The 70287-nt window shown below is 39.5% G+C and overlaps 6 protein-coding genes and 1 pseudogene across 7 annotated transcripts; 4 read left to right on the top strand and 3 right to left on the bottom strand.

Moving 5' to 3' along the window:
* The first annotated feature begins 12757 nt into the window (after window positions 1–12757).
* Window positions 12758–17893, top strand: LOC149390100 (Nucleoporin autopeptidase). The gene is made up of 13 exons (XM_089620486.1): window positions 12758–12955; window positions 13120–13160; window positions 13319–13615; window positions 13727–14227; window positions 14306–14539; window positions 14614–15137; window positions 15357–15441; window positions 15542–15572; window positions 15979–16117; window positions 16246–16362; window positions 16452–16626; window positions 16804–16863; window positions 16972–17893. The coding sequence occupies exons 2-13, from the start codon at window positions 13139–13141 to the stop codon at window positions 17649–17651; spliced, it is 2865 nt and encodes a 954-aa protein (XP_089476612.1). The 5' UTR covers window positions 12758–12955; window positions 13120–13138; the 3' UTR covers window positions 17652–17893.
* LOC149390099 (cinnamyl-alcohol dehydrogenase) lies at window positions 17849–20027 on the bottom strand. Its single transcript, XM_089620487.1, has 6 exons — window positions 19864–20027; window positions 19684–19797; window positions 19367–19597; window positions 18567–18855; window positions 18333–18483; window positions 17849–18254 (listed from the first exon to the last, which is right to left on the bottom strand). The coding sequence occupies exons 1-6, from the start codon at window positions 19950–19952 to the stop codon at window positions 18058–18060; spliced, it is 1071 nt and encodes a 356-aa protein (XP_089476613.1). The 5' UTR covers window positions 19953–20027; the 3' UTR covers window positions 17849–18057.
* Window positions 20028–20957: 930 nt separating this feature from the next.
* LOC149390098 (uncharacterized) lies at window positions 20958–21389 on the top strand. Its single transcript, XM_089618964.1, has one exon. It carries the CDS (start codon window positions 20958–20960, stop codon window positions 21387–21389), a length of 432 nt encoding a protein of 143 aa, XP_089475090.1.
* A 17584-nt stretch (window positions 21390–38973) lies between these two features.
* Window positions 38974–39312, top strand: LOC149390097 (secreted RxLR effector protein 161 pseudogene; annotated as a pseudogene).
* A 1335-nt stretch (window positions 39313–40647) lies between these two features.
* LOC149390096 (Sphingomyelin synthetase family protein) lies at window positions 40648–42474 on the bottom strand. Its single transcript, XM_089621248.1, has 3 exons — window positions 42076–42474; window positions 41285–41867; window positions 40648–41210 (listed from the first exon to the last, which is right to left on the bottom strand). Exons 1-3 carry the CDS (start codon window positions 42351–42353, stop codon window positions 40845–40847), a joined length of 1227 nt encoding a protein of 408 aa, XP_089477374.1. The 5' UTR covers window positions 42354–42474; the 3' UTR covers window positions 40648–40844.
* Window positions 42475–46866: 4392 nt separating this feature from the next.
* Window positions 46867–50985, bottom strand: UGT80B1 (UDP-Glycosyltransferase superfamily protein). Of its 2 annotated transcripts, XM_089619580.1 has the most exons (14): window positions 50589–50982; window positions 50285–50403; window positions 49977–50213; window positions 49762–49873; window positions 49410–49580; window positions 49218–49281; window positions 49025–49082; window positions 48761–48938; window positions 48541–48671; window positions 48282–48384; window positions 48001–48077; window positions 47767–47814; window positions 47490–47639; window positions 46867–47379 (listed from the first exon to the last, which is right to left on the bottom strand). In XM_089619580.1, the coding sequence occupies exons 1-14, from the start codon at window positions 50740–50742 to the stop codon at window positions 47176–47178; spliced, it is 1806 nt and encodes a 601-aa protein (XP_089475706.1). In that variant the 5' UTR covers window positions 50743–50982; the 3' UTR covers window positions 46867–47175. The 2 variants fall into 2 exon arrangements, with proteins under 2 accessions (XP_089475706.1, XP_089475707.1); XM_089619581.1 differs by lacking the exons at window positions 46867–47379; window positions 47490–47639 and having other exon boundaries at window positions 47767–47875; window positions 50589–50985.
* A 5391-nt stretch (window positions 50986–56376) lies between these two features.
* LOC149390094 (myosin-11-like) lies at window positions 56377–64295 on the top strand. The gene is made up of 37 exons (XM_089620130.1): window positions 56377–56385; window positions 56467–56595; window positions 56687–56830; window positions 56916–57061; window positions 57131–57287; window positions 57380–57438; window positions 57516–57675; window positions 57747–57896; window positions 57989–58125; window positions 58192–58440; window positions 58510–58567; window positions 58656–58757; window positions 58859–58896; window positions 59034–59160; window positions 59241–59411; window positions 59517–59648; window positions 59738–59847; window positions 59925–59988; window positions 60128–60305; window positions 60384–60589; window positions 60666–60785; window positions 60881–60979; window positions 61062–61283; window positions 61386–61525; window positions 61597–61708; window positions 61791–61838; window positions 61925–62179; window positions 62252–62407; window positions 62479–62676; window positions 62744–62887; window positions 62989–63059; window positions 63130–63229; window positions 63313–63369; window positions 63455–63511; window positions 63610–63690; window positions 63811–63893; window positions 63983–64295. Exons 1-37 carry the CDS (start codon window positions 56383–56385, stop codon window positions 64104–64106), a joined length of 4587 nt encoding a protein of 1528 aa, XP_089476256.1. The 5' UTR covers window positions 56377–56382; the 3' UTR covers window positions 64107–64295.
* The last annotated feature ends 5992 nt before the right edge of the window (window positions 64296–70287 follow it).

The raw sequence follows: 70287 nt of genomic DNA, 5'->3' as shown, positions 1-70287 counted from the left end.
CTCTCCAGACATATACTCACCACCTCGATCAGATCGAAGGGTTTTGATCACTTTGCCAGTTTGCTTTTCCACTAAAGCCCTAAAGACCTTAAATACGTTAAAGGTCTCGGATTTGTGTTTAAGCAAATAGACAAACCCATATCTTGAGTAATCGTCAGTGAAGGTAACGAAGTATTCGTATCCTCCACGTGCCTGTTGGTTGAGCGGACCACATACATCAGAATGTATTAGTTCCAGCAACTCAGTGGCTCTTCGACCCTTATCGGAGAAAGGTCGCTTAGTCATTTTTCCTTCTATGCAGGATTCACAAGTAGGTAGTGAACCTATTGCAGAGGCTTGGAGTGGACCATCCCTCACAAGTCTCTTAATCCTATCTAGACTGATATGACCAAGTCTTAAGTGCCAGAGGTATGTTGATTTTGTTAGATCGGAGGACTCAGAAAGTTTGATCCTCTTTGGCTCCCTAATTAGATCGTTATCTATTTCGGTGTCTAAAAGAGAAGGTTGAGTGGGATAGATGTAAAAAAGACCATTCTTCATACATGCATCAGTGACGAAAGAATTAGAAAAAGAAATACGAATTCCATTCTTTATAAACTTTAAATAATAATCTTGCTCGAAAAGTTGAGCAACAGATACTAGGTTTTTCCCAAAGGAAGGAACATAATAAACATTATTCAAATTTAAAGTTCGATCTTCAAAAGATAGCGTCACGGATCCCACAGCCTTCGCAGACACCACGCTCTCATCACCCCACTTGAAGCAGAAGTCGCCATCCTCTAAGCTTTTGCTTTTCCTAAAACCAGTCAAGGAGCAGCAAATGTGGTTAGTAGCAGCGGAGTCAATAATCCACGATGATACATTATCAGCTACTAAACAGGCTTCAGTAACAAGTACAATACCTTTAGCTTTGGTTTTGAGGTAGGCGGGACAGTTCCTACGCCAGTGACCAGGCTCGTTGCAGTGGTGGCACTTGTCTTTAGACTTGTCCACCTTCGGAGCCTTTGGCGTCTTCTTCTTCGTTTGAACCTTAGGTTGGTTCTTCTTCTCGGCGTTGCGAGGTCTCTTCTTAGATCCAGAGGTGGAGGCAGTAGCATGTACTTCTCCTTGAGCCCTCTTTTTCTTAGTGAGTGCCTCAGCGGTTTGAAGTTCCTTCATGAGCTCGGTAACAGTGTACTCCAGCTTGTTCATGGAATAGTTCAACTTGAAGGTATCAAAGGTTTCGGGGAGAGTTTCCAAGATCATATCTATTTTAGTCTCCCCATCAATCTCAGATCCAAGAATCTCCATCTCGTTGAGATAGCTAATGATCAGCATCATATGATCTCTAACGGGAGTTCCAGCCTTCATACGACAGTTCATGAATTGTCGGACCGCTTGTTGCCTAGCTTGACGTCCTTGCCCTCCAAACATCTCATGGAGATTGTAGAGCATATCGGTGGCAGTTTCGAAATCACGATGTTGTTGTTGCAACACATTGTTCATTGATGCCAAAATATAGCATCTTGCAATCTCATCGGATCGAAGCCAGGCCGCCAGGACGTCTTTCTCCTCTTGCGTCGAATCATCATTCGTTTGAGGACAGGGGGTGGTGAGAACCCATTTGTGCTTGTCGACAGTAAGGACTATGTCGAGGTTACGTTTCCAGTCGACGTAATTGTCGCCTTCGAGTTTATTCGAGGAAAGAATTGTTGAGAGAGGGTTGAGAGACATATTGCCTATAACAGTTGAAACAAGTTTATGATTAGTCTTTGGTTTAGGATTTAAGTTTTATTAAGACTTTTGTAAAACCCAAAGGTGTTATAAACTAAACGATAATTTACTCCCTCAAGAGAAGGCCGCAAAAAATCTCCATTTATAAGTAAATGACACATCATTAATGCTAAGCCAAGATGTCAGTACATCATTTTGACTAGCCACCTTGTAAATTGGTTTGATCACTCACATCCTTTCGCAGAGCCTTAAGGAAGGATACTAGGGATTGAGCCTAAGTGTGCAACCAACCACTTAGTCCAAAAGATCAGCTTTGAAAAACAATCCCCCAAGGGGAGGCCTTGCCATCATTGCATCATTCTTGGACGTAGCTCATTGAGCAATGATCGAAGCAACAACGCCTTGGAGTACTCACATTTAAGTGAGGGTCGCAAGAGCGGCTCTTAGTCCCACGTTATTGCATCTTTCATTAGTGTTGGGGATCGCGGGTTACAAACAACGAGTATAACCCTCCCACTTAGTTTTTGGAGATGGTTCATCGACTCTTTTAAGTTCGGAAACAGATTTCCTAGTTAGAGAGCGACAGAGCGGACAACTAGAAGAGAATCCTAGATCGACATGTTCAGAGCAGTATTAGTGCATAAAGGCACAAGGGACATACTCGATCTTTTCCTATTTTCTATTTCGGGAAAGTGCGTGAGGGAAGTGTGAACTTCAACTCACTCGAACACTTGAAAGTTTGAGATTACACATCTTTTTATTTTTTGGTTTTGTCTACAAAGAGACCTCCCACTCAAAATTTCAAGAGCATATAGATTTTGAACATATGTGATATAGATATAGTTTTGAAAACATTTTGAAAATTTATTTGATTTGGATGACAAAATATTTTCAAGTTTGAAAGTGAAAACGGTTTTTCAAAATTCAAACTAGTTTTGTAAAAATTCAATTTCAATTAATCTTTCAAAAATCAAAACTTTTAATCTTTACACATCATGTTTATAATCATATGAAAAACATTTTTGCTCAAGAAAGTTTTCTCATTAGAGTTCTATAACTCATGGTAGTGGGGTTTGAAAATCCGGATTTCTAAAAAAAACTGGAGTTTCAGACAGCCGCGCACCTCGGAGTAAAATCGCCATAACTGGCGGCTCCGATGTCCTTTTGAGCCGAAACCGGTGGCATTGGACAGAGGACAGACAGAGCTTTAATTTGATTCAAGAATCATTAAATTTCGATTTTTGAGCAGAGAGTTATGCCGCTTTTAATGCGGGTTTACATTCCAGCTCGAAGAAAAAGAAATAAATTAAAGCTTTGTCCTTTTAGATGCGAAAAAGAATCGAGTGTAACGGAACGTTTTATCAAGTCGTTTAAAGCTTTTATTTGTGTTTTATTAGCAGGGTAATAACATAAAAAATAAAAGAAAAAACAACATGCATAAAACGATTCAAGTAAATAAACGAAACTAGCAAGAAAATAAAACTAGTCACAAAATTTACTCGAAAATTCTCAAACCTTTAAAACACGTTTTTCAATATAAAAAATTAAAAACTTTTAGAACTGATTCTAATGTGTTTTAACATCATCCCAAACTTATAGAAAAACAACATGGTTTTTAATTTAAAGGCATGAGCAATAAATTAAAAAAAAACTAAGATTACAATTCTAACTTGTCACAAAATGAGTAAACTTTCGAAAACGATTTTCAAGCTCATAATTTAAAAACATGCACATGCATTCCTTTGACCATAGCTCTGATACCATTTGTTGGAATCGATCTAGGGTTTAAGAAAAAGTTTAACGCTTCGTTAAGCGGCGGAATTTTAAAAATTTTCTTTTTAAGTAAAACTAGTTTTTACTAACCTAGACAAGAGCATATGCATGTAAATAAAAACTAATATGAGCTATAAAAGTTACTAACCTTTTTGATGCTTGAACGTTGATGAGCCTTTGGAAGGTTGGCAACGTTCGTCTCCCCTCGCAGCACGTCTCTCTTTTCTTTCCTCGGGAACTCGAGCAACCACGATGGTTTCTATCACTAAATCACTCGAAAAAAAAGGAATTAGTGAGTGGGCACTTTTAAACACTACGACTTGAGAACGAGTCTCGAAGTCGCAGAGCTAAAGACTAGGTCGAGTGAGGACCTAGGTGCCAAGACAAGAGAAAACCGAAAATAAACTAGAGAGAGAGAGAAGAGGACTTCGGCCAAGTTCTAGAGAGAGAGTCTCTCAAATCTCTTAAACTTGGATGAATGAATTGTGAGGAAATGGGGCTCCTATTTATAGGAGAGGTCTCACCTTCAATAAGGTAGTTTCCTCTTCTATAGAATATCACATATTCATGAGCAAAAATCCTTCATTTCCCATTCCTTGTTGGGCGCCCAAGGCTGCCTCCTAGAGGCAAGGATTTGTTTCCTTTTTTGTTCCTTGGCTTTCCCTTTTCTCACTTGGCCGAATTTCCCATTGCATGTGTGGGAAATTTGTTTCCTCTTTTTCTTTTGGCAAGTATCTAAATACATTTATGCACAAAATAAACTCTCTTGGTTGGGTATGTTGGGCGCCCAAGGCCTTCTAGAAAAGGCTTCTAGAAGCTTTTCCATTTGTTCATGACAACATGAAAAAAGCCCAATAAGAATTTTCAATAAAATTCTTATGAAATGAAATTAATTCACAAGGCCCAATGATCAAGTCATGGCCGAGTGAAACATGTCATAAAATGACCTTGTCAAAAAATTTATTGACATTCATTTCATCCTTTGTCTCAAAAGACAAAAATACCCTTTTAACTATTTTCGTTCTTGTTTTGGCTTAGCTTCCAGTTTAACTATTCCTATCGATGTGATTCGTGACAGTGACCTCATGGACCCAAATGAACAAAGCTTCAGCTAAACACTTGGACTCAAAAGTTCACAAACCTTTTCCAAGTTTAGCTTAATGCCAACTGACTCCACTAAAGAGCTGACACTGAAAATCTCTCGGTTCAAATGAATTTATTTTCTACTCAAGAATTCGACCTAATTATGATGAGCGGATCCACTGAATATTATCTATGTTTACCCTTCATGAATGTCATCAGCTAGTCGGGATTTACTAAATTACCATTTTACCCTTCTAGCTGTTATTTCCTCAACTCCTTTGTCGCTTGTGAATAAGTTAGAAACAATGTATTGACGAGGAGCTAACAAGTCACATTGTTTCATCCAAAAGAGTCAAGACTCAATTTGGACACTGGCCAGTTCATTTATTCACACTCCAAGGAACAAAGCATGAGGTGACATACATTGCATTTCAGCAATCTTGTACATGAATTCCATATCTATGAGAACTTCACAAAGTTACTCATGACAGACTCACAACTTAGTACTTCACCAATAGGCCTTGTTCGGAATCACATAGTGAGTCCGAACTTTGACTTTCTCAAATGAGAATACTAAGGTGTGAAATGGCATGTCTCATTTCAGGATTAAGGTAAGCATGATGCAATTCATACATAGTGACTTCGAGACATAAGAGGTTAAATGGTTTGTTCTTATCTTGTCTCTAGAAGTGCACTGGTCAATTCAGTACCTTCGGAAGATACCTAGAAGAACTATAGAGTTCCTAACTCTCAATGCCTCATAACCAGACATCATAGATTCTTCTAACAATCATACTGAGGTCAATAGTCCTTTGACCCTAAGATTGCGAATATATCGTTTTAAGCAAACTACGAAGAGTTTGTTCATGCAAATCTACATTTGTCTCTTCGTAAGTTGTTAAGTTTGTTTATGGACTAAAAGACTATGGTTTTATCATAAAGCTTCAGACAAGGAAGATTGAATGAACGTTTCAACTTTATTAATGAATGAATAGGCAATTACAAGCAAGAGTCTTCATGAGACTTTATTACATCAAATGTTCAAAATAAAGACTACAACTCTTCTTGTGGGCACCATTGACAACATCTTCATGGCCGGATCTAAGGCTTGATCTCCAAGCTCCGCGGCTCCAGCAAGACTAGAGGTATTCCCTCTGCCTCCGCCGACGATTCGCAACTCGCCTCCGACAGCTCCGATGGCGGTCAAGCGCCGCCGATTTTTGACGATTTTAGATTATAGGGTTTTTTGTTCGACAGTTAATCGGATTAACTGTCACAGTTAATCTGATTAACTATGACGAACTTATTCCGAAAAATGATTTCGAACATCGGCGAGTCTCGCGGTTGCGCCGATCCGACCGTTCGAATGTCGCAAGTTCAGCTTTGCATATTAGCTATGATAGTTAATCAGATTTATTGTGAAGGTTAATTTGATTAACTGTGATGATCCTCCTCCGGAAACGATCTCGAACATCAGCGAACCCTGCAGCTGCACAAATCCAACCGTTTGAAGGTAGGGTTGAGATTTTGTCGTTTAAAACTTTGATGAAAACTTGGATTCCTGCGTCGGAGACGGAGATGAAATTTAATCAGATTTATTGTTGTTATTGTTATAGTTAATAAGATTTACTGCTGTTCTTGTTACAGGTAATGAGATTTACTATTTTTCTTATTACCGTTAATATTATTTACTCTGAAAGTTAATAATAACTCTAAAGGGTATTATTCAGGCCCGGCTGAAGGGTGGGACGAGTGGGGCAGTCGCGCTAGGACCCCTTCAGAGCAAGGCCCATATTTTGTTCTTCAATATAATAGGCCCATATTTTATGTACAGCGGATATTTGTTTTAGGAGACACATTTTTTCAAGTTGACTTGAAATAAAGCAATAGGTCTTCTTCAGAAATAAAGGAGAACATTAGCTCATTGCATTCATAAAAAGTTGGTTTTAATTCTATACCCTCATCTCATTTTTATTTTCTTTTCTATTTATTTTTTCAGTCCAAAATATCAAAATGACTTGTATGCCACGTTTTTTTATTAAAAAAAATAGAAAACTTGAAAACTCCTATCTCCCTCCCCTCCCGCTCAGACCTAGCGAACAAAACAGAACAGAAAAAAAAAATTCCAGCAGAGAAGGAGAACCCGAGAAAAAGAAAGGCGTGGGGTGAGTGAGAGATAGAGCGAGAGTGAGCGGAGAGAGAGCACGCGGAGAAGATTTAAAAGGGGGCCGAGAGACACCGGCGGCGAGCGGAGGATGAAGGCAGCATGCGGAGGACGAGGTGAGACACCGGCGGCGCGCGGAGGACGAGAGACACCAGCGGCGCGCGGAGGAAGAGAGACACCGGCGGCGTGCGGAGGACGAGGTGAGACACCGGCGGCGTGCGGAGGACGAAGGCGGCGCGCGGAGGACGAGGTGAGACACCGGCGGCGCGTAGCTGTAATCATCTGCTCAATTCGTGTACTTGTAATTATCTGCTCAATTCGTGTAGTTGTTAGAAGTAGAACTAGATATTGACAGGTTAGGGGTTAGGATAATTAGAAATCATATTAGCCTATAAATATAGGGAGATTAAGAGAGTAGAAGACATGGAAATATCAGTAGTATATCACAGATGAGTAATATGCTCCATTGTCAGTAATCATCTCTGCTTGTTCTCTCTTTTATTTATTTCACTGTCGAAATCTTTCTAATTAGAAATACAAAACCTAGTAACTTGTCGAATTAAGGAACAAAACAATATAGTTACAGTAATACAATATCGGGTACATTCTATCAAAGGTTAGGGATATTTTACAGAAAAAATTTACCGGAGGACGAAGGCGGCGCGCGGAGGATGAGGTGAGACACCGGCGGCGCGCAGAGGACGAAGGCGACGCGCAGAGGACGAGGGCAGCGCGCGGAGGACGTGGGTGGCACGCTGACGGACCGTTCCATCTGTTCAAGAAGTTGGAAATAATTAAAAAGTAAAGTATATTTGCCTATCTTCACCTTAGTATCATCAATTTTCTTCTTTGTTTTCTTCAAGTTGAGGTCCGCTAGTAATTGAATCTAATATGACAATGACATACACAACCATTACAGAGAAGCATACAAAATTGAATAACTGACAATTGGTGTAGATAGTCACTGAAATCTTACCTTGATGATCTGAGAATATTTCAATGTGGATACGGACATTGTCTTGAATAGATTGCTTGGTTCGCTATATCCCATTAGTGAGTTGAGTGGTTGGTTGGTTTTGGAATTTGATGGATTTGTTACCAATAAGCGTTTTAACTTCTTTTTTTCTTTGTAGAGCAGATTCTGCTCCAGTCTACAGCTCAGTAGACTACTCTACTGAACTGTAGAGTAAACAATATTAATAGAATTATAGTTTTTATTCTACCCGACCAAAGCAAAATTAAGAAAAATAATAATTATAACTTGTTTGCTACTGTTCTTACGTTTTTTCAGATCAAAGATATTTAGAACCATTGAAGCCAGTTCTTAAAGAGGACGATTGTGGCCAGTAGAGCCGCATTTAATTGATCTACTTACCAGTAGATCAGCTCTAATGGCTACAATTAATCGTGGCTCTACTGACCATTAGAGTTGATCTATTGGTCAGTAGAGTAATATGAATTATTTTGAATGTTGTATTAAAATGCACTCTCTTTTTTTTGTAGATATGGATATATGAGATGGTACCTGCAATAGCAAAGGAACACGCATAGAAACAAAAAGCGCTCCTTGTATATGCGAACTCCATATACGAGAAATATGAAGTTTCGTCGAAATCATGGCCTCGAGTTTGCTCCTTTGCGTGAGGTATCGCATAGCAAGAATGCTTTGTTCGAGGAATTCATGAGAAAGTCGTATGAGAAATATGAACTTTTATTTTCTTTGTAAACAGGGGAACGGATTGTGGAATATATTCAATCAAATATATCGAGTTTGACTCCGCCGGAGTAGGCTTTGAAGATATAAACGATGCTAACGTTCCACTCTTTAAGAAGAAGATGGTCGTTGATATTTTTGAAGGCAATTGGGAACCTTGACTTATGTTCAATATATGTACTAGTTAAGTATATTATGTGTCTTGATACTATTGTTTTTAGAAATTAATATGACGAACAAGTCCTTGAGAAGGTATTTTGAAGGCATTAACGTTTTTATAGAAATGCAAGGTTCTACTGAGCGGTAGAGCTACTCTACTGGTCAGTAGTTTTAGTGGTTCTACTGAGCATTAGAGCTACTCTACTGGTCAGTAGATCAATATTACTAGTGGTTCTACCGAGCATTAGAGCTACTCTACTGATCAGTAGATCAATATTACTAGTGGTTCTACCGAGCATTAGAGCTACTCTATTGGTCAGTAGATCAATATTATTAGTGACTCTACCGAGCATTAGAGCTACTCTACTGGTCAGTAGATCAATTAATTAGAATTAGATTCATCTATAACATTAGTGACAAATTTATTAATATTAATTAGTTTCATGTATAATAACAAAGTTATATGAATAATTTAAAATTAATGAGCTTCATCTATTATATGTGTCCTATGATATATTTGATTAAAATTAGTGAACAATTAATTATAATTAGATTCATCTATAACATTAGTGACAATTTATTAATATTAATTAGTTTCCTGTATAATAACAAAGTCATTTGAATAATTTAAAATTAATGAGCTTCATCTATAATATGTGTCCTATGATATATTTGATTAAAATTAGTGAACAATTAATTAAAATTAGATTCATCTATAACATTAATTAATGACAAATTTATTAGAATTAGTTAGTTTCATGTATAATAACAAAGTCATATGAATAATTTAAAATTAATGAGCTTCATCTATGATATGTGTCCTATGATATATTTGATTAAAATTAGTGAACAATTAATTATAATTAGATTCATCTATAACATTAGTGACAAATTTATTAAAATTAGTTAGTTTCATGTATAATAACAAAGTCATATGAATAATTTAAAATTAATGAGCTTCATCTATAATATGTGCCATATGATATATTTGATTAAAATTAGTGAACAATTAATTAAAATTAGATTCATCTATAACATTAATTAATGACAAATTTATTAGAATTAGTTAGTTTCGTGTATAATAACAAAGTCATATGAATAATTTAAAATTAATGAGCTTCATCTATGATATGTGTCCTATGATATATTTGATTAAAATTAGTGAACAATTAATTATAATTAGATTCATCTATAACATTAGTGACAAATTTATTAAAATTAGTTAGTTTCATGTATAATAACAAAGTCATATGAATAATTTAAAATTAATGAGCTTCATCTATAATATGTGCCATATGATATATTTGATTAAAATTAGTGAACAATTAATTAAAATTAGATTCATCTATAACATTAATTAATGACAAATTTATTAGAATTAGTTAGTTTCGTGTATAATAACAAAGTCATATGAATAATTTAAAATTAATGAGCTTCATCTATGATATGTGTCCTATGATATATTTGATTAAAATTAGTGAACAATTAATTAGAATTAGATTCATCTATAACATTAATGATAAATTTATTAGAATTAGTTAGTTTCACGTACAATAACAAAGTCATATGTATAATCTAAAATTAATGAGCTTCATCTATAATATGTGTGGTATGATATATTTGATTAAGTTTAATGAGCTTCATCTACAAATTTATTAGAATTAGATTCATCTATAATATGACTCTACTGAGCAGTAGAGCTACTCTACTGGTCAGTAGATCAATATTACTAGTGACTCTACTGAGCATTAGAGTTTCTCTACTGGTCAGTAGATCAATATTACTAGTGATTCTACCGAGCATTAGAGCTACTCTACTGATTAGTAGATCAATATTACTAGTGGTTCTACCGAGCATTAGAGCTACTCTACTGATCAGTAGATCAATATTACTAGTGGTTTTACTGAGCATTAGAGCTACTCTACTGGTCAGTAGATCAATATTACTAGTGGTTCTACTGAGCATTAGAGCTACTCTACTGGGTTAGTAGATCAATATTAATATCACTACAATATAAGAAAATGAAAGCAATAATGTATGGTAACAAACATCCATGGACATACGATAAATAAGTCAATTCAAAATAATACATATAAGCATCTTTTTTTTTTATCAGTTCTTGCGTTTTTTGTTGGTGTCGACCTAGCTTCTCCTCCATTCAAAGGGCATCTTGATATGTTATGTCCAAATTGATTGCATTTTGAGCATCTATTCTTCCGCATCTTCTCTCCCACTGAAGGAATTCTCTTCGTCTTATGAATTCTACACGGAGTGAACTTCTACGGTTTCTTTCATCACGATCCATCAAGAAACCATATACATCATCGCCATCTTCTATGTTAAATAGGATCGAACGCATCCCATGAAGTTGACATAAAACTTAGCTTCAAGTCTAGCTTACTTTTATCCACTTTGAGTTTCCCACACAATTTTTCAATTACGTCGGCTAACGTGACCTCGGTATTTATGACGATGATAACAGGCTTATCATTCTTTTCACTAACCCACTTATGCGAGCCGTCTTCTTCGTTCCACTTTCCATTGTAATAAACCGTTATCGTAGTCTCCGTCACTATCTACAAAATGATAATTAAAAATTAGAATACTAATGATAAATTTAATATACAATATGAAAATTAAAAATTAGAATACCAATGATAAAATTTACTATATAAATCTACTTTGTTCTATTGATATAACTATACCAGTCTACTGCTCTACTGATCTAATTCTGGAACTCTACTGCTTAAATCAAACTCTACTGCTCTACTGATCTACTGCAAATAACCAGTATCAGTAGAGTTCGACGATCATCTTCAACATTCGAAAATATTTTCCAATCAAAGTTTCATTGAGTTAGATACATATTTTTATGGTTCAAATCTAACAAAGTTTTCAATATAACACAACAAAATTAGTATCAAACTCGAAATATAAAAATTTCATGGATGAATTTACCTAAAACGAAGTCCTAGTTTGTTTAGAGCTTGAGTTTTTGCAACGTCAATACCGTTCAAGTATAGTCCGATCGTTGCCAAAACTCGCCGTCACCGGAACTCATCTTCGCCGCCGGAACGTCAACTTCCGCCTGAATGAAGCTTTGATGGCTGGTGTGGTGAACGAGCCCAAGCACGAGAGCACCTTCTCAAGATGTTTCTCCGGGCTGTTTTTTTTTAAAAAATTAATAAAAAAAGAAAAAGAGAAGGGTATATTTGAGAGATGAGGTATTATTTGTTTAAGAAATGTATTCACTTAAAATTGAAACTTTTAAGGGCATGGAATAAAATGCGTTAATTTTTAAGGGTAAGAACCAAAATCACCCAGAAATAAAGCCCATATTCAATAGTCAAAAGAAAAGGAGCCCACATACTTCAATAAAAAAAATATAAAGAAAAAAGGGCCTCAAACTATATATATAAATCGAAAAAGTAGAGTTATGAAAATCTCACATACTGCACTCATATAAAACTGAAATAGATGTGTGAAAATATAACATGCTATTATGAATTAATTCTTTTTGAAAAAGTAATAAAAAATCAAACAAAAGCTTGTTCCAAGAACATATAGAAACATGCCTTTTACAATTTTACAAATGACAAGCATCATTCCCTATTTTTTAGGCCTAAGACGCTTATGTGTATAAACGTTAAATTATGAATTTGTGTTTACAAAAAAAACATATTATATGTAAAAAAACATATTACAATGACATAATTAAATTTAATTCTAGTATAGTTTGGTAATTACATTTTTAACTTTTAATAATTATAAATTGAATTTTTCAATTTTATATTAACATAAATATTTTGATAAAAAAAATGGCCTTTTTTTATCCATCGCCCAAGGCCCTTAAAATGGTTGAACCGCCTCTGGTATTATTGAAATATTGGAATATTATTATAACAAATTAACTGTTTTTTTAAATATTAATAATTGGGATATATTTTAAAATATGGGGCTCTTTGGACTACATATCTAGTCAGCCAATTTTTAGAATGCGAAGCATTTTTCTCTTTCTTTAAGCGTGGATTCAACGCAAAAAAATTAGAAAAAAACGACTGAAGATTTTTTTTCTTCTTTTTCTTTACGAGAAAAACGACAGAAGAGTTGCGCTTTCTTCTTAAGCGTGCGTAGATCCAACGCGAAGAAGATGGGATTATATATTTAGCCTCCTCTTTTTACCCTTCTCATCTCATACTGTCTCCGCATCGATCGTATTCCTAATCCTATGCGATTTTCTAATCCGCTGATAAACCATACGTATTCTTTCTTTGGGAAACCCTAGCACCGATTCCAACGTCCGACGATCTTTGAGCATCGTCGCTTTTAATCCCAATTTGTTAGACCAGGTAATTTTTCTGAGAGCTATGATATAATATGAAGCTTAATCGAAACGAGTTCGGTCCGGACTGTATACGAATACACGCATATGTAAATCGCGTTTGAACTCATATTCGAACTTCTCTACTTTAAATTGTATCGCTTATGGCCGATTCTTGAAATTTATATGCAGGCTGGTACAATACAACAAAATGTTTGGTTCTACTTCCAACCGTAAGTCTTCATTTGCGTTCTTAGTATATGTTTAATGTGTCGTTACTTTTTAAGACGGTGAACTAATGATTCTACTAACAATATTAATAGCACTCTATGGCGCTTGGTTTAATTCTGAAATTATGTTTCTGACGAATAATGGGTTTGGTTCGATACAGCTTTTGGGCAGACATCTAATAGCCCGTTCGGATCTCCGTCGGGGTTTGGGCAGACGAGCAATTCTAGTATCAACAACCCTTTTGCTCCCAAACCCTTTGGCTCCACTGCACCATTCGGGGCTTCACAAACCGGGGCTTCCCTTTTTGGAGGCACTTCCACTGGAGTTTTTGGCACCGCCACTCAATCCCCATCTCCCTTTGGTGCTTCGTCTTCACCGGCTTTTGGAAGCTCAACGCCTGCTTTCGGGGCCTCATCTTCTACTCCAGCCTTTGGGGCTTCGTCATCGCCGTTTGGTGGTAGTTTTTTAGTTCTTATGCACTTGTCATCTAATTTAGATTCTTTGAGTCTCTTCTCCGTAATTGCTGTTGGTTAAATTGTTGATCTGTTGCTCGTGCTCTCATCCGCAGGCTCATCGGTGTTTGGTCAAAAGCCTGCTTTCGGAGCGTTTGGGTCGTCCACTCCCACTCAACCGAGTCCGTTCGGAAGCACGGCGCAGGCATCGCAGCCAGCGTTTGGAAGCAGCTTGTTTGGTTCGTCCACGCCCCTCGGCGGGTCAAGTCAGCCTGCTTTCGGGGCGACGAGCACACCCGCCTTTGGTGCTCCTCAGAGTACGTCAGCCTTTGGTGCTCCTCAGAGCACGTCGGCCTTTGGCTCCACAGTCACGCAGCCTGGCTCTCTGTTCGGGTCCAGCGGTGGCTTTGGGACCTCAAGCGCCCCCGCGTTCGGTTCAAGTGCCACCTCAGCATTCGGTGCGCAGAGCGGTTCTGCATTTGGCGCTTCGAGTGCCCCGGCGTTCAGCTTTGGATCCTCACCCGCATTTGGCCAGACAGCTTCTGCCTTTGGTAGTACCCCCTTTCCCACTTCTACCACCACTCCCGCTCCTTTTGGGGCCCAGAGTTCTGTGTTTGGTGAGTCTCCTTACTTGTTTTCGTGTCCACGCGTTGTTTTTGTTTATTTACATGTATGAATCTTGGATTGTGCCACAGGAGCCCAAACAACAACGCCAGCGTTCGGGAGCAGCACCGGCTTTGGGCAGTCTACCTTCAGTGGGGCTCAGCGTGGAGGAAGTAGAGCCGCTTCCTATGCAGCGACCATTGAACCCGACAGCAACAATGCTGGTGGAGCGACTGCAAAGTTAGTATCGATATCTGCTATGCCAATTTACAAAGATAAAAGCCATGAAGAGTTGAGATGGGAAGACTACCAGCTGGGCGATAAAGGTTCAAACTTGAGACTCTTGTTTATCCAAATGATGTATAAATACTGACTTTGTTTTGTATTTCTGTGATTTCAGGTGGACCGATGCCCGCTGCTCAAGCTCCTGGAATGAACTTCAGCTCAGCATCGCCATTCGGCCAAACGACTCCAACCTCATTTTCTAATCAAACCTCTACAAATTTATTTGCTCCAAAAACTTCAACACCAACTTCAACCTTTAACGCTACTGGGTTTATGCCTGCATCGAGTTCCTCGCCAAGCCTTTTCAACAGTTCATCAGCTCCTTCGCTCTTCTCACCAGTTTCGGCCCCATTTTCAAGTACATCCTCGTCCTTATTTCCAGCAAGCTCACCCTCGTTCACGACACCTTCTTTTTCCCCTCAAGTTCCGGGATCAACTCCGTCCTTGTTCTCCAATGTAACTCCAACTCAGCCAGGAGTGTCTTTTGGACCAACCACTGCTACTTTTGGGCCTGGTGCAACTCCTTCCTTTACTTCGAATAGCCTATTTAATACCCCCTCTACTGGGTTTGCAAATACCTTCTCGAGCACTTCATCACTCACGGTGTCATCAAACCCTTTGAACTTCAATCAAACAACTGTAAGTACCTTTTGATTTATCGATGGCCATTGCTCCTTATCGGCTAAGGGCTGTGGATGCATATTATGTTCGGTGTAATGTCAAAAGTGTTGCACTCCATATAGTTTAATCCTCCTCGTATTTAGTATTATCGCACTCATTTTGATATGAACAAATGCCAATTTAAAGCTGTTGTTCATTTTCCATTCATGTGAATATTTATTGTTTGTTTGCTTCCAGCCATCTTTTACTGGATTTACTTCGACATCTCAGCCTGCACAGCAGACAAGTAACTCCTTTCCTATGTTTTCTAACTCACAACCAGGTATACCAAGTTTTGTAATTCGCAGTTATATTTTACTGTTTTTACTGTTGGAGTTAAAAGTGTACTGTTTTTTATATTGTTCTTTTTCTTGCCAATTCAGGGGCTCCTGGAACGGGAATGTTTGCCAATATGTAAGTTTTATATATCAGCCATTGATATCTATATTGCTACCTTATTGAGATTGCATATCGTTGCCAAATTTTAATAGCAAATTTCGTCTTTGAACCTTTGGATCTTTAAAGAAGAAATAGAGTATCTCAATTTAGATTAATCAAGTGGGAATTTCTGTAAATCAGATTTTTTAGATCTTATTCGAGAGCAACGGATATTTTAGTCATTGATTGCTACCTTATTGAGATTGCACATCGTTGCCAAATTTTAATAGCAAATTTCATCTTTGAACCTTTGGATCTTTAAAGAAGAAATAGAGTATCTCAATTTAGATTAATCAAGTGGGAATTTCCGAAAATCAGATTTTTTTAGATCTTATGCGAGAGCAACGGATATTTTAGTCATTGATTGCTTTATTGATCACAGGTCTGCCACACAAAACCCAGCTGTTGTGCAGCCAGTTCCCGCCACAAATCCTTTTGGAACACTCCCTGCAATGCCACAAATGTCAATCGGCCGCGGAGGAACCACGCCTTCTGTTCAATATGGAATATCTAGCATGCCTGTAAGTCATATATATAATATTATTATTCTCAAGTTTACTTTTAGAGGCTCATCTCTTTCCATCATATTTTATGATATGGCGTGTGATGTTGAACTGATTTATTATGATATTTTTTATCTACCTTTCAGGCATCAGACAAAGCTGCTCATGTTAGAATATCATCGTTTTTGACTTCTCGGCACTTGTCACAAAGGAGGATCAGGTTGCCTGCAAGGAAATATAATCCAAAAACTGATGGTGCAAAGGTATGGATGCTTAGTTTTGAAACATGGTTTAATGAACAGTCTTATCCCAATACAGAGGTGAATGATTATATTTTTCTTTTCTTTTTAAGGTTCCGTTTTTCAGCGATGATGATAATACAGACAGCACACCAAAAGCAGATGCGTTGTTTCTTCCGAGGGAAAATCCGAGAGCGCTTGTCATCCGTCCTGCAGACCACTGGCATTCGAAGCCTAGTGCCGATAAACCTTCCCCACTCAAGGATTCTTCCCCAATTAACGAGAATGGTAAATTTCTATACTTTGCATTCAGCTCGTGTTGTGGTCCCAAAAAGGTCACATGTTCCACAGTAATAGGTGATAGAAAAAATAGAAGGGGGTGTTAGCTGGAGATCAAATCTGAGAATCTTGTTAAATATTTAGGCCTAAAAATTTGTTGCTGACTTCATAACCTTATTTGTGCAGGAAAAAGTTCTGGGGAAGCACATCTTGCTGTGAATGGATTCCACTCTGAAGACAAAACTAGTACGTGTATAAGTTCCACGGAGCACCTACTAGAAATGGCCTATTCTTTTACTATATTGTTTTTCGAAGATAATAAAATCCATTTCCTTGGCCATTTGTTAAAAGCAGATGATAAACTTGGAGACGATGCTATCGCTCAAGAGAAGCAGAAGGCTGATTCTGTCAAAACTAACCAGAAAGGTAATGGAGTTCATGACGAGCAGCACAAGGAAGATTCTTCTTATAAGACGCTGAGCGGGCACAGGGCTGGCGAGGCCGCTATAGTGTATGAACACGGTGCCGGCATCGAGGCTCTGATGCCGAAGCTCCGGCGGTCCGACTACTACACGGAGCCCCGGATCCAAGAGCTGGCGGCCAAGGAGAGAGCCGAACCCGGTTTCTGCTGCCGAGTCAAGGACTTTACGGTCGGTCGGCACGGTTTCGGGAGCATCAAATTTTTCGGGGAAACGGATGTTCGCAGGCTCGACCTTGAGTCCCTCGTTCAGTTCAACAACCGAGAGGTGATTGTGTACATGGACGACACCAAGAAACCTCCTGTCGGCCAAGGCCTGAATAAGCCGGCCGAGGTGACGCTTTTGAACATCAAGTGCTTTGACAAGAAAACCGGGCGTCACATCACCGAAGGACTCAAAATCGACAAGTACACGGAGATGCTCAAGAGAAAGGCCAAGGATCAAGGGGCCGAATTCATTTCCTACGCACCTGCCAATGGAGAGTGGAAGTTCCGGGTTGATCACTTTAGTGGCTACGGCCTCACTGATGAAGACGATAAAGATGCTTTCCATTGACCTTACTCTCTCTCTACTTTATCTGTGTCTGGCTTTTCTCTTTTTATTGTTTGTACATAGGTTTAGGAATTCTGCATATGTTTTGGTCGCGTGGTTTATAATTTGTAACACATAATTTTTTCACTTCCATAGTCTTGATAGATTGTATTTGCGTTTTTTTTTTTTTTGATCAATTACTTATTTTTGCTGGAACTGATTGTAATGGTTTTATCAATATTACATCGTAATGTTTGTTTGTTTAACTTAACTAATTCTACACTACGTAGATAGCCTAACTGTATCAACTCCAATCTTTTTGGCGAATATTTCGTTCACTTTGTTGCATTGAAACGCGTCTCTGATAAAAAGAAAAATAAATAAATATTCTTGTTTCACTTGATTCCACAATCCTTTGGCTTGTCTGTTCTCATTTGAGCGTGTTGCTGACATCAATGACAAACCGGTACTTGACGTCCTTGTTCATGAGCCTCTCGAGAGCATCATTGGCATACTGAATCGGGATGACTTCTACATTTGGATGTATATCATTTGCCGCACAGAAATCCAGCATTTCTTGCGTCTCTTTTGTTCCACCCGTCACACTTCCAGTGACGGTTCTCATACCTGCCCAGCAACACCACATTAACAATCTTCACTCTGGTCCCTATACAAAACGCACCTGGTGAGAAGAAAAGAGTGTACCTAAAATGAGGTTTGCAGGGCTGAACTTGACTTCCCCCGGGAAGCCCACCAAGACGAGTACGCCTGCCTTCTTCAACAGCGACATGTACGGATCAAATGGGTGGTCCCCCGAAGCCGTGTCGATTATAAAATCATACGAATTGGCAACTTCCTGATCCCAGATGTTGAAAAAAAAATATATAGAAAAATCCATTAACAAGAATGAAATTAGTATGTATAATGGTGAAAAGCAACCTTCATTTGGTGTTGATCGGAGGAGAGAACGAATCTGTCTGCCCCGAGCAGCGTAAGAGCATCTTCTCTCTTGGACGCGCTGGTGCTGAAGACGGTGACGGCCAACCCGAAAGCCTTGCCGAACTTGACGGCCATGTGGCCGAGGCCGCCGAGGCCGACCACCCCGAGAGACTTTCCAGGGTCGCGGTTCATGTGGTGTCGCTTCATCGGAGAGTAGACCGTGATTCCGGCACACAGCAGAGGTGCCGCCGACGCCATCGGATACCCTTCCGGTATCCTAAAGCAATATCTGCTCAAACCAAACATGTCTTAACTAACAAATCACAGCAAACCAACAACACAACGACTTATCCTCTGTTCGGATCCAAGTCATGCTACTCCTAATCAGCACTAGAGCGTCCCATTAGATCTTCAAATTTCCAAGAACACGAACACACTCTCGTTCAAGTTCAATCTTTCTTTTACTCACGATCTCTCAAGACTAATCATTCTGTCATGTTACGACATATGCACGAAAACCTTAAGCTATTTATATATGTTCCGACGTGGTTTCACATATGCATTGCAGATATTAGGATACACACTTCACAACAATACATGTATTCGGATACACACTTCACTGTCAACTTCCGGCCACAGGCTTTTTTTTTTTGGGTTCCGGTTGAGGCTGTACGCTGTTTGACCTTCGTCATTAAGGGCATTTTGGCCAGGCAGTCATTTTTTTCCTGACCAATTTGGACAAAAATGCAATTTCACGGCTTATGAGCCGTATTTTTTCAAATTTCTCGTGATTCGCTGACCTGTGGTGGACGACGATGAAAGAGGAATAGCCTCCTTTCGTGATGGTGGAATCGGCATCGACGTTGTTGAAGGTGTGAACGCAGCCCCTGAGGCAGTGGTTCTCTAAATGATCGGAGCAGAAACTGCACTCTTTGCACGAATTCACGTACGTCCCGACCCCGACTCGGTCCCCAGCTCTGAATCCTTCCACGTCATCGCCCACTTCCGTCACCATCCCGACGATCTCGTGCCTTTGGTTTCATTTTCAATATCGAAAAAGATTGGATCGTTATTTGCATTTTGACATAGAATAGAGGCAAGCGAAGCGATTGCTTACCCGGGCACTAGAGGGTAGATGGAATCTCCGATGTAATTTCTTGACCAGATGACGTCAGCGTAGCAGACTCCGCAATGGGTGATGCTTATGGACACATCGTCGTTTCCCACAGCTCTGTGTCATATATATATAATCAGTGTGTGCGTGTACGAGTATGCATCGATAGAGTTGTATGATTACCTGCGACTGAAATTGTAGGGAGACAAGAGGCCGGACGAATCCCTGGCTGCCCATCCCACACATTCCTTGCTCTCACTCTCGCTCCTCATTTTCTCTTCGAGTATAATAACTCTGGTCACAATGTCACATTACATTAAAAAAATAAAAATAAAAACCCCCAAAATGATTTCACATGGCAACCCCTGGCTTTGTGGATATAGTCGGTTCGTGTTCACCTAAGTGGGCCGACACTGCCCTCAGGCCCAGACGGATTTCAGTTATTAAATGACGAAGGCAATAAATAGAAGGGACATCAACTAGCATTTTAAACATGTATAATTATTGTAATTTCTCCAATTATCTATGCGATATTTAGTTCATGAAGAATAGCTTTAATATTATCATTAAAAAAAAACCTAATAGGGGGCATACATATCACGATATCATAAGGCATTCAAAAAAAAAGAAAAAAAGAAAGACCAACTAAAATGTACATGAGTGATATCTCTTAATTTCTAAATATTATCCCTTCACATTCAAATATCTCTTTATCTCTCTCATAAACACTTTTTTCTATAAATTGGTCTTGTCTATGTTCATATTTCACAACATCTTTGTAAATACATGATTATCCTATTTTGCGGTATTTTTGTTTGTTGAACGATATACACGTTCACGCTGACTTTCAGCAAGAATTAAGTTCCTATTTTATCTCTATATCAATTACTTGCTAATATTATGCTACTAATTAGTTTCCTATTATTTTGCTTGTAATATGTTGTTATACATTTCCTATTATGTTTCCTAATATGATGATCTCCTTTGAAGTGATGCATTATCTGAAGAGGAAGAGAGATGGGAAGACAAGATTTATGGCAGCCAAGCTCAACATGAGCAAGGCGTACGATCGGATCAGTCGTAATTTTTTATGAGAGGTTATGTCGAGAATGGGTTTTTTTTTGTAATCGATGAATTAAGCTAATTATGGAGTGTGTATCGTCGGTCCGGTTCAATATTGCCCACGAAGGTCAAGAGCTAGGGCCAATTTTACCGGAAAGGGGACCCATTGTCCCTCTTAGCCATCATCCGCATATACGAGAGAAAGGGCAGGATCCATGGTTGTAGTGTTGCTAGAGGGGCATTGGCGGTTTCGCATATGCTCTTCGCAGATGGCACTTCAAAAGTTTGAATTAGCGTCCGACCAGATGATAAATTGCACGAAATCCTCCACGTTTTTCAGCAACAACATGACAGAGGAAGATAAACAGAGAGCGAGCCAGATTTTGGAAATTGAGGAGGCGGGTCGGGATAGCAAGTATTTATGGTTATCGAGCACCATTGGATGGAATAAGAACGCAATACTGGGATACATAAACGAGAGGATGAAAGACAAAATCCAAAGTTGGGATGGGAAATTACTGTCTAAAGCTGGAAAAGAAGTACTAATTAATACTTTGTCTCAAGCTCTACCTACGTACACAATGAGCGTGTTCTTGCTTCCGGAAGGGATGTGCAAAGAGATAGAAGGCCTATTCAGCAAGTTCTAGCGGAGATCCAAGGGGCTAGATAGGTGTGGTATCCATAAGGCATCGTGGGAGAAGATGTGTAATCATAAAGATAGAGGAGGAATTGGCTTCAAGCATCTACACGATTTCAACGTTGCTATTTAGGAAAGCAAGCTTGGCTAATACTCACGAGAGGTGATACGCTAGTAGAATTTTTTTTAAAGCAAGGTATTATTCACGGGGCTCGGTATTAGACGCCTCAGTTAGGGCAAACCCAAGTTTCATTTGGCATAGCATATGGGAGGCACTTAATATCATAAAAAAAGGGAGGTCGGAGGAGTATTGGAACGGGCAATGAAGTGTAGGTTGTGGGAGAGCCTTGGCTGCCACATGATGACTCCCATTTTGTTAGCTCGATAAGGTCCGAGCTTTCATGCCTTAAAGCGAGCGATTTAATTTATAATAGCTATAAAACATGGAATTTGGAGCTGATTTCAGAACTGTTTAACGAGAGGGATAGATAGCTGATCCTACCAGTGCCATTGTGCATGACGGATTTCAAAGATGGATGGTACTGGAAAGAACCGTCGGGCTGGTATACAGTGAAGAGAACGTACACGTGATTCAAAGAACGAGGGGATATAGGTGTAACAATGGCAATCAAGATGTGTGGAAATGGTTATGGTAGGTAAAGCCCCCCCCCCCCCCCCCCCCCCAAAGTGTAAGGATTTAATGTGGCGCGCTGCTTCCGGATGTCTCCCAACTGCTGATCAACTGATCTCAAAACGAGTCAACATAAGCCCACTGTGCCCGATGTGTGATATCGAACCGGAATCAGCGAGCCGTGCTTTATTCGAATGCAGTTTCGTGAGGAATTGTTGGACCCACACGGGACGCCACGATGGAGGAGTATCAGTGTTGAATCTCGAGTGTTGGTTGGAAAGAGTTAGGCACGAATAGTTGAAGAAGGGAAGCGTTGAAACATTTGCACTCGTTGGGCAATCTGAAAAGCCCGTAACGCTATGGTGTGGGAGAAGAAGCACATGTTCGCATCATAGGTGATCTCCTTAGCGACAAAAACCCTCACTCAGTGGACTACGGCGCAGGAAAACGCTGAGGTGGAGCCGGAACGACATGCGGAGGAAGAAGATGGAGCTGATAGATGGAAGCCGCCGCATGAAGGATGTATTAAAGTCAACGATGCTGCGTTGGTTTCAACAACAATCGAAGTTCGACTTTGGTGAAATTGCTCGAGACCATTGTAGTACACGTATCGAAGCCATTTCTGGTAGCAGAACGGGAGCGTTCTCATCGGCTGTCGCAAAGGCTATCGACATACGAGAAGCGCTCAACTGGATCAAGAGTCAAGACTCATGGATGGTCCAGGGTGATTCTAGAAGGAGATTGTCTACAAGTCATCCAAGCAATAAAACACCAAGACACTATGATTTCCGCTTTTAGTATTTTAGTACACGATTGTAAAACCATGCTCTTTGACTTATATTTTGTTTCTTTACAATTTGACAAACGATCTGCGAATTCTGTTGCACATTCTCTAGCAAGAGTATCGAATTCATCGTCAGATTGTATCTTCCATGAAGAGTCTATTCCCACGGACATTTAACTCTTGATTTCACAAGAGCGTTGATTATTAATGAAGCAACATATTTAGAAGAAAAAAATTCCTATTGTATAGCTATATCTGTTATAAGGTCAGTCTCAAGGCTTCATCAATAGACTCGGTTATAGGAATCTACAGCTTAGTTCGACCAGTGGATCATACCAGAAGATTGCTTGCGCAGGAAGCAATCTACGGCTGAGATTGATAGTTGTTTAATGCTTGTAATTTTTATGTTTTAAATAGAGGAGAATGAAGAGAGTAATAATGTTACTTCTGTTGGGAATATTGCCCACTTGAAGATAATGATTACTAAATTCGATAATAAGATTACTTTATTAGCATTATATGATTAGTGGGTTGAGTTCTAAACAATTAGAATCAATAACAACTATCTTCCATAGCCTCCGTATCTAACTGAGTCACGTGCTGGGCACCTGAGTTCGGGCGGTGTGCTAAAACATGGTCGATGACTGATATACGCCTGGAAAGCTATATCTAAAGTCATATATGTGGAACACATGGGTGAAGGCTGATCACTATGTGGGAGCATTCTACACTTGTGGTAAGTGTACGACTTGGACAGGTCTTGGTTGTAGATGTGTCGTTTAAGGACCGTTACGACACACTAACCGAGGCCACTATGATGGTCACAGTGAGACTTGATCTAAATCCTGAAGTGATCATGGACACTGGGTTATGTTACTGAGCTCTTTGACTCATTCGCTAAAAGGCTATTCATGCTAATCACAGCTTATGTCTTGGGAGTTTTCTCAGAGCATGATTCGAGTGGGAAGTGATTTACAGATACGGAATCCAGCCTTCCTGAAAGAAGGTTAATGTTCACTCACCTAAGGGTTGATTCCAGAACCGATAGATTGCTAGCACTTTCGAAGTAAGTAACGTTCGAAAGAATCTTTCGCTGGGGAAGCAACAATGCTTAGGGCTGATATGTATCAAGAGAAGTATAACGGATAAATTGACTTCTCTTGACACGGGTTGAACCTGGAGGATCTTGATCACGAACTGACTATATCAGTGGACACTCGTCACGATGAGTAAATATAATTCTAGTATACAGGAGAGTTCAGTCTTGGCTTACAAGGTGGAGTATTTGACCAAGATTAGACGAATCGATGGACAAAAGAGAAAGGACTATTTCGTCTTTTTCATCGGATTTGTTAAGTTTCTATTACTAGGTCCATAGTCCCCGATTCGGCTTTGATAAAGGCAGATAAGAACTTTCGTATAATAATGTCTATCATTATTAAATCTCACTTGCTGTAATTGTGATTGACAGCATTAATTCTGGAAAACGGGTATTCGCAAAATTAAATAAATATTTATGGTAGAATTGTTTATTTATTGTTTGATCAAGTAAATAAACAATTATTAATTATTTGTTTATTGTTGGACCAAGTAAATAAATAATTAATTGGGTTTTAAGCAATTGGGCCTTGCACACATGGAAAATTCGAAATTGGTTTTTTGGCACTAGGGTTTGCGCAAATCTCCTTGGGCGTGTGCCATCAAGTTCGAAATTTCAAATTTGGTATTCACCAATATTTTCTCTTTAGTTGTTTAAATAAAGGAGAGAGAAAAATATAAGATATTGTCATATATTTTCTCCTATTTAAAGGAAAGTATTTAGGAGAATATTTAGGAGAATAATATATTCTCCTTTATTATCTCACTAAATAAATTATTCTCTATTTAAATAAAAGAATAATATCCCATAGATATTGATCTGATGGATGAGAGAAAAAGTAGGATTCACTTGTTGAGATCCAATGGCCTAGATTAAAACCTCTAGTGTGAACACAATAAAAGAAAATAAAATATTCTGGAAGATTCCATGAATATCTCCTTTTACTACTATAAATAGGGGTTCATGAGAAGGCAAAAATAAGCAATTATTTGATGAAAATTTCGTGCTCTCTAGCCTACCTTGGCCGAGCACTTCTGCCTCTCTTCCCCTCGGAAATTCGTTTCCGTTCTTAGTAAAATAAGAGCGAGATCTCGAAACACCTAGTTTCGTGATCTAGTAAGATAAAGACTGTGCCCACTCATCTTTCTTATTCGTCTCGGAGATTACGTCTCGGAAGACTAAGGTGTCATCACATCGAGTCCTTGAAGGAGGAATTCCTTATTCGATCGTGTGGAAGCTTGTACGTTCAAGACGAAGACGGATTGTGAAAGCTTTCAGTTCGTGAACCGAAAATCAATGTAAGTACTCGTATACTCTTATATCGGTTGCTTGACTTATATGCTCTCGTGAATTAAATGAATTAAACATAACTAGATCTTGTTAATTATAACCATAATTTAATTAGCTTATGATCAGCGTAATTAATTATTTTTCCGCATTAATATGGTTATATGGTGGAATCATCTCAAACGAGTCACATCGGAGCGATCGTTCGTGTCCGATGCGAGCTCGATCCACCAACAACTTCATTGTTATCTCAGTCAGTCTGAAAAACACTTGGGGAAACACTTTGAGAGATAATTTGTATGGGAAACACAATTTGGGGAAAAGTGAGGACGAGTGTGTAATCTGATAAACCTAATAGTGATTTGATCTTCATTGCTGGATTTAGGCAAATTGCTGAACCAGGGTATATCGTGTGTTCATTGTTTTCTGCGTTTGATTTGTTTTGCGTGTTAGTTCTTGGGTTGCGTATTGATCAAGTAATCTCCGAGTTCTTGATTCATCGCTGAGTTCGTTACAACAATTGGTATCAGAGCCTTCACCAACAAATCTGATAGAGCACGATGGGTCTCACAAAGATGGAAATCGAGCGCTTCAATGGAAAAGGAGATTTTGCGTTGTGGCAGCAAAGAATTAAAGCAATCCTTGTTCAGATGAAGATCTCTAAGGCAATCGATGAAGAGGCTAAGCACACAGAGACTGTTACTCCGGAAGAGAAGGCGGAGATGAATGAACTCGTGTACAGCACGATCATCCTGTACCTTGGAGACAAAGTTCTTCATTGCATGTGGAAGAAGCTTGAAAGCCTATACATGAAGAAATCACTATCAAGAAGTATCTATCTAAAGGGAATGTTGTTTGGATTCAAGATCCATGAAGATAAACCCATTGAAGACTATCTTGATGAATTCAATCGAATCATCATTGATCTTGCCAACATCGAAGTTGAAACTCCCGATGAAGATCAAGCGATCTTGATTCTGAATGCTTTGCCTCCCTCTTATGCCAATTTCGTCGATGCTATGAAATATGGGCGATCCTCTATCACCACAGAGGAAGTTCAGTTGGCGCTGAAAGCAAAGGCTCCTCAATCGAGAGGCGAGAAGAAAACTGCACCAGAAGGCCTCCTCGTTCGTTCTCAACCTGACAAGAAGTCATCAAAGAAGAAGAAGGGAAAGCAAAAGCCTGACGAACCAGAGAAGCATTTCGCATACAAGTGCTACAACTATCACAAGGAAGACCATATGAAGAAGGATTGTCTGGAGAAGAAAGAAAATGGTGCCTCTACGTCAAAGACTGGAAAAGCCGCGGTTGGTGAGAATGACGGCTACGACAGTGCTGAAGCCTTGATGGTCACCACTGATCGACCCAGTTCCGAGTGGATTCTTGACAACGGTTATTCATTCCACATGACGCCAAACAAGGGGTGGCTGGAGAATTTCTCGAACTCGGATGGGATGGTTCTTCTTGGGAATGACAAGCATTTCCCTGCAGTTGGCACTGGTTCCGTGACTCTCAAGAATCATCAAGGCAAGGTTAAAACTTTGCAAAATGTCAGGTACATCCATGAATTCAAAAGGAATTTAATCCTTCTCGGAGTGCTAGAACAGGCAGGGTTCAAATTTGCTAGTGAAAATGGAATCTTGATTGTATCCAAGAACGGCAGAGTTGTGCTGCAAGGTGTTCGACGAAATGGCCTTTATTTTCTCACTGCTGAAACTATAACTGGTCAAACTGCCAGTGTTTCAAGAGATGTCAATTCCAAGCTGTGGCATATGAGATTAGGCCATGTCAGTGAAAGAGGTATGACAGAACTGGCAAAGCAGGGAGTTCTTGGTGATGAAAAGATCACTGCCTTAGGTTTCTGTGAAGAATGCATCTATAGCTTCTGCAGACAAAATGGCATTCAGAGGCATCATACAATTGCAAAAACTCCTCAACAAAATGGTCCTGCAGAGAGATTCAACTGGACTATCATGGAGAGGGTGAGGTGCCTTCTGATACACGCAAGGCTTCCAAAAACTTTCTGGGCAGGAGCTGTTAAAACTGCAGCTTATCTCATCAACGTGTCCATCTACAACCATAAATTTGAAGACTCTTATGCAGATGTGGTCTAATCATGAAACAGACTACAACAAACTCAAGGTGTTTGGTTGTACTGCCTATGTACACATCAAACAAGGGAAACTTGATCCGAGAGCCTTGAAATGTGTTTTCATAGGCTATCCAGAAGGAGTCAAGGGATACAGGTTATGGTTCTTAGAAATAGGACACAAGAAATTCATCATCAGCATGGATGTTACTTTCAGAAAAGATGATTTTTGTGATAGAAAATCACCAAGTGATCTTGACAATCTTGCAGAAGAAGATGAAGTAAGCACAGAGTCAACTGCTCAGGTGGAGATTTCAACAGATCCTGCACCACAATCACATGTTGAACCAACTGTGGAAGCCATTGGAGATGACCAACAACAGTATGGGGTTGCTGAGGAGGGTCAACATGAGGAAGCAGCAGATCACTCTCAAGGTGCTGAAGTTCAATCAGATGATACTGAAGATCAAGTGGCTGATGATGCTTCAAATAATCAGTCTAACTACAATATTGTGAGAGATAGAGCAAGAAGGACTCACAAGCCAACTCAGAGGTTTGGTTATGACCTCACAGCCTTTGCCTTTTTAGTTGGGCCAGAGTTGCTTGAAGATGAACCAAGAACCTTCAAGCAAGCTTGTCTCAGTATAAAGAGGGATCAGTGGAGATCAGCTATGTTAGAGGAGCTAAAGTCTCTAAAAGAGAATGAAACCTGGACTATTGTCGACAAATCAGTGAACAAGAAGATAGTTGGCTTAATATGGATCTTCAAACTCAAGGAGGGGATTCCTTGAGTTGAAAATCCACGCTACAAAGCCAGACTTGTGGCAAAAAGGTTTTCACAGCAAGAAGGGATTAACTGCAACGAAATCTACTCACCGGTGGTCAAACACAGGTCAATTCGTATCATTCTCTCTATGGTTGCCATTTTTGACTTAGAGTTGGAACAAATGGACGTCAAAACTGCCTTCTTATATGGAGATCTGGATGAAACCATTTATATGCAACAGCCTGAAGGTTTTGAGATTGGTGTTAAGACTGAGAAAGTTTTTCTTTTGCATAAGTCTCTCTATGGTCTTAAACAGTCTCCTAGGCAGTGGTATCTCAAGTTTGATACTTTCATGGCTGAGAATGATTTTTTGAGCAGTCGATATGATTGGTGCGTGTACTTAAAGGATCTTTAAGCTGCTGGTTTCATATATCTACTCTTATATGTGGATGATATGTTGATTGTGAATAAGGAACAGTCAGAGATTCAGATACTGAAGGCTCTCCTCAGTAAAAGATTCCAAATAAAGGATCTTGATCCTACTAAGGTTATTCTGGGAATGGAGATTGAGAGAGACAGAAGTCAACGAAGGCTTGGATTATTTCAGAGAAGATATCTAGCCAAAGTGTTGGAAAGATTTGATATGAGTGAAGCCAACCCGGTGAACACTCCTATAGCTCATCACTTCAAGCTATCAATGAGTCAATGCCCTGAAACAAATGAAGAATAAAAGATACATCCACACTGTTCCTTATTCCAGTGCAGTTGGTGTTGGAATTGATCTAGGGTTTAGGAAAAAGTTTAACGCTTCGGTAAGCGGCGAATTTTTAAAAATTTTCTTTTGACAAGTAAAACGATTTTACTAACCTAGACAAAGAGCAAGCACATGTAAAAAAAAACTATTATGAGCATAAATAATTTACTAACCTTTTTAGAAGCTTGAACGTTGATGAGCTTTCGGAAGGTTGAAAACGTTCGTCTCCCTCGCAGTACGTCTCTCTTCTTTCCTCGCCAACTCGAGCAACCACGAAAATTTCTATCACATGAATCACTCGAGAAATAAGGAATTAGTGAGTGGGCACTTTTAAACACGACGACTCGAGAACAAGTCTCAAAGTCGAAGAGCTAAAACCACTAGGTCAAATGAGGACCTAGGTGCCAAAACAAAAACGAAAAATAACTAGAGAGAGAGAGAGAGGAGTTCGGCCAAGTTCTAGAGAGAGAGAGTCTCTCAATCTCTTAAACTTGGATGAATGAAATGAAGGGAATGATAGCTCTATTTATAGGAGAGGTTTTACCTTCAATAAGGTAGTTTCCTCTTTTATTGAATATCATATATTCATGAGCAAATATTGCTCTCCTTCCCTTAGAGTCACACCGCCAAGAGTGCTTCTAGAAGCCCTTGGATTTGTTTCCTCTTTTGTTCCCTTCCTTACTTGGCCGAATTCCCTAATGCATCTAGATGCAAATTTGTTTCGTCTTTTTCTTTTGGCAAGTATCTTCATACATTAATGCACAAAATAATCTCTCCTTCACACTAGGGCTGCACGAAATTAGTCTCCCATTCTCTTGGGTTGGACGGCCAAAAGGCTTCTAGAAAGTCCTTCTAGATTTTTCTTTACTTGTTTATGACAACATAAGAAAAGCTCATTGAGAATTTTCAAGTAAAATTCTATGAAATGAAATTAATCCACAAGGCCCAATGAACACATCATGGGCAAGTGATCTAGACCATCATATGACCATGTCAAAAAATTTATTGACATTCATTTCATGCTATGTCCAAAAAGACAAATTTACCCTTTTGACAATTTTCATAAAACTTGTCTCGTTCTTGTTTTGACTTAGCTTCTAGTTTAACTATTCCTACTCGATATGATTTGTGATAGTGACCTCATGGATCCAAATGAACAAAGCTTGAGCTAAACACTTGGACTCAAAAGTTCACAAACCTTTTCCAAGTTTAACTTAATGCCAACTGACTCCACTAAAGAGTTGACACTGAAAATCTCTCGGTTCAAATGAATTTATTTTCTACTCAAGAATTCAACCAAATTATGATGAGCGGATCCACTGAATATTAACTATGTTTACCCTTCATGAATATCATCAACTAGTCGGGATTTACGAAATTACCATTTTACCCTTCTAGTTGTTGTTTCCTCAACTCCTTTGTCGCTTGTGAATAAGTTAGAAACAATGTATTGACGAGGAGCTAACAAGTCAAATTGTTTCATCTAAAAGAGTCATGACTCAATTTGGACACTGGCCAGTTCATTTATTCATATTTCAAGGAACAAAGCATGAGGTGATATACATTGCATTTCAGCAATCTTGTACATGAATTTCATATCTATGAGAACTTCACAAAGTTACTCATGACATTCTCACAACTTAGTACTTCACCAATATGCCCTGTTCAGAATCACATAGTGAGTCCGAACTCTGACTTTCTCAAATGAGAATACGTAAGTTGTGAAATGGCATGTCTCATTTCAGGATTAAGGTAAGCAAGATGCAATCCATACGTAGTGACTTCGAGACATAAGAGGTTAAATGGTTTGTTCTTATTTTGTCTCTAGAAGTGCACTGGTCAATTCAGTACCTTCGGAAGATACCTAGAAGAACTATAGAGTCTCCAACCCTCAATGCCTCATAACCAGACATCATAGATTCTCCTAACAATCGTACTGAGGTCAATAGTCCTTTAACCATTAGATTGCGAATATCATTTTAAGCAAACTACGAAGAGTTTGTTCATGCAAATCTACATTTGTCTCTTCGTAAGTTGTTAAGTTTGTTTATGGACTAAAGACTAAGGTTTTATCATAAAGCTTCAAACAGAAAAGGAAGAATGAATGAACGTTTCAACTTTTTATTAATGAATAAGCAAATACAAGCAAGAGTCTTCATGAGACTTTATTACATCAAATGTATAAAATAAAGACTACAACTCTTCTTGCAGGCACCATTGACAACAAACTCCCACTTGATTCAAAGAAGATGTGTGTAGTCCTTCATGCCTAATCCCTCTCGATGTTGGTCGAAGACCTAGTTCGCTAGGGCCTTGGTGAATGGATCTGCTAGGTTGTCCACCGTTGAGATCTTCTTCACTTCCACGTCTCCGCGCTACATGATCTCTCGAATCAAATGGTATTCCCTCTCAATATGTTTAGAGCGCTTATGGCTTCGAGGTTCCTTTGAGTTAGCGACAGCCCCACTATTATCACAATAAAGGGTCATGGGCTCGTCGACGTTTGGAACAACTTCCAAATACTTAAGGAATTTTCTAAGCCATACAGCCTCTTTGGATGCTTCAGAAGCAGCCACATATTCTGCATCCATTGTGGAGTCAGCAATGCAAGATTGCTTAATACTCCTCCACACAACAGCTCCACCATTAAGGATGAACACAGATCCCGAAGTGGATTTCCTTGAATCCTTATCCGCTTGAAAATCGGAGTCGGTATATCCCATCATAGTCAGGTCAGTACCTGAGTATGTAAGCATCAAGTTCCTAGTTCTTCGAAGATACTTGAGAACATGCTTAACACCAATCCAGTGCTCGGGTCCAGGGTTGGATTGGAAACGGCTAACAATGCCAACGGTGAAACATATGTCAGGTCTAGTGCAAAGCATAGCATACATGAGACTTCCTACGACTAAGGCGTAAGAAATTTTTCTCTTGTCATCAATCTCTTGTGCAATCTTGGGAGACTGGTCCTTAGAGAGTGAGACTCCATGCCTAAAGGGTGTTTGGCCCTTCTTGGAGTCTTGCATCGAGAAGCGATCCATCACCTTATCAATATAAGATGCTTGAGAGAGCGACAGGGTCCGGTTTTTCCGATCTCGAAAGATTTGGATCCCCAAAATGTACGCGGCTTCTCCTAGATCCTTCATATCGAATTGCTTTGCTAACCAGACCTTAACCTCAGATAACTTACCCACATCATTACCTATGAGTAATATATCATCGCCATACAGTACCAAAAACACAACTTTACCTTCATGCATTAACTTGTAAACGCACGGCTCATCTATTGACTGCTCAAAGCCGAAGCTCTTTACAATTTCATCGAATCTAATATTCCATGACCTAGATGCTTGCTTTAATCCATAAATGGACTTAAGCAACTCACAAACCTTCGTCTATTGACCTTTTTCCACGAAACCGTCTGGTTGAGCCATGTAAATGTGCTCGTCAAGATTGCCATTCAGGAAGGCTGTCTTGACATCCATTTGCCAGATCTCATAGTCGAGAGCTGCAGCTATGGATAGGAGTATGCAGATGGATTTAAGCATCGCGATTGGCGAGAAGGTTTCTTCATAGTCAATCCCTTCTTGTTGGGTATAACCCTTTGCCACAAGTCGTGCTTTGAACGTCTCGACGTTCCCATCCAAACCTCTTTTCTTCTTGTATATCCATTTACACCCTACGGGTTTAATCCCTTCAGGAAGGTCTACAAGTTTCCAGACTTTGTTGACATACATCGAGTGCATTTCAACTTTCATGCCGTCAAGCCAAAGGTTGATTCAGAACAAGCCATCGCTTGGCTATTGGAAACAGGGTCATCCATGTTGGAGACGGCTACGAGAGAGTCTCCATAGGACTTGCACCTATCAGGCTTTTAAGTAGCCCTCCCACTACGTCAAATTACTACTTGACGAGATTCTGATGAGTTAGGTTGTGTTTCAGTTTGGGTAAGAACGGTTCTTATGGATGAGGTAGAAGCTTCATCACCTAAGTTTTCTTCAAGCACAATTTTGCTTCTAGGTTTTGCATCCTTCATAAAGTCCTCCTCAAGTAAACGAGCATTCGTGCTAACGAAAGTCTTATCGTCCTCGGGACTATAGAATGTGAAACCTTTGGTTTTCTTTGGATATCCAACGAACAGACACAATTCTGACCCACTAGCCAACTTGCTAGTCTTTTGCCTTAGCACGTGTGCGGGGCAACCCCAAATTTTGATGCGGCCAAGATTCACTTTACGGCCAGTCCATCGTTCATAAGGAGTACCAGGAACCGTCTTGGACGGAACTTGGTTCAGAATATAAGCGGCTGTTTCGAGGGCATATCCCCAAAAGGAAAGAGGGAGTGATGAGTAACTCATCATTGATCTAACCATCTCCATAAGAGTTCGGTTTCTTCTCTCTGACACTCCGTTTTGTTGGGGTGTGCCAGGTGCGGTAAGCTGAGAAGCGATACCTTCTTCTTTAAGAAAGTCATCGAACTCTCCAGACATATACTCACCACCTCGATCAGATCGAAGGGTTTTGATCACTTTGCCAGTTTGCTTTTCCACTAAAGCCCTAAAGACCTTAAATACGTTAAAGGTCTCGGATTTGTGTTTGAGCAAATAGACAAAACCATATCGCGAGTAATCATTGGTGAAGGTAATGAAGTATTCGTATCCTCCACGTGCCTGTTGGCTGAGCGTACCACATACATCAGAATGTACTAGTTCCAGCAACTCAGTGGCTCTTCGACCCTTATCGGAGAAAGGTCGCTTAGTCATTTTTCTATGCAAGAGTCACAAGTAGGTAGTGAACCTATTGCAGAGGCTTGGAGTGGACCGTCCCTCACAAGTCTCTTAATCCTATCTAGACTGACATGACCAAGTCTTAAGTGCCAGAGGTATGTTGATTTTGTTAGATCGGAGGATTCAGAAAGTTTGATCGCTCCCTAATTAGATCGTTATCTATTTCGGTGTTTAAAAGAGAAGGTTGAGTGGGATAAATGTAAAAAAGACCATTCTTCATACATGCATCAGTGACAAAAGAATTTGAAAAAGAAATACGAATTCCATTCTTTATAAACTTCAAATAATAATCTTGCTCGAAAAGTTGAGCAAGAGATATTAAGTTTTTCCCAAAAGAAAGAACATAATAAACATTATTCAAATATAAAGTGCGATCTTCAAAAGATAGCGTCACGGATCCCACAGCCTTCGCAGACACCAGGCTCCCATCACCCCATTTGAAACAGAACTCGCCTTCCTCTAAGCTTTTGGTTTTCTTGAAACCAGTCAAGGAACAACAAATATGGTTAGTAGCAGCAGAGTCAAGAATCCACGTTGATACATTATCAGCTACTAAACAAGCTTCAGTAATAAGTACAATACCTTTTACTTTGGTTTTGAGGTAGGCAGGACAGTTCCTACGCTAGTGACCAGGCTCATTGCAGTGGTGGCACTTGTCGTTAGACTTGTCCACCTTCGGAGCCTTTGGCGCCTTCTTCTTCATTTGAACCTTAGGTTGGTTCTTCTTCTCGGCCTTGCGAGGTCTCTTCTTAGATCCAGAGATGGAGGCAGTAGCATGTACCTCTCCTCGAGCCCTCTTTTTCATAGTGAGTCCTTCAGCGGTTTGAAGCTCCTTCATAAGCTCGGTAACAGTGTACTCTAGCTTGTTCATGGAGTAATTCAGTTTGAAGGTATCAAAAGACTCGGGGAGAGTTTCCAAGATCATGTCTATTTTAGTCTCCCCATCAATCTCAGATCCAAGGATCTCCATTTCGTTTAGATAGCTAATGATCAGCATCATATGATCTCTAACGGGAGTTCCAGCCTTCATGCGACAGTTCATAAACTGTCGGACCGCTTGTTGCCTAGCTTGACGTCCTTGCCCTCCAAACATCTCATGGTGATTGTAGAGCATATCGGTGGTAGTCTCGATATCACGATGTTGTTGTTGCAACACATTGTTCATTGATGCTAAGATATAGCACATCACAATCTCATCGGAGCAGAGCCAGGCCGCCAAGGCGTCTTTGTCCTCTTAAGTCGAATCATCATTCGTTTGAGGAGGACACGGGGTGGTGAGTACCCATTTGTGCTTGTTAACGGTAAGGATGATATCGAGGTCATGTTTTGAATCTACGTAGTCTTTGTTTTCGAGTTTGTTCGAGGAAAGGATGATCGAGAGAAGGTTGAGAGACACATTGCCTAATTAAGTTGAAACAACTTTATGATTAGTCTTTGGTTTAGGATTTAAGTTTGTTTAAGACTTGATAAAATCCAAAAGGTGTTATAAACCAAACGATAAGTTACTCCCTCAAGAGAAGGCCGCAAAAAATCTCCATTTATAAGTAAATGGCACATCATTAATGCTTAGCCAAGATGTCAATACACCAATTTTGACTAGACACCTTTTAAATTGGTTTGATCACTCACATCCTTTCGCAGAGCCTCAAAGAAGGATTACTAGGGATTGAGCCTAAGTGTGCAACCAACCACTTAGTCCAAAAGGTCAACTTTGAAAAACAATCCCCCAAGGGGAGGCCTTGTCATCATCGTTTCACTCTCGGACGTAGCTCATTGAGCAATGATCGAAGCAAAAATGCCTTAGAGTACTCCCATTTAAGAGAGGGCCACAATAGCGGCTCTTAGTCTCTCGTTAATTGCTTCTTTCATTAGTGTTGGGGATCGTGGGTTACAAACAACAAGTATAACCCTCCCACTTAATTTTTGGAGTTGGTACATCGACTCGTATAAGTTCGGAAATGATTTTCCTAGTTATAGAGCGATAGAGCGGACAACTAGAAAAGAATCCTAGAAGTTCATGTTCAGAGCAATGTTAGTGCATAAAGGCACAAGGGACATACTCGGATCTTTTCCTATTTTCTATTCGGGGAAAGTGCATGAGGGAAGTGTGAACTTCAACTCACTCGAACACTTGGAAGTTTGAGATTACACATCTTTTAATTTTCGGCTTGTCTACGAAGAGACCTCCCACTCAAATTTTCAAGAGCATATAGATTTTGAACATATGTGATATAGATATAGTTTTGAAAACATTTTGAAAACTTATTTGATTTGGATGACAAAATATTTTCAAGTTTGAAAACGAAAACGGTTTTTCAAAATTCAAACTAGTTTTGTAAAAATTCAATTTCAATTAAACTTTCAAAAATCAAAAAAAAATTTTGCTCAAGAAAATTTTCTCATTAGAGTTCTATAACTCATGGTAGTTGGGCTGAAAATCCGGATTTCTAAAAAACTAGACTTTCGGAACAGCCGCGCACCTCGGAGTAAAATCGTCATAACTGGCGGCTCCGATATCCTTTTCACCCAAAATCAATGGCATTGGAAAGAGGACCAACAGACCTTTAATTTGATTCTAGAATCATTAAATTTCGATTTCGGAGCAGAGAGTTATGCCACTTTTACTGCGGGTTTTACTCCAGCTAGAAGAAAACAAAAATAATTAAAGTTCGGTCTTTTAGTGCGTAAAAAGAATCGAGTGTAACGAAACGTTTTAGGAAGTTGGTAAAGCTTTTATTTGTGTTTTATTAGCAAGGTAATAACATGATATAAAAGAAATAACAAGCATAAAACGATTCAAGTAAATAAAATAAACTAGTAAGACAAGAAAACTAGTCACAAAATTTACTCGAAATTTTCTCAAATTTAAAAACACGTTTTTTAATATAAAAAAAATTAAAAACTTTTAGAACTGATTCTAATGTGTTTTAATAACATCCCAAACTCATATAAAAACAACATGATTTTTAATTTAAAGGCAAGAGCAATAAATTAAAAAAAAAAATCTAAGATAACAATTCTAACTTGTCACAAAATTAGTAAACTTTCGAAAACGATTTTCAAGCTCATAATTTTAAATACATGTACATGCATATCTTTGACCATAGCTCTAATACCATTTGTTGGAATTGATATAGGGTTTAAGAAAAAGTTTAACGCTTTGGTAAGCGGCGGATTTTTAAAAATTTTCTTTTGACAAGTAAAGCGATTTTACTAACCTAGACAGAGAGCAAGCACATGTAAATAAAAAACTATTATAAGCATAAATAATTTACTAACCTTTTTAGAAGCTTGAACGTTGATGAGCCTTCGGAAGGTTGAAAACGTTCGTCTCCCTCGCAGCACGTCTCTCTTCTTTCCTCGCCAACTCGAGCAACCACGAAAGTTTCTATCACATGAATCCCTCGAGAAATAAGGAATTAATGAGTGGACACTTTTAAACACGACGACTCGAGAACAAGTCTCAAAGTCGAAGAGCTAAAACCACTAGGTCAAATGAGGACCTAGGTGTCAAAACAAAAACGAAAAATAATTAGAGAGAGAGAGAGGAGTTCGGCCAAGTTCTAGAGAGAGAGTCTCTCAATCTCTTAAACTTGGATGAATGAAATGAAGGGAATGATAGCTCTATTTATAGGAGAGGTTTTACCTTCAATAAGGTAGTTTCATCTTTTATTGAATATCATATATTCATAAGCAAATATTGTTCTCCTTCCCTTAGAGTCACACGGCCAAGAGTGCTTCTAGAAGCCCTTGGATTTGTTTCCTCTTGTGTTCCCTTCCTTACTTGGCCGAAATCCCTAATGCATCTAGATGCAAATTTGTTTCCTCTTTTTCTTTTGGCAAGTATCTTCATACATTAATGCACAAAATAATCTCTCTTTCACACTAGGGCTGCACGAAATTAGTCTCCCATTCTCTTGGGTTGGACAGCCAAAAGGCTTCTAGAAAGTCTTTCTAGATTTTTCTTTACTTGTTCATGACAACATAAGCCCATTAAGAATTTTCAAGTAAAATTCTATGAAATGAAATTAATCCACAAGGCCTAATGAACACATCATGGGCAAGTGATCTAGACCATCATATGACCATGTCAAAAAATTTATTGACATTCATTTCATGCTATGTCCAAAAAGACAAATTTACCCTTTTGACAATTTTCATAAAACTTGTCTCGTTCTAGTTTTGACTTAGCTTCTTGTATAAATATTCCTACTCGATATGATTTGTGATAGTGACCTCATGGATCCAAATGAACAAAGCTTGAGCTAAACACTTGGACTCAAAAGTTCACAAACATTTTCCAAGTTTAACTTAATGTCAACTGACTCCACTAAAGAGTGACACTGAAAATCTCTCGGTTCAAATGAATTTATTTTCTACTCAAGAATTCAACCAAATTATGATGAGCGGATCCACTGAATATTATCTATGTTTACCCTTCATGAATATCATCAGCTAGTCGGGATTTACGAAATTACCATTTTACCCTTCTAGCTGTTGTTTCCTCAACTCCTTTGTCGCTTGTGAATAAGTTAGAAACAATGTATTGACGAGGAGCTAACAAGTCAAATTGTTTCATCCAAAAGAGTCAGGACTCAATTTGGACACTGGTCAGTTCATTTATTCACATTTCAAGGAACAAAGCATGAGGTGATATACATTGCATTTCAGCAATCTTGTACATGAATTCCATATCTATGAGAACTTCACAAAGTTACTCATGACATTCTCACAACTTAGTACTTCACCAATAGGCCTTGTTCAGAATCACATAGTGAGTCCGAACTCTGACTTTCTCAAATGAGAATATGTAAGTTGTGAAATGGCATGTCTCATTTCAGGATTAAGGTAAGCAAAATGCAATTCATAAGTAGTGAATTCGAGACATAAGAGGTTAAATGGTTTGTTCTTATTTTGTCTCTAGAAGTGCACTGGTCAATTCAGTACCTTCGGAAGATACCTAGAAGAACTATTGAGTCTCCAACTCTCAATTCCCCATAACCAGACATCATAGATTCTCCGAACAATCGTACTGAGGTCAATAGTCCTTTGACCCTTAGATTATGAATATCGTTTTAAGAAAACTACGAAGAGTTTGTTCATGCAAATCTACATTTGTCTCTTCGTAAGTTGTTAAGTTTGTTTATGGACTAAAGACTAAGGTTTTATCATAAAACTTCAAACAGACAAGGAAGAATGAATGAACGTTTCAACTTTTTATTAATGATTAAGCAATTACAAGCAAGAGTCTTCGTGAGACTTTATTACATCAAATGTATAAAATAAAGACTACAACTCTTCTTGCGGGGCACCATTGACAACAGTGGGAAGCTTGATGTACTCTATGATCTGTTCAAGACCAGACAAAGGATATGCTATAAGCCTTGTCAGCAGATTTATGATCAATCCTGGTAAGGCTCACTGGCAAGCAGTTAAATGGGTGCTATGGTACATTAGAGGATCATATGATACTGGCATCATTTATGGCTGCAACAACAGATCATCAGATTTCCAGGTGGAGGGCTTTGTCGACTCAGACTATGCTGGGAGTTTGGACACCAGAAGATCACTCACAGGGTATCTGTTTACCATTGGGGGTGGTGTGATTAGCTGGAAGAGTAATCTTCAGCTAGTGGTCACTCTATCAACCACTGAAGCTGAGTATATTGCAGTCACAGAGGCAGTGAAGGAAGCAATTTTGCTGAAGGGACTTGTAACTGAGCTTGGCTTCAACTAGAAGCAAGTTACAATCACTGTGATAATCAGTCAGCTATTCACCTGTCAAAGCATCAAGTGTTTCACAAAAAATCAAAGCATATTGACATCATGATGCACTTTGTGAAGGACATCATCAACTCAGGTGGAGTAAAGATAGAGAAGATCAGCACTCAAGATAATCCATCAGACATGCTCACAAAATCAATTCCTGGACATAAGTTTGCTCACTGTCTGGGATTGATCAACATGAGGAAGAAGATGGAGAAGACTGGTCCGTAGAGGATCAGGAAAAAGAAGATCACTTCGCTAGATGAAGGTGTTTTCGACTGAGGTGGAGAATTGTTATAAGGTCAGTCTTAAGGCTTCATCAATAGACTCGGTTACAGGAATCTACAGCTAAGTTCAACCGTTGGATCATACCAGAAGATTGTTTGCGCAATAAGCAATCTACGGCTGAGATTGATAGTTATTTAATGCTTGTAATTTTTCTATTTTAAATAGAGGAGAATGAAGAGAGTAATAATGTAACTTCATTCTTATCTTAGTCAGTCTGAAAAATACTTGGGGAAACACTTTGAGAGACAATTTGTATGGGGAACACAATTTGGGGAAAATTGAGGACGAGTGTGTAATCTGATAAACCTAATAGTGATTTGATCTTCGTTGCTGGATGTAGGCAAATTGCCGAACCATGGTATATCGTGTGTTCATTGTTTTTCCGCGTTTGATTTGTTTTGCGTGTTAGTTCTAGGGTTGCGTATTGATCAAGTAATCTCCGAGTTCTTGATTCGTCGCTGAGTTCATTACAACAATATCAATTATGTACACGCCTATATAAACAAGGCACGATCAATTGAGTAAAATAATCCATTTCCCATTTATTGCTTTCCCCTTTGATATTGTTCAAGATCTTGAAGACATTATTAGATAGTTATAATTTGTTAGCTTAAATATTATAAGAGAGATAGATATTACATTTTGTCATATTATTATGCTGATTATGGCTTAATGAGAATACTTACATTACACTTCATAATCATAAACATATCTATTTTTATATAAAAATAAAAAATAAAAATAAAAAGTTTTGGTTATGGTTTGATGAAATACGTATTAATGGTTTCAGTTGTGCATTAACTATTTATCATGATGATGCGGAGTAATGTCTGCCCAAAAATCATGCTTTAGCCATTTTTAAATAGTAGTGCATTAACTATTTATGGGCAGTAGTCTAAAACCTTACAACAACTTCACAAACTCCAATTTTAAGTCTCCATAAACTTTGTAAGTAGCGATACATAATATAAATGAACCTTTGTAAAGCTTGGTTCCAACATTATCGTATTACAGTATTTTAAAAAAAAAATCATTTAACTAATATCATCAAAATATGCAACAGTCGGACATCATGAATCATGAGTAACAAAACAAACAAGAAGGTTTTTGTTGACGAGTGAACAGCAAGACAAGATGTTTCTAAATAGGAAGATGAACAAGTGGCGTGTTAAAAGGGCTAGGTTGAAAGAAAAGAGTAGAAGCAATAGAGAGAGGTCAGCCGTCGGTGGTGAGCGTGAAGGCAAGAAGAACAATGGAGATGGAGAAGGCAACGGTTGCCCCGGCGAAGAGCCACATCATCGCTGAGCTCTGCCTCTCCTTGTCTCGAGTCCCCAGCTCGGCCTCCTCCAGAAGCTCCCTCACTAGCTCTATGTCCGAGTCCTTTGCCGCTCGCTTCAGCTTCTCCAGCTTCTCCATCTTCTTCTCGCCTCTCACAAGCCCCGTCATCTTCCAGAGAAGCACTCCCACGTAGATCGCCACCACGCAGTCCACTGTGTAGTGGTGGCGCTCTCGCACCTCTCTCTGTGCGCTGTGCGCTACAAAGAGCCATATGACAGCCGAGCTATATCCTCCATATGCCTCCTGCCACCACCGCGAGATGTGATTGGACAAGCTAGTCAGCGTAAATTTGATGAATATATATTATATATTTTTACCGTCCATGCCATGGCAGTCAAGACGGCAACAAGCATGTGGCCACTGTAGATGAGGTCGTTACAGCCACCGCCGGCTTTCTTTAGCAAACTGAACCAACTTCCTTCGGACGGCGTGGGCCTCAGGAAGTCTACGAGGAAGCTCATGGCCCCCCAATCGGGGCGATAATCACCCGTGGACTCCCCCGCAATGGAGCGAGCGTGAGCAATGTCCTGTCGGATGATCTGGCGGATGGCATCGGGGTCGGAGGCGTGGTATTTGTGGGCCCAGCGGTGGGGGTAGGCAGGGACTCGGAAGCGAGAGTTGGCACACCAGGGGCGGGGGGAGGGGAGGATGGTGGAGGCAAAGGTTATGGCTCGAAGGAGACGGCCGATGGCCATGGTGAACATGTACCTGGCGGCCAGGCCCAGCCCCGGGGCTTTGACCGAGTCAAAGAGGACGGAGAAGGCGAGCATCACAAAGAGCATCAGGAAGTGGTGGAGGCCCACTATGCGCGCCCTCAGTATCTCCACAACCACGCCAGGGAGTTTCTCGTTCAGATCCAGAAGCATCCACTGCCCCGTGTCTGGCAATGGAGCTGTCTCGCTGCACAAACATTTACATACATTCTACTCAACCTCATCATATCTCTTTTCCCATTATTGTACACCATAAACAAACACAAATTCCAAATCAGGAAACAAACGTTACCTTGCTAAAATTAACTAGTTTTTTCACTTCAGAGTCAATGAAGTCAATTGGAAACTTGCCTCAACAAACAAACAAACAAATCAATCATAAATTATTGGATTACCTGTGCCAGTCGAGGCCGAGGACGGCAGTGACAGAGCGGACGGAGAGAGCTTCGTAGAGAAGAGCGGAGAGCATGAAGAGCATCGCCGCCAAGAATGGAAGCGCCGATCGGAGCTCCGAATTCCAGTGCTTGTACGACACCACTCGACTCACTGCCGCCACCGCTAACACGCCCCACAGCGCCGGCTGAAGTCGACCGTGCCACGTCTCCGACACGTGGCGTAGATAGTCCACTGCCACGTAAGACACCGCCGCCAGCCCCAGCCCCCCGGACTTCATTCCTTGTCTTGTCTGATCTACTCTCTCTCTCTCTCTCACTGGGTCACTATTCAGATTTCAGACACGCTCTGTTTTCAATGGTTTTTTTTTTTTAATTATATGGAAAATGACTATAAATGTTGTATTTCTTATTATTGATAGTGTAAATCCATTTGTTGTGATTCTCAAGATAGTGAATAGTGATATTGTTACCGTTATCGTTCCAAAAATAAGATTTTACCTGATACTCGAAGGTAAATAGTAAAATACCGTGAAATTCATAAAAGAAAAAAAAATCGTACCGTTGAAAATACTGTTACCGTCGAGGAATACCGTCAAGTACCGTACATACCGAGAATAATGTAGTGAATAAATATTTTTTTAAAAAATTCATACATAACATATAACATATGATAAAAATGAAAAAAAAAATCTACAATAATAGTTCAACAAAAATCTAATACAAACTTAATGACATAGTTCAATACAAAGTACAAAATCAAAATAATGATAATATTCATATTAAAAATCAACTAATTATACATAAAATTTCATAATCTACAACTAATTTAACAAAAAAAAAAGTCAAAAACACATTAAAATATAAACCCTATTTTCTGATGTAACCAAAAAATAAAAAAATTAAAAAAATTAAAAAAAAAAAAATTGGATGCAAACTTCAATTAAACACAGTAATGAAGTTTTTTTTTTTAAGGCTGCTTTGCTGTAGTGGGGATTGAACCCACGACCTCCACACAGGAGGTGGTGTGAAATTACCACTAGGCTATCCTAGGTACCACAAACACAGTAATGAAGTTAGAAACTAAGAATTTGAACTAAATCATCAAAAACTAACAACAAATTTCGTGAAGAACACTAAATATCATCATATTTTAAGAATTGTCTGTATTTGACCACTTACCAGTAAGTTTCCGTCGAAACGTGAGAATTTGCCTTAAGACAACCGGAAAGTGGAAGGATTTATCATAAAACACCTAAAACCGAAACGGTTTCCTCCCCAAGAAAATTTCCGGTTTTGTACATACCGGTACCGGGACTCTAAAAAAATGATTTCCGGACGGTTTCTGACCAGAATCCGTAAAATTTCAATTCTTGGTAAATGCTAGCAAGTAGCAAGTCAAGTGTGGGAGGTTGACATTGACTTTAATCAATACGAGGAAAATTACACAAAATGGCCGTTTAAAATGAATTGCTAACTAGAAATAGAAGTTCTAAAGTTTTTAACAAAGTACTTAGAACTACGTTTTCAATTTTTCTTACACTTTTTTAAAAAAATTCACGATTTATATAAGTAATTTAGTACTGGAAAAATATTTAATCACATGAAAAAAATTATCGAAAAATGATGCTTGCATATTTTGACTATTTTATTAGTTTTAGACAAATTTTTATATTTTACGAATTCATTAATTTTAGAAAAATTTGTTACAACTAGTCAATCTTCTAACTTCTTTTATGTTTTTAGCTAAAGGTTCATTTTATTAAGAAAATAGCTCATCAGAGCCGAAGTAAATTAAATTAACTAAACCAATTGATCCTAAAATATTCTCAAAGAATATCGGTGCCCCCACCTCACTCATTGTTGTCGCACGAAAATGAACAACGATTTAAAGCTTCGGGCGGTTCGACCCAAGGCCGAACCAAGTGACCGCACCCGAGTCAAGGTGAGAACTCGAAAGTCTCGAGTTGAAGTTTCCTCCAGTCGGAGGTGTTCTCTGAGGAGAGAAATGGTGAATAGGGGGAGTGACCGTGCTTTTTGTATAAGCTGCCTACGTACCCGTGTGCAGGATTAGGTCAAAACGTAGTTCGAGACGTATGTAACGCTGTATGAGGCGCGGAGCCTAGAAGGCGTGCTCGACAGAGGAGACGGAGCACGGAGGAGTCCTCGGTGACATCTCAGAACTCTAGGATCGAGTGACCCGAGAGAGAATTTGTATTTTCTCTCTTTTGGAGACGTAGGAGATTCTCTCTGGAGAGTTCCGAGTGCGTTGGACGCGTAAGCGATTTTCAGTAGAAAATCGTGGACGCGGCTGGTGCGTTGGACACGTAGGCGATTTTCAGTGGAAAATCGTGGACACGTCTTGTGTCTTAGACGCGTAGGGAATTTTCAGTAGAAAATCCTAAGAGCGGCTTGCGCTCAAGATCAAGCGTTCAATCGGAGGAAATTGTGCTCAGAAAGTCTTCGGAAGCGTTTCAGAACTCTGAGAGTGAGTAATCTTTGAGAGGAATGAATCTCTCTCTCTCTCCCTCTCATTGAGAGAGGGTATTTATAGTGAATGAGGAGGCCTAGGAAGCCATAGGGTCGCACCTTAAGGAGCGGGGAGCAGGTTTCGGGTGCTCGCTCCTTGCTCCAAGGAGCGCAGCGCGGGCGCGCCTGGGCACGGCGCGTTGCGTGTCCAGCGTGACGCGCCGTGTGCTGTGCGCGCCCTGTTTCTAGGAGCGAGCTCGTGGGCTCCTTTTGAGGGGTGTGCGCTCCTTGACAAGGAGCGTGCTCGCGGCCTCAGGGAGCGCAGCGCGTGCTCCTTGACAAGGAGCGGACTTCGAGTGCGCGCTCTTTGACAAGGAGCATGGTCTTGGTCTTTTTGGTCCATTTGTATGGGCCTCAGTCGTTGTGGACCTTAGTGATCTTCGGAGATCCGGCCCGTTGGGCTTTCAGGGCTCGGGATTTCGCGCAAGTCGCGCAAAATAGGAGAGACTCTACTCGAAGAATTAGGGTTGACACGAGGACTCGTCAATCGACTCGTGGACATGAAATTCGACTTAAGGAGCAAACTCGATTCGAGGAGAAAGACTGGACTCGAAGAGAAAGACCCGACTCGGGGAGAAAGACTCGACTCGAGGAGCTGAAAGATTCGACACGATGACTCATCAGTCAACTCGTGGAAGAAGGCTCGCCACTCTTTAGGATCTCCGGCCTGACCATCGGCCCCTTGAAAGTCCCACGAAAACCGTCAAAGGGAGGGAGACAAATCTGATGCCCACGACTCGCAAATGAAAAAGAATGGCCCGATGATAGGACCCGTCTACCTACGAGATCGAAGCCTCGGTTAGCAAATAAGTTTTGCAACTATGCAAACTTTACGCCACTGAACACACGACCTATAAAGATCCTCACTCTAAGGCGTGAAAAATTTTGCGACCCCGCGCTCTTGAAAGTCGGCGTTCAACGTGATCTAACAAAATATATTGCGTTCCATAAAGAGCCACTTGACATCCAACTGTAAACATCTAAGGAGGAAAATTGAAGACCTCATCCAAACAGAAGAGCTGGAGGAGTTTGTCCTTGAAAGAAACAAAGCATAATAGAAATAAGCAAAAACAATAAAACAAGGAATAAAGTAGACATTCAATTCAATAACAAGAATCAACTCAAAGCTCTAATCAATAACCAAATCTCAATACTCAAATCAACAAAAGACAAATAACCATAAACTAAATCAATATCCATGATTCAACTCAACATATTAAATCAAATCCAAAAATATTAAAGAAAATGGAGTTTAAACTAAACAAAACAAACAAAGAGAAGAGGGAATAGAGTATAAACTATTGGATTGTTGTTGATGATGGTGGAGAGAGATGTCAACTTCACTTCTTCTTCTTCTTCTCCAATCCAACAGCTCAAGAACTTCAAGGTTTCTCTAAAAAATTAGCTTAGGATCTAAAACTATGAAGTATTGCGTAATGTAATGAATAAGACCTAATTAAGTGTGTATGGTACTCAAGAATAGATTTTCAGAGCATTCTGGGTCCTTGGATCATGTCCAAGGGCCAAGATTAGCTAAAAAAATAGCCATTTAAAAAATTGTTTCCGCATGCGCCATGGGAGTGGTGGATGCGTCATGTGGTCTTCAACGCGTCCACCGCGTGAGACTCTCCCAAAATGTGTCGTGCACACGACATAAAGGTCGACCCGTCGCGTCAGCTAGCTTCTCTTGCACGCGTTGCAACGTGACACGTTGACTTTTGTATTGACTTTTTCCACCTTTGACTCTTGACTTCTAAAGGTTGTAACTTGCTCCCAAAAGCGTCGATTTTGCTCGTTTTCGCACAAGAACCTTCTCTCACTCTTTTATACCTAAAAATACACTAAAAACTAACAAATAACAAAAATTAGCCTAAGAACAAACTTCGATTCTTGCCTTAAGATAATGATAAATGTGAATGAATATCACTTATCATAAGACTCCTCCAACTACATGGGAAACAAACGACAATTAATTTATCTAGATCAAAACGTCATTGAATGCGAACACCCTAATCTTATTCAGGATAAACTTTACATTGCGGGTTAACAGTGACCCATAAATATGTATTCATTTCAACTAACTTGTCTATGCATGGCTAAGCCAGATAATAATAGAAATTATATGTAATAAAAGATTATGATATAAAAAAATAAAATTAAAAATTAAAAAAATAGTGCAAGTAGACATTGTGAAGTTACACTTTATTGCATTTCATATAAGTATACTGACTCGACTCATCATCCCAATATTCTGTGTAACTAATCTCTAAAAAAATAAATAAATAAATAAATAACATGCAAGGTATTTGCAAATGGTTTGTGCAATTTAATTTATTACACAACCCATATACTATTGAAAAGGTTCTATGCACTAATATTTTTACTTTTTCATGAAAAGTAGCACTACAATATAATAGCACATAAATAATTGCATTATTGCTCACCAAGACACCTAGACCAATACATCGGATAACAAAAATTAACCAACAAATCACCCTATACAAGAAATGACATTAAATAGAAGGAACGTAAAATTGGTTGGGAAGAGGAAAACCCATTGTAGTAGCAGGGATACTAGGAGCCGTTACAAGGCAAGCAACACAGCTTTCCGATTTGGATGAAGAAGCGGTGTAAAGGTGTCAGAGTCTCATCATCGTCCGAGGAAGGCGATGGAATCGGAAGCTCCGGTGGTAAGTGTCGGTGAAATGAATCAACCGCACCCGCCACACCGTCCTCGTTCTCTATCATTTTTGCTAATTCTAGCGCTCGAGCTTTGATCTGTCACAGTTAAAGATTAGTGATATTAAGGAAAAAAAATCAAAATAAAAGCAAGGAAATTAAGCGGAACTGTTTTAATTTATTAAGACAAGGTAGAAAGGTGGGTGCACCTCCGGTTGTAGCATGAATTGGATAGCAGTTGAAAGGTTCTCGGCACTAAGCAGAGATATAGGAATAGGCTCGGGGCCGAGACCCTTTTGATGTATTCTGTCACCCCAAAAGAATTGATCTCCGAAGAATGGCACTATCGTAGTTGGACACTGTACTCGTGCAAAAGTAAAGCATTCTTCATCTTGAGTTAAACCAAAAAAAAAAAAAAAAAAAAAAAAAAAAAAAAAAAAAAAAACCCCATTACATCTTTACAAATCAAAGTACTCAAAAAAATACCCCGGCTTTTAGTCCCGTAGCAGTTGTCCCTGCACCCCCATGGTGAACCTGCATATCAAGCCCCCAAAGTGCATTAGCCAAACTATGCTCTCAGAAATTTCCATTTTATCTGCAAGAATTTTAGAGCACTTTGGTATTTAGCAGTGGTATTGTTTTTGCTTCTACTATGTAATCAATCAGTTTTCGCTATGACAATAAATTCCAATGGAGAAATGACATTATCACACAACGTACCACCGCTGAACATTGAGGAAACAACCAATCGTGAGGGCAATCTTCCAAAAGAAAAATATCCACCGGAATTTCTGCCACTGAAGAAACTAATTTTGTGAGTCTATGGTTTCAGAGTATCATCATATGCGGATGGTAGGAATATTCAGCTACCGGGCCTTCTTCTTTATTTTTTTATTTACTGGAAGGAGTATGTTTCTTTTATCCTCACTTCACCTTGTTTACCTTGCTAATTTATTTAATTTAATTTATACAGATACAATTGGTTGAAATTAAATGCTCACAATTCCCCAGGTCCCCCCAGCCGCGGTCAATTATCCCTCTTTGACCTGTGTCCTTCAACGCCTCCAATATAATCTCCGTAGTTTTCTGAGGATTGTCTAGGGGCTTTTAAAAAAAAAAAACAGACCGCAAAACTAGTCTTTCAGAATCAGAACAATAACAGAGGAAACAGATGAACGACGATATCAAGTGAAATACTAAATATATAATAGGCATTATAAAAAAAATGAGTGTTTCTACGGAGTACGGAGATGAACATACCATACTTCCAAACCCAATATATACAGGTTTGGGCCCCTTTTGAATCCACTGGACAAACTTCTCTTGAGGTTGGTACTTGGACCCGAGGTTCAAGAAACAATACCCCACGACATCAACCAGTGGGCCCCAATCTGTCCATGTGTTAGCTACGAATTTAGATCTCTCTCAAACAGCAATTCAGATTGCATGAAATTCGATATCACTCAAAAGAAGAACTCACCGCCAGGCTTTGGAACAAGATGGGGACTCCACATATAGCCGGTCGGGAAATGAGATATTGAGCCGTTGTAAGTGCTGAAATACGCAATTGGATGGAGTTTCAACTTCCTCTTTCTGAAGTCATTGATGTATCCCCTAATGCCCCACCACACCAGTAAATCCACAACGATATACGAAAGCTGAACTTCAACCAGCAAACACAACTTCACTGAAAGCTGAAAGGAGTATGAGCATAAAACGCTACAAAAACAAATTGAGGGCATACCCAATAGCCTGCACTCTGAGGCACACGAGCAAGTGGATGAGGAAATTCATATGTCGGCCTGCCTAATAAAAATGATGTTAGATTTCCTGATAAACATATGTATATATATATATATATATAGATTTTTTCCCAACGATGATACAATGGGCCAGAGACAGATAAAGTACTGGAATGTGACTTTGTGAGAGCTTACGTCCATGGCATTGTAAAGAATATGTGAAGGGGTACACCAAGAGCTTCAGCCACATGTGCATGCCCTGCAACCACAACACGTATTTAAGTAAACTCCAAAACCGAATTCAGGTTTTTTTTCTTTCCTGTTTTTCTTTTTTTAAAACTTGAGAATACTGAATTCTACGAGATTGATGGGCTTCCAAAAGCTTACCATAAGCAGGAGGATTTGCAATAATTGCCTGAGCATGAAACGGAATACCAGTTTCCAGATCTGGTTCAGTGCAAGCTGGAAGAAGAGATTCGATAATTGCTCTAAGCTGCTTCCTCTGTACTGATATTTCTTTTGGCCCAGATGGGATAAGACCTTTATTTCTTGCCATATCTAGAAGATTAGAAACAAAAACAAAAAGTTGTAATCTTCGGGACAAACGTTTTCAGCTATGCAAATATGTTATGAGATAGTCAAAGTTTTCCTTCTCTCTTAAATTTTAAAGTTACATGTTTCCAATAAATCGGTGCATTTAATGTAGGAACCCGAAAGCTGAAAATTAGGGACATCATACATCCAGCCATTACGCGAGGGTCGCCACCCAACGGAAAGAAATCTACACCGGCTGATTTTACGAACGTGCTGAAGTTTGAATGAGTCGCAAGCCTTACATGATGACCAAACTCCTGAAAAGTTCAATAAAAAAAAAATCGCAATAATTCAGTCAATCTTATGGAAAAAAAAATCCACATTTTTTTAAAAATAAAGAAAAGATAAGAAACAGCATGCCTGAAGTCTCTTTGCCATGGCCAAGAAGGGCTGTACATCGCCTCTTGTTCCGACCACAAGCATGACGATCTTCAACCTCGGAATCGACTTATAAGAGCCTGAATTTCTTCCTTCGAGAAAGCTGGACGACCCTTCGAGACCATCCTCAAGCTCTAACAACTCGGAAGCACTTCTTGCCAGATCAACTTCTACGGTCCCGTCCTTTTGTATCTTCACTAGATTCACGATCAGTTGTTGCTGATACCAAAAAAAGATGTTAGCGAATTAGCAGGGATAGGAATGTCTGATTTGAAAGCTTCATTATTTACCTTTTCACGCTCCGACAGTCTATCGAGCCTCTCGGTCAAGGATCGAGACAATGTGATTCCATCGTCGTCAAGCAAACTCTTAGGAGTGCATGAAGGCCCCGTTGAACAGTGATCCAAAACTTGAACATAACAACAAATGATTCGCATATCAGCGCAACGATCACATAGCTCAGTGAAACGATAAAAGGATAAAATTCACTTCTGTATTGCAATAAGCTAAAATGATTGACGACATGAAAGTATGTTTGTTTCTAAATTCAGTTTATAATGGAAAAAGAAAGAATTTGAAGAATCGAAATATAACCTTTGCGGGGAGAGTAAGCGAGATTGAAGTCGTGGGAGTGAAGAATCTCGAGAAGCGCCGATCGGCGGGCGGCGAAAGAAGCAGAGGCCAATCCAGATCTCTGGTCGCCATAGCCACTCGCACCTTCATCATCGCCGCTGCTTCCCATTCCCATAACAAGCTTTGCTTTGCTCAATTATGACTCCGCAGTCACCGGATAGAGAAACGAAGAAGATGAAGGGAGTAGTAGATGGGGAAATGGAAGTGGCAGAGTCCACCATAAAGTCAAACTCGCAAGAAAGTTTGGTGGTCCACAACCACGAATTTTTTTTTTTTTTCCTTTTTCTCAAGGAAGTTGATTTCCTTAGCAGAGAAGAGAAGGTTTTGTTTTCGATAATGACGAGACTTTCTGTTTGTTAATATTTTGACTTCCAAGACCAAACTTGGACGAGATATTTGCTGTCTCTTTTAAATCTTTTGAACCTAACTAAAAAAAAATAGAATCAAAGGAATCAACCCCTTTAAATTAGGGTTATATAGCTAAATAATCTCCCACTTTAGACAGTTTTGGATTTAGCCAATATTTGGTTAATTTCGTGTTAATAGTGAGTCCAATTTATTTACATAGATAAAAATACCAAAATAACCTCTCAACCGTTCTCGCCCATTAAACTCACGAAATTTAATATTATTAAAAGCAATATCTTTGGATAATAACTGCCGTGTAATTAAACCACAGATACACGCAATCTTCTCTCTCATAGAAACAGAAATTTCAAACACGAAATCCCACTCCTTCTCCTTCTCCTTCTCTTCTGCGCGCGGCCACCAGCACCAGCCCGAGCGTCATCCCGTTGAGACCGAGCGTCGCCGTCTTCTTCTCCTTCTTCTCTTCTGCGCGCGGCCATCAGCACCAGCCGGAGCCCGAGCTTCTCTTCCTCGCGCGCGCCATCCCGCTGAGACCGAGCGCCGCCGTCTTCTTCTCCTTCTTCTCTTCTGCACGCCGCCGTCTTCTTCTCCTTCTTCTCTTCTGCGTGCGGCCACCAGCATATATCATCCCGCTGAGACCGAGCGTCGCCGCGCGCGACCGCCGCGAGCCGCCGAGCGCGCCGCCGACGAAGAGACACCGGAGAATAGGTGGAAGTGCGCTGGAGAGTTCAATTCTAGCAGAAACAATGTGAGGTTTTGTTTACTCAAATTGATTTCGAAAATTAGGGTATTGAAGATTGATTTGGGGGTTTGAGTTCTCAAGAGGAATTCCGTGGTTTTGATGTTCTTTGATGTTTGATTATGGCTGATTAATATGATTGGATGCTCGAAATTGTACATTGAATGTGGGTTGTGGCTTCTAGAAAGTGTTTGGCCGTGTCTTTGATTTTGAGTTTTGGCCGAGTGGTAAATACGAAAGCTTATTTATAGTATATTCATTGTAAATACGAAGCTTATTTACAGTATATTCATTGTAAATACGAAGCTTATTTACAGTATATTCATTGTAAATAAGAAGCATATTTACAGTATATTCGTGTAAATAAACTGAAAAAAATTTAAAAAATCTTTGTATACAAAAATTTAAAATGAATTAGGCGGCCAAATGACAGTATATTATCGCCAATAATGAATGAAAATAAAGATAATAAATGCTGATTATATTGAGATATGGTGTATATTCTATTCTGCCACAAAAATAGAAACAATTTTTCTAAAACCAACCACTATATATTTCAAATACGCACGTCCAACATATCAGGAAATGCAATAACTGCTTTCCAAAACAGTTTATTCCGAAAATAAAAAAAAAATGAGAATAAAATATTAAAAACCGATATTAAAAGAGCCAACACACGTCCATATAACTACTTTCCCTTTCGGTTTATTTCAAATTTAAAAAAAAAAAAAACTGCCTCTAATATAATGAAGGCGAAATTAATAAGGGCAAAACAGTAAAAAAAAAATCAGTTAATATTATGCCACATAAGCGTATTGGCTATTAACGAATAATTAACCAAATGTTGGCTAAAACACAATTGTCAACGTTTGTAAGGCTTATATGGCCAATTTTTTGTTTAAATTAAGGGAAAATATATGGAGTATCCTCGTGTTTAATCAAATTGCGAGATTTATCCTCTTTATTTCTAAAAATATCAGATATATCACTTCAGTTTAATATAAATGACATATACCTCCCCTAAAAAAAATATTATATTACAAATATCACCATTTTCGTTTATTTTTACAAAAAAATAATTTGAACTCCCCAAAATACCCTTAATAGAATAAATATTTATTTACTATTTTATCAAAAAAAATCAAAATCTCTCTTTATAAAAAAAACATCCTTAATTTTTTATAAAGAAATTTTTTAATTTAATTTTTTTGTATATAAAATAGAAAATAAAAAATTATTTCATTAAGGGTATTTTGGGGAGTTCAAATTATTTTTTTTGTAAAAAACAAACGAAAAAGGGTGATATTTGTAATATAACATTTTTTTAGGGGATGTATATATCATTTATATTAAATTGAAGGGATATGTCTGATATTTCTATAAATAAAAGGGATAAATCTCATATTTCAATTAAACACGAGAGATACTCATGATATTTTCTCTTAAATTAATGACACTTTTAGCACCTGAACTCATTTATGTCACCATTAGTTAACAAGTTACTTCTCGGTAAAAAAAAATTAAAAAAAAATAATAAAAAAAAGGCAGCATCACTCCATCGTGATAATCACAGTTTCATCTTTAGTCCTTTTGTTAGAAAATCCGTCAAAAAATATATTAAATATTCATGTGCATGTCATGATAGTTAAAACGAGCAAAATTATGAAAATTCTCTCCATTATTCATATATATAAAAAAAGAGTATACCCATTATGAAATAAATAAATAAATAAAACATATCTCTCTCTCCCATTCACTTCTATCCTACTTAGACAACAAAAGAAACTCTTCCACATCGACAATTTCAACTAAAGCGTCCCAATCAATTTCAACTGAAGGACTCTTCCACTCTCTCCCAACATTCGTTGATCCTCCGTCGGGAAATAAATTCGACGACAAATTCAAAGAACCAATATCGCCAGCATCCGACAACGACGAAGAGCCATCGAGTCCGGCGGATCTTCGGTGCCGGAGAGAATAGGATCGGCGTTGTGATTTTGGTGGTGGTGGTTGCTGATGTAGTTTTTCACATCATATTTGCGACATTCCGCACCGCGGAGAGGCCCAGATACTTGTGCTGTGAGGTGGGTGGACGGTAGAATCCTTTTGTTGCGGAGATAACGCATATGGGGTCGATCTCCCGATAACAACGGAAACTCCTACGACTCCTCCGGAACGGTCGACCACGGGGGTATGGTTGATTCCTAGGCCAAGTGAGTGTTCACGACGATCATGTAATGGATTACTCGATCATGGACATGTTTCTCAAGGGGCTTCGGAATGGAATCGTCTTCTTTGGTGGCGAGTCTTCCAAGGGTCTTCGAGGATGGTCTTCGGAGTCGGTTCCTAGGCCAAATGCGTGTGCGCGGTCATTAAGTAATGAATTACTCATTGAAAATTGTGTTTCTCAAGGGGCCTTGGAATGGAAGCGTCTTCTTTGGTGGTGAATCTTCCAAGGGTCTTCGGGGGAGATCTCTTGATCAGTTTCAAGGCCAAATGAGTGTGTGTGGTCACCAAGTAATGGATTACTCGGTGAAAACCGTGTTTCTCGAGGGGCCTTAGAATGGAACCGCTTTTTTGGTGGTAAGTTTCTGAGGATGATGGTCGACACCTTCTTTATGTCAAAGATGCTAGACAAGAGGAAAAATGAATGTGTCTCTCTAGATGAAGAACAATGGAATGAATTTCAACAAGCTCTTAGTCATCATGAGAGAACATTTGTATGGCATTGATCATATGTAAAAGAAAGAAATGATAAAAAAAATGGGTTTTGAGATTGATCTTTTTCCAATTCTAGAGAGATATGAAGAAAGATACTTAGTGATGTGTAGAGGAGATGATAACAAAAATTGTGTGTGAAAGGGTGTTTTTGGTCGTGTGTGGTCGTGTGGTCGTGTGTGGTCGTGTGGTCTTTAATCTTTCAATTAGGCTCGGCGTACGACACGTTTTGGTGGGGTGTGATACGAGGAGGTTTCGTACGGCACCTTGGGGTGGCTGTATGGCATGTTTGGAGATGTAGGAGTTTGGTACGGCTTTGATGTCGCACGGCGAGGAAGCACGGAGATAAGGTGTCATACAACACCTTGGGGTGGCCGTACGGCAGGTTGGGCGACGTGGGAATGCCGTACGGTAAGGAGGGACACGGGGTGGTGATGTACGACACCTTGGGATCGCCGTACGGCAGATTGGGCAACGTGGGAGTGCCGTACAGCAAGGAGGATTAAGTTATTACTACATTCTACCATATACAATAAACTTAGTAAAAATGATTAAGTTAATAATATTACCCATGATTCCTTTGAAATCCACTTAAGTAGAGAGGATTTGAGTGGATTTGAGCTTGGGAGAGAAGATTGAAGTGATAAAAATGAAGAGAAATGAATTTTTAGGGTTCAAAATGATATTTTTATTCGATTTTGGGTCAAAAATTCATTTTTAGATATTTTTCAAAGTTAAAGTCTAATCTTGATATTTAATTATCAACTATTGATCCCAATGAAATTTCTCTATATAATTGTGTAAATACATTTAATTATTTATATATTATCCAAAAAAAATCGTATACTAATTTTTTTCACGATTTTTTGAGACGGGGCACTGCCCCTACACCAGATCCGTGATATATATACCGCTTTCGATTCATGTTTTCCAATACATTACATCATCGTCCTTCTCATATCACGAGCATTGTACGCGGACGTAAGCGTTGGAAGACAAATGGTGAAGCGAGTGAGAAGGCGGTGTAGCTTGTCACAGCAACACCAGGGTCGTCCAATGACAGATAGTCCGCCACCGAGTCCGATAATTTTCGACGAGATTTCGTTCAAAACAGTGAGAGGATCGGTGGTGCAACGAGCAGGTGAGTCGATATTTCCGACCACAGTTCCGACTGTCTCAAACCCTAATCACCAACATTAACAATTCAGTAGCTATGTATACCATACAGAGAGACAAGATGAAACGCAAAACCTTGGGTTGCAATAATTGGGTGTAAGCCACGCGCTCCTAACTCTCGCACCAATTATACTCTGATCAACCATTCAACTTCATGCCATCAGAAGAGAGCATAATAACTAGTTCCAGAATATAATTCCTTCCGGCAACGAAATCTGACGATCGCCATCGTACGGAGAGGTGGGAGAACAAGGGTGGTGACCGTAGACAGAGGCCTCACTTCTTCTGTCACTTCTTCTCCCATTTATATGTCTTCAACACCTCTCATATCCATCTCCGTTTTCTGTCTCTTACTCTTTTTGTTTACTTTTTTTTTTGTTAGTCAAATAAGGTGTTTAGTGTCCGAATTTGGGGGTCAAAAAATTACAAAGACTAGTAAATTGAACGTTTGATTCAGGATTTTAAAATAAATAAAAAAAAAAAGAGAGAAAAAAAAAACGCTTGGTTGGATGACCACGATTATGGCGCGAGAAGAAAGCAAAAATCAATCCTACATTTCATCACATCCACATTCACTTCCTTACACACCATTTTTTTTTTTTGTTCCTTTCTCTTTCATTCGTTGATTCATTTCTGCCACAAGAATTCCCTTTCTTCTCCCCAAACGCCATTGATGTCAGATCCTTAATTTCAAATTCACTCATCATCATCGTCTCAGTTGAATCAACTAGTAACATTAAAAAAAAAAAATTAATGGTACGAATCCTTACATGAAAGATTGTGTTAAAAGTAAATCATCATATATCATTGGCTTATATTATATGATGTTGTTTACAGGGAAGTCCGGTGAACATCTGTGTCGGTTCTCATGTATGGGCAGAGGACCCTGCGATAGCTTGGATCGATGGAAAGGTCACGAAGATCAATGGCCAAGAAGTCGAAATACAAGCTAGAAATGACAAAAAGGTAAAAAAAAATAAAACTTCATGCATTAGAATATGTAATGTAAGATGTGTTGTTGCAGTTGTTGTGATAATGTTTTTGGGAAATTGTTAAGATTGTGGCGAGCTTGGCGCGGATATACCCAAAAGACATGGAAGCTCCGGCGGGCGGAGTGGATGACATGACAAAACTGTCTTATCTGCATGAGCCGGGAGTTTTGGAGAATCTGAAGATCAGATATGAGCTGAATGAAATATATGTAACGTCGACTTGGCATTTGTAATATTTAAAGTAGATTTTAGTTGTTGAATAAATTTAAAATGCTGATTTGTGATGGTGGGCAGACATACACGGGGAACATCCTGATCGCCATAAACCCGTTCCAGAGACTGCCGCACATCTACAACGCTCACATGATGCAGCAGTACAAAGGTGCTCCCTTCGGGGAGCTCAGCCCTCATGTCTTTGCAGTTGCTGACGTGGCATACAGGTCGGTTCGGTTCGGTTCCTGTTTTGCTGTTGCTGATGTGGCGTCGTAACTAATTCGCTGTTCATGCAGGGCTATGATTAATGAGGGAAAGAGCAATTCGATCCTGGTGAGCGGAGAAAGTGGGGCAGGCAAAACCGAGACCACCAAAATGCTTATGCAGTACCTCGCCTTTCTGGGTGGCCGTGCCGCCACCGAAGGACGCACTGTTGAGCAACAAGTTCTTGAGGTATATATACTCGTACTCCATCTCAAATGAAACAACCTCAAAGAAATACATATCTATGTAATCTCCTTAACGTTAAATATATTCCGATGCAGTCGAATCCGGTGCTCGAGGCATTTGGCAATGCCAAAACCGTGCGGAACAACAATTCCAGGTTAGATCCGAATAGAAAAGCGGTAAATGGGCTCACAAAGAATAATCTAATACTGTCTGTGGTCCGTGTTGTTCCAGTCGTTTTGGTAAATTTGTTGAGATACAATTCGACAAGCAAGGAAGGATCTCGGGAGCAGCCATCAGGACTTACCTTTTGGAGCGGTCCCGTGTTTGTCAAGTATCTGATCCGGAGCGCAACTATCACTGCTTTTACCTTCTCTGTGCTGCACCAGAAGAGGTATACATATATCATACACAGACATTGTCATCTTTTTTAGCGGTCTCTTTCTGATGCCGTACGATTGTCAGGAAATAGAGAAATACAAGCTGGGAGATCCCAAGTCATTTCACTATCTTAACCAATCAAATTGCTACGAACTGATTGGCGTAAACGATGCCCATGAGTACCTTGCCACAAGGAGAGCAATGGACGTTGTCGGAATAAGCGATAAAGAACAGGTATTACACGTTGTCTCGTAGAAGAAAAAAACAGCATGGTTTTTCTTTTTAAACACACAGCGATAAGAGACCAACCTCTCTTTTTCTCTCAGGAAGCAATTTTTAGAGTCGTCGCGGCGATTCTCCACCTTGGAAACATCGAATTTGCAAAGGGGAAGGAGATTGATTCTTCTATTCCAAAAGACGACAAAGCAAAGTTCCACCTTAAAATGACGGCGGATCTTCTCATGTATGTGTACCATATTTTCCAATGTTTTCTTCTAAACAATATGCTAAAACGGCGCTTTACTTTCAGGTGTGACATTACTGGTTTGGAGGACGCGTTGTGTAAGCGTGTGATGATCACGCCCGAAGAAGTGATAAAACGAACACTGGACCCTGAAAGCGCATCGATTAGCCGAGATGGTTTGGCCAAGACAATCTATTCCAGATTGTTCGACTGGTTGGTCGACACTATCAATGTCTCAATTGGACAAGACGCCACCTCTAAATCCCTTATTGGGGTCCTTGATATTTATGGCTTCGAGAGTTTTAAGACTAATAGGTAGAAGAATCATTCACGCCAGTGCAATTACTTGTAATCTAGGTTTGACAACCTCCGTTTTCTATGCAGTTTTGAGCAGTTTTGCATTAATTTCACAAATGAAAAGCTACAACAGCACTTCAATCAGGTAAGTAGTTACATCTTTTATCATGATGCCTTTTTGTATTTAACTACTGCTTTCTTTACTAATGTTTTCTTTATTTAAATGGTCTCAGCATGTCTTTAAAATGGAACAAGAAGAGTACACTAAAGAGGAGATTGACTGGAGCTACATTGAATTTGTTGATAACCAAGATGTGTTGGATCTTATTGAAAAGGTCTAATGCTCTTTACTTTACATGTTAACATCATCAGGTCATTACTTTTAGATAATAAAAGACTTTTGTTTTCCTTACAAAGCAACTTTCTGTTTTGACAGAAACCCGGTGGAATCGTTGCTCTTCTTGACGAAGCTTGGTAAAATACTTCTCTCATTTTCCGGTCTCACCTTTTTTCTTCTTTAAGTTGTCAATCCATGCTAATGGAAAGTTGTTTCTGTGGTGATTCAAATATTTTTTTTGTCTTCCGCTGATTTCATTTTTCATCTCTCGTAGCATGTTTCCAAAATCGACGCACGAAACTTTTTCGAACAAGCTATATCAGACATTCAAAGCCCACAAACGCTTTATAAAGCCAAAACTCTCTCGGACAGATTTCACCATAGCACATTATGCCGGAGAGGTCTGATCCATACGAAGATGAAATATATTTATTCGAAGCAGTTAAACATTCTCTTTCATAATCCTTTTTTTTCGTTTCAGGTGCTTTATCAATCCGACCAATTTTTGGACAAAAATAAGGACTACGTGGTTCCTGAGCATCAAGATTTATTGAGTGTTTCCAAATGCTCATTTGTAGCAGGCCTTTTCCCTCCTCTTAAAGAAGAGACAACTAAATCTTCTAAGTTTTCTTCAATTGGTTCTCGTTTTAAGGTACTTTAACATCTCGAATAATTTCGCGGGGTGCAATTTAAAAGCTTTCTTCTGATGCAAGATATCATTTAATTATGTGTCTTATCCATTTCCTGAATTGTGCAGCTTCAACTCCAACAGTTAATGGAGACCCTGAACTCTACAGAGCCACACTATATCAGATGTGTAAAACCGAACAACCTTCTAAAACCCGCCATATTCGAGAACGTTAACATTTTGCAACAATTGCGTTGCGGTGTAAGCAAATCAAGCTCTTTCTTTTCCTTCCTATTTTTCTTAATTCATGTCACTTATATAGAATTGTAAATCTTCCACGTGATACATAGGGTGTTTTAGAGGCAATCCGAATCAGCTGCGCTGGATATCCAACTCGCAAGCCTTTCTTTGAGTTCATTAATCGATTCGGGCTCCTTGCAACAGAAGTCATAGAAGGAAAGTAAGTACACTCTCATTTTCTGATCACTTATTAATTTTTGGCACTGTTTTTCTTACTGCTTCCACTTGCCTTAGCAGCAGCTACGACGAAAAAGTAGCTTGCAAGAAAATCCTGGAAAAGAAGGGGCTAAAAGGGTTTCAGGTAAGGAAAAAATAAAATAAAAAGAGAGTAGTACATTGTCGCGCGTGAGTGTGTATATATATATATGTGTGTGTGTGTGTGTGTGTGTGTGTGTTTGTTGCAATTCAAGAGGGAATAAATAAATGAAACGGTAATGCAGATAGGTAAGACAAAGGTATTCCTAAGAGCGGGTCAAATGGCCGAACTAGACGCAAGAAGAGCGGAGGTTTTGAGCACCGCTGCCAAGACTATCCAAAGGCGCATTCGGACGCATCAGGCTCGGAAGCAGTTTATCGCACTGCGAAAGGCTACGGTAGTCATGCAATCTAAATGGAGAGGTAACCACATTTTTCACTCCGCCTGACATGCTGTTTTAGAAGAAAACGCGATGTAATAATGTTTGGTTCATTTTGAAGGGAGACTGGCGTGCAAGATTTTTGAGAACATGAAGAGGGAATCGGCGGCTTTGAAAATCCAGAAGCATGCACGGAGATACCGTGCAAGAAAAGCATACAGTGCCCTAAATGTCTCGGCCATTACCTTGCAAACGGGTTTAAGAGCAATGGCTGCTCGTAAACAGTTTAGATTTAGAAAGCAGACCAAAGCGGCAATATTTATTCAGGTATAGAAGTTTGGATAATTTGTTTTCACATATTTCGTTAAGAGAGATTTGAGGTCAACTGGGGAATCACGTGCAGGCTCGGTGGCGGTGTCGTAGGGCCGCTTCATACTATAAGAAGCTCAAGAGGGGCTCCATTCTTGCTCAATGCAGATGGAGGGGAAGAACCGCGAGACGAGAACTTAGGAAGCTCAAAATGGTCTTCGAGTCTTCTTTTGCTACATCGTCTAATCGTTTCCTTTTGGTTCCTACACTCCTTGTGTGTTACTAATGGATGGTTACAATTTTTTTCAGGCGGCCAGGGAAACAGGGGCGCTTAAGGAAGCAAAGGATAAGCTGGAAAAGCGTGTAGAGGAACTCACTTGGCGTCTTCAGTTGGAGAAACGTTTAAGAGTAATTCTCATGTGAATTCTTATGGTTATTTGTTCAAATATTTTTTAGGAAATGTAATTAAAATTATGGAATGTGTTTGCAGACCGACTTAGAAGAAGCAAAAATGCAGGAGGTTGCAAAGCTGCAGAAATCAATACAAGGACTACAAAACAAAGTCGACGAAACTAGCACATTGCTCATGAAGGAAAGAGAATTGGCAAAAAAGGCGGTTGAAGAAGCGCCTCCTGTGATTAAAGAAACCCAAGTTCTTGTTGAAGACACTCAAAAGATTGATTCTTTGAAAGCAGAAGTGGAAGGGCTCAAGGTAAAAATAACTCCAATCTGACAATATGGCCTGTTTTCTTGTGGTGTATATAATTGGACTGCGCTGATGAGTATGGCCCGGAACTTTGGATTTCTTCCGTAGCAATTGTGGAGCTCGGAGAAACAAAGAGCCGATGAGTATGAAAGAAAGTCCAATGAAGCTCAAGAATCCAACGAGCAAAGGCATAAAAAGTTGGAAGAAACAGAAAAGAAGGCTCATCAGCTTCAGGAATCCTTGACAAGGTATCATAGTGTCCTGAAATACTCTCTACCTGAGCAACACAAATTCATGATACCATGGATTTCTCATTCAGGGTAGAGGAGAAGATTGCGAATTTGGAATCAGAGAACCAAGTTCTACGTCAGCAATCTGTGTCAATGGCACCAAATAAGTTCCTCTCTGTGCGTTCCAGGTCCATTCTTCAGGTACCAAAAAAACTCTCTACAAATAGACCACCAGATATATCAACAATCTCAGTGCAGATATGCTGAATTCTGTATTTGGCAGAGAGGTGGCGAAAATAATCATATTGGCACAGACATGAAGCCACCGTTGGTAAGAACACATTAAGACGTTTTAGTGGGTTTCAAAAAGAAAATCTCCCTTAAATATTGATAATCAAAACTTGTGAGGTGAAACAGGATCCGCATAGCCCTTCAGCGATCCAAAGGGAGCCTTGTGAAGCAGAGGATAAGCCTCAAAAGTCACTGAACGAGAAGCAGCAAGAGAACCAAGAGCTTCTGATCAGATGTATCGCACAACACTTGGGATTCTCGGCGAGCAGACCAATAGCGGCTTGCATAATATACAAGTGCCTGTTGCAGTGGAGATCATTCGAGGTTGAGCGAACCAGCGTGTTCGACAGGATTATCCAAACAATAGGCAATGCAATCGAGGTATGTTGTGTTGATGTTTTTTTCTGTTTGTTTCCGTATACCAACACCGATGTTGATATCTGGGATTAATAGACTCAGGACAACAACGAGGTGTTGGCGTATTGGCTATCGAACGCGTCGACACTGCTTTTGCTTCTGCAGCGCACCTTGAAAGCAAGTGGCGCTGCCGGAATGGCTCCCCAGAGACGCCGTTCATCGTCCACCACTCTCTTCGGAAGGATGACTCAAGTAAAATAGCCAAAACTCATCTCCTTGGTCAACGCTTTTCATTCATATCGATCTCTTTTGCTTTCTTACAGAGCTTTAAAGGCGCTCCCCAAGGAGTTAATCTCTCAGTGATCAACAACGGAGGAGTGGAACCTCTGAGGCAAGTGGAAGCCAAGTACCCAGCCCTCCTCTTCAAGCAACAACTCACCGCTTACGTTGAGAAGATTTATGGGATGATCCGAGATAACCTCAAGAAAGAAATTTCCCCTCTGCTTGGCTTGTGCATCCAGGTTTCTATCCTCTCAACAAAAATCATGATATACAAAAACGAATATTAAGCTTGTTTCTATGGCTCAGGCACCCAGAACTTCTAGAGCTAGCTTGGTTAAGGGGTCATCGAAATCTGTCGCCAATACTGAGGCACAACAAGCACTCATTGCGCACTGGCAAGGCATTGTGAAAAGCCTAGGCAACTTTTTGAACACTTTAAAAGTGAACCATGTGAGTAAATGAACAACCTTGTTTAATCGTTTTCTAAGAATAAAAATGATAATTAATAACTATAATAACATTGACCTTACCATGCATTCTTTCCTCACCAGGTACCTCCGATCTTGGTCCGAAAAGTCTTCACGCAAATATTCTCCTTCATCAATGTCCAACTATTCAACAGGTAAAACACGTCACATCTGTTTTCATACTCCTCACCGGAAAGGAATTTATTTGTTTCTGCTTCTGTGCAGCCTTTTACTAAGACGAGAGTGCTGTTCCTTTAGCAACGGAGAATATGTAAAAGCTGGACTAGCCGAGCTAGAACATTGGTGCTATAAGGCAACAGATGAGGTACCAAAGAATTGCAATACAAATTCTTGATAGAAATTTTAGCGGCACATGTTCTCTGATACTTATATACAAATATTTTTCAGTACGCCGGTTCATCCTGGGACGAGCTCAAACATATAAGACAGGCTATCGGGTTTTTGGTACATACGCCCCCCTACAACTAACCATGAAGAGCCTATAGATTCTGTACCTGTTCTTATGTTTTGTGTTTCTATGACTCCTTAGGTCATACATCAAAAACCGAAGAAAACGTTGGACGAAATAAGCCATGATTTATGCCCGGTATAACCTTGAAATGTTTTAATTTTTTATTTTCTATAATGACTAACTTTGGTGTGCGTGTGCGTGTGCGTGTGCGTGTGTGTGTGTGTATTCCACAGGTGCTTAGCATCCAACAACTGTACCGGATCAGTACGATGTACTGGGATGACAAGTACGGCACTCACAGCGTATCTACGGATGTAAGTTTCCATCGGTGCCATTTCTCAGACCTCGCTAGGTCCGAGCTCAATATACTAATTTTATCGTAACCTATTTATTTATCCGTATATGTATATGATGATGATAAAATTTCCTTGCAGGTTATATCTAATATGAGGGTTTTGATGACGGAAGATTCTAACAATGCCGTCAGTAATTCATTCCTATTAGATGACGATTCCAGGTGAATTAACTTTTAACAAGAATTAATGATTGTCAATATTCATAACATGCAAGAAAACGATGACGAAGCTTTATCTCTTACAATCGTAGTATTCCGTTCTCGGTGGATGACTTGTCAAAATCCATGGAGAGAATAAACATCGCCGACGTTGAATCTCCATCGCTTATTCGCGAGAACTCAGGCTTTAGTTTCTTGTTGCCTCGTTCAGACTGATTAATTGCATAGAGTACGCAGTAGGCTCAAAAACCATTTCTACTGTGGGTCGTCCACAGGTAAACATGGTGTACATTGTTCAATTTTGATCATGTAATATTTAGATGAGTATACCAAAATGCATTTCAGATTCTCTGTTCATAGTAATATTTGTAGTTAACACTAGAAAATTATATTTATAGAATTGGGATGCCTTTTTATATCTATATGTGGATTTTAGGATTCTGTTTATAAGAATTTAGCTATATGCTTATTTATATAAATAGTAAATGACATTAGCGAATAGAAATAGAGAAATTACCCCTCTCTCTCTCTCTCTCTCTCTCTCTCTCTCTCTCTCTCCCCTGTAAATTTTGTCCAAGGTCGGTCACCCATAAAACCCCACTCAAGCGTTGAAACCCTCGGCTTCTGAAACCCTCACCCAAGTGTTGAAACCCTCACCCAAGCTCTGAAATTGTCGTCTCTGAAACTCTCATCCAAGTTCAATCCACGCACAATGTCCTCGCCCAAGCTCCGACACCAGATTTTCGTTGAAACTAAAGCTCAAGGTTCGTTGTTTCTTCATTTTCAAAAAATTGTGATTTAAAAAGTTCTATATCATTTTTATAAATTGTTTAAAGATATTTAAATGTTCTGTTTGGTCTGGGTATGTTCACCAAGTTGTCTGAAATCATCAACGAAGTTCATTATTTATTGACTTTAGATGTCAGCCATCAACTTTTGACATCTGAAGTCGACAAATAATGAACTTTGTTGACATCAATGTCAACAATGGATTGAAATTGTTGACGTCTAAAGTCAACAAATAATAACTCTGTCTATGTTTATTTGTACGCAGTGATGGCGGCTATTTATTTATTATTCAAGCACAGTGGAACTTGGGATGAACCTGGTCGGTATTATGCGAATGGATATTTCGATATTATGGTGTCGTATGAAGTTAGCTTCGTTAGTTTGATCCAAATCATTTACGCGAATTTGGGCAAATCACCATCCATTCATACCATTGGTGTTGCATACGCGATGGCTGGTGCCAGGAAACCTGTTGAGATAACCAACGACGATACGTCGGAAGGTTATTTATATTTGAGGAGGATGATGGAAGATGACACGGAGAAATTACAATTGATATTGAAAGTAAATGAAAAATCCATCGGGGCTCGATTTTCCAGCGGTTGGATTTATTCGCAACAGCCGTGATAGTTGTTGTCTTGAAAATTTGCCTAAAAGAGTTTCCGGTATGCCATCTATACCCAAGGAGGGGTGTGGTTCGGTCCCAACCCCTGAATCGGTAATTCGTGGTACATTGAGATTAGATGACATTATGTTGTCTGACTACAAGACACAGCAACATCGATAATGACAATGACAATGCTCTTCACCCCAAAACTCCCATCCACCAATAAATTTCCGTCATCCACCACTAAATTATCGTCCTGCACCATGCAACTCCCTTCCACCACGGTCCCCTCCTCCACCCCCACAAAATTCCCCTCCACCACCACCGTTTCCGTTGAATTCATTGTGTCCCCGCAAAATTGCTCTTTTATAAGCTTATATCAATCTAAGTGGTATTTCGAAGCTGCTTAAAATAATTAATAACTTATTCGTAAAATATTTTATTACGAATACAAAAGAAATTGCAATCAAGTTGCAGTAGTGAGAGTGTAATCAATTATCTAATTATTACGAGCATCTCTATCTATCTTATCAGAGCCACCTTGAGGCCTATGGACCTAGTAATTGAAGCTCCTATGAATCTGAACAAAATAGATGAAATCTCTGTTTTCTCTTATTCATTCGATTCGTCAATCTCGACGTCATTCCACAAGATGAATCGGGATTGCACTATTCTTATTACTAGAATTATATTTTACTCGATGTATATGAGCGTCCATTGATATAGTCAGTACATGAGCTCAATCCTCCAGGTTCAACTCGTATCGAGAAAGGTAAATTATTTCGTTATACCTTTCTTGATACATATGAGTCATAAGCATCGTTGCTTCACTAGCGAAAGATTATTTCGTACGTACTACTACGAAAGTGTGTGCAATCAATCGGTTCTGGAATCAATCCTTAGGTGAGTGAACATTGACCTTCTTTCAGGAAAGTTGGACTCCGTATTCGTGAATCATTTTCTGCTCAGATCATATCCCGAATTCACAAGACATAAGTATTTAGGCATCTATCTGTAGCCATTAACGAATGAGTCAAAGAACCCGGTAATATGACCTAGAAGTCTGTAACCACTTCAGGATTTAGATTAAGTCTCACTATGACCATCATAGCGACCCCGGTTAGTTTGTCGTAACGGTGCTTAAACGACATATCAACAACCAAAGTCTGTCTGGATCGTACACATACCAAATGTGTAGAATGCTCCCTCAAGTGATCAACTTTTCACTTGTGTTCCACATCTGTAATTTTAGATCCAACGATCCAAACATAGATCAATCACCAACCACGTCTTAGCTTACCGCCCGAACCTGCCCAACATGTAATTCAATTTAATACGGAGACTATAGATGATAGTTGTTATTGATTCTAACTAAAAAAAACAACCCACTAATCAATAATACTAATAAAGTAAACTTTTTATTATATTCAATAATCGGCTCACGACCCTTGATCCCGATTTTAGCTCCTTTAGCCTCTCTGACCTTTCCAGAAATTGAGCTAGTGTCTTCTAGTTTGTACTTTGCTTTTTCATAGTAGAAGCTTTCTTTTTCCCTTTTTAATTTTATTTTGAGTTTCCATTAAAAAATATTATATTCAATAATCATTCATGTTTATGTTATTATCTTCTGTGGTCAATATTCCGATTCAATTATAATAGGGATAGTATAATAGTTTAATCCTTATTTTATTCAAGTTCTGCATAAAATAAAATATTTAAGTGTGTGCAAGGCTATTGAAACCGTTTGGATTTGACCTTATACTACAAATCAACCGTTAAATGTGGTGCAACATCGGCGGTTGAACATAAAAACTTTGACCGTTTAAAAAAAAAAAAAATTCTTATTACTATGAGAAATTTCTTTAATTGGGCTTAAAAATGGTTTAAATATCAAGATTAGACCCTAACTTAATTAAATATCTGAAATTGGACTTTTGGGTTAAAACCGGACAAAAATACCCTTAGACCATTTCAAATAAAAAAGAGCGCTATCTCTCATCTCCTCTCTCTACTCATACGAAAAAAAAACGAAATCAAACCCACACGATCAATTACGATTCCATACGATATATTACGACCTTGTACGATTCAATACGATATACTACGATGGCGTACGATAAACAAGCTTCAATATCCGGCGGCGGTGATGCTCAGAAATCCCGACATCTCAAAACGTCGAAAAAGGTGAGTTTTTCAACTAATTTCTTGTTAAATCTCATAAAAAATAGTCAGAATAGGTATTAGGACTTAGGATTTATCTGATTTGTGGTTATTTGAGCTGTTTTTTATCGGATTTAGAAAGTTAGGGTTAAAAATTGGGGGCAGTGTACGATGATATTCATGCATCGTACGATGTCGTACGATGCTGTACGATGTCGTACGATGAAATGCATAGGTCTGTACGATGCGATACGATGGTGTACGATGGGTTTATGTTTTTTAAAAAAAAAGTGTCGTACGATGCTGTACGATTCTGTACGATTCTGTACGATGGTTTTTAAAAAAAATTAATTATTTTGTTTTACGATGCTGTACGATGATATACGATGCTATACGATGGTTTTTTAAAAAAATAAATTTTTGTCTTACGATGTTGTACGATGCTATACGATGCTATACGATGATGTTTTTTAAAAAATTTAATTTCTTGTTTTACGATGATATACGATACTGTACGATGCTGTACGATGTTTTTAATTTCTGACCTAATTTTGTTGTTTTTTTAGGACAATTTGAACTACATGTACAACGTTTCATTCCCGGGGCGTATCACGTACGGTGGGACGGGGATCTTGAAGCTTGTACGGAGTAGATTCGATGAGCTCGGGATAAAAGAACGAATCCTCGGGACTCCGTTCGAGCAATTTTTTACGGAGAGCGAGCTTGGTTTCTCACCGGTGCTCGTACATACTCTCCTTCAGAAGAAGATCGAGGCGACAGTACGCGGCGAGATACATTTTGGTATCGGAGGCAAACGGGTACGATTTGGACGCCTCGAGTACGCACTCGTCTCGGGGATGACTTATGAAGACGGTCCGACCAAAGCCGAACAAGACGAGCGAAAGAACGATGGATTGATCACGGATCACTTGAACGGCGTTGCCGGAAGCAAGTTGAGCGCGTTGATCAACGCGTTCACCATATGTCGAAGCCCTGACGCTGCGTTCAAGCTCGGGCTGCTCGTATTCGTCTACGGGTATCTTCTGGGGCAGCCGGCCAACAAAGCCATCGAAGAAAGGTGGCAGAAATTTCTATACATCGTTCAAGACCTCTCCTTCTTCTTCAAGATGCCTTGGGGAAATTTGAGTGGGGCAGAGACGTATTCCAGCTTGTCGGTGAACCTACGGCGTTATCACGAAACGCTGCAAAAGAAGTTGAAGGACAAGCCGGATGTGGCACAGAAAGAGGCCAAGTACACATTGACGGGTAATCTCCATACCCTTCATTACTGGGCGTACGAGGCTATCCCAGAGATCGGGATGAGGTTCGGGTCGAACCAGGGGATTCGTGTGCCCCGGATGCACTCGTGGTCTAGTAATGTGCTCATAATGGGCAAAGACATCGAGGCGGTCTTGAATAAAAAAACGGTAACTTTTTATTATTTATCGTTTATTAATGTATTTTACATTATTTTGGAATATTGGTAACGTTTATTAATGTATTGTAGGTGGGTGTTCTTCAAATGCTGAGACCAAGGGCACCAGAGAAAGAAATGTTCACTCTCCTCGAGACACAGACGAGCAAATGTCTGTATCCCATAGACGTCGAGGGCGAAGATGCGACAGAGCCGCGAGACATCGAAGAAGAAATAGATCGAGTCGCGACTGTTGCAGAAGATGCCATCGTCGGAGACTCCGACGACGAACACGTGTCAGACACTCCACGTGTTCGTCTTGCTAGTCCGACCACTCCCGCAATGGGATCGAGGCCTACAGCGACCTCTCGCACCGACATTCCCGAGGCCTTTGTCATAACACGGGAAATGTGGGGAGAAATGCGAGCTTCCCAAGAACAACTGCGAGCATCTCAAGAACAACTGCTAGCATCCCAAAAACGAATGATTCAGTCACAAGGGATAGTCTTACGTTCTCTTGCCACGACCGGCCGTAGAGTTGAGCGCATGAGTGTTAGACAGGTTAGAGTTTAACTTTAATTTAACGTTTTAAAGTTGAGTTTAAATTTAATTTAACGTTTTAGAGTTAAGTTTAAATATAATTTAACGTTTTAAAGTAGAGTTTAAATTTAATTTAACGTTTTAAAGTTGAGTTTAAATATAATTTAACGTTTTAGAGTTACGTTTAAATATAATTTAACGTTTTAGAGTTAAGTTTAAAAATTAGAGTTGAGTTTAAATTTTAGAGTTGAGTTTAAATTTTTTTGACAAGTTTAAATTTTGTGACATATTTTATTACTTTGACTTTCAGCTTTCTATGTGGAGGAGGCTGAACATTTTGTTCGAGGACGCAACGGGCTTGCCTGGGGGTGAAATTCCCACGACCCAAGATGATGGTCGTAAACGCCGGACCCCTCCTCCTCCTCCTCCTCCTCCGGCGGCTAGTCAAAAGCCGGCGTCTCCATCGCATGAGGCAGAGCCGTCTTCTACGCATCGCGAGTCATCGAAGAAGTCAAAGCCGTCTTCTACGCATCGCGAGTCATCGAAGAAGTCGAAGAAGCCATCTTCAACGCATCGCGAGTCGTCGAAGCGATCGGAGATCAGGCCGGTGACTTCTCCCAGGTTGTCGACGTCTTCGTCGAGTCCTCGTAGAGAAGACATTTCGGATAAGCTACGCCCGCTCACAACTCCTCTAAGGAAAAGACAGAAGGCACAGCTTACTCCGGCACGTCCAGATCGGCAAGTGCGACAGAAGACGTCGCGTTGGGCCGAATTCACTGATCCGACGAGGCCCAAGTATTTGGAAAAGTCGATCCCCAAGTTCAAGCCGTTGAAGGACGCGAAGCAAAAAGAGTTTGATAATTTCGTTAAGTGGTTGCGGATAAAAA

This window comes from Urtica dioica, chromosome 7, assembly GCF_054948205.1.
Source record: "Urtica dioica subsp. dioica isolate 48M chromosome 7, U.dioica_male_clone48M_v1_H2, whole genome shotgun sequence".
NCBI lineage: Eukaryota > Viridiplantae > Streptophyta > Magnoliopsida > Rosales > Urticaceae > Urtica > Urtica dioica.
Note: the sequence above shows the minus strand (reverse complement) of the source record. Positions and strands in the feature narration are given on the sequence as shown.

Excerpts from the sequence above, each read along its gene's own strand:
- LOC149390100 (XM_089620486.1), top strand. The coding sequence starts at position 13,139 with ATGTTTGGTTCTACTTCCAACC. Across the intron at positions 14,540-14,613 it reads CTACCAGCTGGGCGATAAAG|GTGGACCGATGCCCGCTGCT; the intron begins GTTCAAACTTGA and ends CTGTGATTTCAG. Across the intron at positions 15,442-15,541 it reads GTTTTCTAACTCACAACCAG|GGGCTCCTGGAACGGGAATG; the intron begins GTATACCAAGTT and ends TTGCCAATTCAG.
- LOC149390099 (XM_089620487.1), bottom strand. The coding sequence starts at position 19,952 with ATGAGGAGCGAGAGTGAGAGCAAGGAATGTGTGGGATGGGCAGCCAGG. Across the intron at positions 18,856-19,366 it reads TTCATCGTCGTCCACCACAG|ATATTGCTTTAGGATACCGG; the intron begins GTCAGCGAATCA and ends TGGTTTGAGCAG. Across the intron at positions 18,255-18,332 it reads CCCTGCAAACCTCATTTTAG|GTATGAGAACCGTCACTGGA; the intron begins GTACACTCTTTT and ends GTTGCTGGGCAG.
- LOC149390098 (XM_089618964.1), top strand. The coding sequence starts at position 20,958 with ATGGTTGTAGTGTTGCTAGAGGGGCATTGGCGGTTTCGCATATGCTCT.
- LOC149390096 (XM_089621248.1), bottom strand. The coding sequence starts at position 42,353 with ATGAAGTCCGGGGGGCTGGGGCTGGCGGCGGTGTCTTACGTGGCAGTG. Across the intron at positions 41,868-42,075 it reads CTCGGCCTCGACTGGCACAG|CGAGACAGCTCCATTGCCAG; the intron begins GTAATCCAATAA and ends ATGTTTGTGCAG. Across the intron at positions 41,211-41,284 it reads TGACTGCCATGGCATGGACG|GAGGCATATGGAGGATATAG; the intron begins GTAAAAATATAT and ends CGGTGGTGGCAG.
- UGT80B1 (XM_089619580.1), bottom strand. The coding sequence starts at position 50,742 with ATGGGAATGGGAAGCAGCGGCGATGATGAAGGTGCGAGTGGCTATGGC. Across the intron at positions 49,083-49,217 it reads TTCTTTACAATGCCATGGAC|GCCGACATATGAATTTCCTC; the intron begins GTAAGCTCTCAC and ends TTTATTAGGCAG. Across the intron at positions 47,640-47,766 it reads CTACGGGACTAAAAGCCGGG|TGTCCAACTACGATAGTGCC; the intron begins GTATTTTTTTGA and ends GCACGAGTACAG.
- LOC149390094 (XM_089620130.1), top strand. Across the intron at positions 57,676-57,746 it reads TCTGTGCTGCACCAGAAGAG|GAAATAGAGAAATACAAGCT; the intron begins GTATACATATAT and ends TACGATTGTCAG. Across the intron at positions 63,512-63,609 it reads TAAGCCATGATTTATGCCCG|GTGCTTAGCATCCAACAACT; the intron begins GTATAACCTTGA and ends TGTATTCCACAG.